Here is a 68117-nt window from a genome sequence, read left to right on the forward strand (position 1 = left end):
CAGTTTGTTTACCGTACTGTTTTCAGTTTGTTTTACATTTGTTTTTCAGTTTTGTTTTTTAACGTTTGTTTTACAGTTGTTTAACGTTGTTTTCGTTTGTTTATGTTTATTTTCAGTTTGGTTAAACGTCTGTTTTCAGTTTGTATTAACGTTTGTTTTCAGTTTGTTTAACGTTGTTTTCAGTTTGTTTATGTTTATTCAGTTGTTTTTAACGTTTGTTTTCAGGTTGTTTAAGTTTGTTTTCAGTTTGTTTAACGTTTGTCTAACGTTTGTTTTCAGTTTGTTACAGTTTGTTTTCGTTTGTTTAGTTTCGTTTGTTTGTTTTCAGTTTTTGTTTAACGTTTGTCCCGTTTGTTTTCAGCTTGTGTTAACGTTTGTTTTCAGTTTGTTTAACGTTTGTCTAACGTTTGTTTTGTTTGTTTTCAGTTTGTTATTTATTTGTTTTCAGTTTGTTTAACGTTTGTTTTCAGTTTGTTTTTAGTTTTGTCTGACCGTTTTGTTTAACGTTTGTTTTCAGTTTGTTTAACGTTTGTTTAACGTTTGTTTTCAGTTTGTTTAACGTTTGTTTTCAGTTTGTTTAACGTTTGTCTAACGTTTGTTTTGTTTGTTTTCAGTTTGTTTATCGTTTGTTTTCAGTTTGTTTAACGTTTGTTTCAGTTTGTTTTTAGTTTTCTAACGTTTCGTTTTGTTTGTTTTCATTTGTTTAAGTTTGTTTTCAGTTGTTTATCGTTTGTTTTCAGTTTTTAACTTTGTTTAACGTTTGTTTCAGTTTGTTAATCGTTTGTTTTCATGTTTGTTTAACATTTGTTTTCAGTTGTTTACACGTTTGTTTACGTTTGTTTTCAGTTTGTTTAACATTTGTTTTCAGTTTGCTTTCAAGTTGTTTTCAGTTTGTTTATCAGTTTGTTTTCAGTTTGTTTAACTTTTTTTCAGTTTGTTTAACAGTTTGGTTTCATGTTTTGTTTAATTCAGTTTGTTTTCTAACGTTTGTTTAACGTTTTGTCTATAACGTTTGTTTTCAGTTTGTTAACGTTTGTTTTCAGTTGTTTTTTACGTTTGTTTTCGTGTGTTAACGTTGTCTAACGTGTTTTTTTGTTTGGAAACCTAATGTACACAGTACAGCTACGTGTTTAGCTGGTCAGCATGCGCACGTCCCGTGACCTTTCACCTTTCACGCCGAGCAGGTACAGTAGAGTTCAGTACATAGATCCAGGCTCTAATGCAGGTAACAGAACTACCAACAGATCACAGTTTGTGTCCCAATTTAGGGTTCGGTTTTTCTGCTAAGCGTAGCTTGTGCTAACGGCTGCGGCCGTTATCCGGTAAATGAAGATTAATAAAAGTTCAAGTGTGGATAACCCGAGATCATCGACAGACGTGACCGTACAGCCCGGGACCATCACGTGCTGGTACTGGTTATGTACCGGCAACCATGGAGGCCGTGCTGTTTCGCCGGGAAGATGCATAAACGGCCCAGAGTGATCCTGCGACCTTACCGGCGGCGTGGCGGAGAGAGAAACAGCTCGAGACACAGCTCGCGCTCTCTGCCCGGACTCTGCCTCTATTTGGACATGGCCCCGGCGGTGACGTTCACCTCGTGTTGTTTGTTTTGTTTCGAGTAAACTCATGAGGAAGGATTGTGTGTGAGGTGAGCGTGGCGTTGGAGTGTGTGAGTGGGAGTGTGTATGAGTGTGGTGCGTGAGGTGAGTGTGATGTGTAGATGGTAGTTGAGGTGCTTGAGTTGGGTAGTGGTGTAGGCTGGTTGAGTGTGCGTGGAGTGTGTGTGAGTGTGTATGAGTGTGCGTGAGTGTTGAAAAAAGGGGGGGTTTGTGACGTGTAGGAATGTGCGGAGTGGTGCGTGTGGAGGTCGTAGATGTGGCGGTGGAGTGGTGCGTGAGTGGCGGTGAGTGTGAGCGTGGTTAGAGTGTGCGTGAGTGTGCTGTGGTATGTGAGTGATGAGGCGCGTGTGATGTTTGAGTGTGCGTGATGAGCGTGTATGCGTGGCTAGAGATTTGTATGATGTGGTGCGTGTGAGTGTAAATGTGTTTTAAAAACTGAAAAAATTTTTATTAGGAATGTTTATTAGCTGCAAAAACAAACTGCGAGATGAATTTGTATTTTTTAAAATATTAAAAATTGTACATTATATTGAACCTGACGATCAGTCTAAATGTAAAGTTAATGTTATAATGAACTTGAGACTCAGAATAAATGAAATAACTGTTGTATAATGAAACCTGAGATCAGAATAATGTAAAGTAAATGTTTTAGAATGAACCTGAGATCAGTCTAAATGTAAAGTAATGTTTAGACATAAACCCTGGATCAGTCGTCTTAAATGTCAAGTGAAATGGTTATATTGAACCTGAGATCAGAATAATGTAAAGTAAATGTTTATATTTGAACTGAGATCAGAATAAATGTAAAGTAATGTTATTAATGAACCTGAGATCAGAATAAATGTAAAGTAAATGTTTATAATGAACCTGAGACCGTCTAAATGGTAAAGTTCATGTTATAATTGAACCTGAGATCAGAATAACATGTTAAAGTAAATGTTTATATTGACCTGAGATCAGACTAAATGTAAAGTAAAATGTTTTATAATGAAACCTGAGATCAGAATAAAAGTAAAGTAAATGTTTATAATGAACCTGAGAGATCCGTTCTAAATTGTAAAGTAAATGTTTATAATGAACCCTGAGATCAGTCTACATGTAAGTAAATGTTTTCTTATTGAACACTGATGATCAGCTAATTGTAAAGTAAAGTACATGTTTATTGAACCTGAGATCGTCTAAATGTAAAGTAAATGTTTTATAATGAACTGAGATCAGTCTACAATGTAAACGTAAGTCAATGTTTATATTAACCTGAGATCAGAAGTTACTATGTAAAGTAAATGTTTATATTGCCCTGAGATCAGAATACATGTAAAGTAAATGTTTATATATGAACTGAGATCAGCATAATATGTACAAGTTAACTGTTTATTAATGAACCTGAGATCCGTCTAATGTAAAGTAATATGTTTCTAATGAACCTTGAGATCAGGCTAAATGTTAAAGTAAAATGTTTTATATTGAACCTGAGGATCAGTCTATAATTGTAAAAGTAACTGTTTAAATGAACTTGAGATCAGTCTAAATGTAAAGTAAATGTTTATAATGACCTTAGTGAGTCAGTCTAAAGTAAAGTAAATGTGTAAATTTGAACCCTGAGATCAGTCTAAATGTAAGTAAATGTTTATAAGTGAACCGGAGATCAGTCTAAATGTAACAAGTAAAGTTATATTGAACCTGAGATCAGTCTAATTAGTCAATAAATATAAATGTTTATAATGAACCTGCGGATCAGTCTAAATGCTAAAGTAAATGTTATAATGAAACCTGAGATAGAATACATGTAAAGTAATGTTTCTAATGAACCTTAGACCAGTCTAAATATTACGTACATGTTTATAATTGAACTGAGACAGTCAAATGTAAAGTAAATGTTATAATTGAACTGAAAGATCAGTCTAAATTAAAGTAAATTTTATATGAACTCTGAGGACCGTCTAATTGTTAAAGTAAATGTTATAATGAACCTTTTAGATCAAGAATTAAATGTAAAGTAAATGTTTATAATGAACCTGGATAGTATCATAAAGTTATGGACTGAGATTAGATACATGTAAGTATGTTTCTAATGAACCTGAGATCAGTCTTAAATGTAACGTAAATGTTTATAATGAACCTGAGATCAGAATAAATATACAGTAACTGTTTATAATGAAACCTGGACCGATACATGTTTAAATGTAAATAAATGTATATTGACCTGAGATCAAGTATCAGTATAAGTAAATGTTTATAAGGAACCCTGAGATAGTCTAAATGTAAGTAAATGTTTATTAATGAACCTGAGATCAGTCTAAATGTAAGTAAATGTTTTATAATGACCGAGATCAGAATACGAAAAGTAAGTAATTCTATGAACCTGAGATCAGAATCAAATGTAAAGTAAAGTGTTATAATGAAACCTGAGATCAGAAATGTAAAGTAATCTGTTTTATCTGAACCTGAAGATACAGTAAGCTAAATGTTTTAGACAGTAAATGTATACGTAATGTTAATTGAACCTGGATCAGATTCTACAATGTAAGTAAATGTTTATATGGAACTCGAGTATCCGAGTCTAAATGTAAAAGTAAATGTTTCTACTATGAACCTGAGATCAGTTCTAATGTAAAGTTAAATGTTTATAATGAACCGAGATCAGTCTAAATAAGTAAGTAAATGTTTATAATGAACCCCTGAGATCAGTCTAAATGAAGTACTGTTATATGAACTGAGATCCGAGTCAATATCATGTAAAGTTAAAGTTATAATGAAACCTGAGCATCAGTCCTAAATTAAAGTAAAGTTTCTATAATGAGATCCGCTATATAGTACATGTTAATGACAGATCAGTCTAAATGTAAAGTAAATGTTTATATATGAACCTGAATCAGTCTAAATGTAAAGTAAAATGTTTATACTGAAACCCTGAGATCAGTCTCAAGTAACTGAAATGTTTCATATTGAACTGAGATCCAGTCTAATGTAAAGTAAAGTTTATATTGAACCTGAGCCGTTCTAAATGATAAAGTAACATTGTTTATTATGAACATGAGACTCAGTCTTAAATGTAAAGTTAAATGTTTATATTGAACCTGAGATCGCTAAATGTAAAAGAAATGTTATATGCACCGGGACCCGTCAAATCCAAAGTTGAATGAACCGATCAGTCTAAATGATAAAGTAAACTGTTGATCATTGAACTGGAGGAGGATTTTCAGCTAAATGTAAAGTAAATGTTTATAATGACCTATAGAAACATTATATGTTAATAACGAGATCGTCTAAATGTAAAGTAAACGTTTATTAATTGAACCTGAGATGCAGTTTAAATATAAAGTAAATGTTATAATGAACCTGAGATCAGTCTAAATGTAAAGTAAATGTTTATATGAAACTGAGGCAGTCTAAATGTAAAGTAACTGTTTTAATGTAAACCTGAGCATCGAATCACATGTAAAGTAAATGTTTCTATTGAACCTGAGATCAGTCTAAATGTAAGTAAATGTTTATAATGAACCTGAGATCAGTCTAATAAAGTAAAGTCTTATAAGAACCTGAGATCAGTCAAATGTAAAGTAATGTTATATACTGAATCCTATAATGTTATATGACCTGAAGACAGTCTAAATGTAAAGTAATGTTTATATGAACCTGAGGATCAGTCTTAAATGTAAAGTAAATGTTTATATAACTGAGATCAGTCTTAAATGTAAATAAATGTTTAATTAACCTGCGACCCAGTCGATGAAAGTTAAATGTTTATATTAACCTGAGATCGTTTGCTATAATGTTGAATAGACAGTCTGTAAAATGTTTTAATGAACCTGGATCAGCTAAAGTAAAGTAAATGTTATGATTGAACCTGAGGATCCGTCTAAATGTAAGTAAGTTTATGAACTCGGAGCTAATGTAATTATTATATGAAACCTGACTTGAGATCAGTCTCAAGTAAAGTAACATGTTTATATTAACCGAGACAGTCTAAATTAAAGTAATGTTTATATGAACCTGAGACCAGTCTAATGTAAAGTAATGTTATAAGAAATGAGACTCAGTCTTAAATGTTAAAGTAATGTTTTACAATGACCTGAGACCAGGTCTAAATGTAAAGTAAATGTTTATAATGAACCTAGACCATACAGTGCTAAAGTTATAAGCTAAAGTATTCTACTAAATGTTTATATGAACCGAGACCCGTCTAATGTAATAGTAAATGTTATATGAAACCTGAGACAGTCTAATAATAAAGTTATATGAACTATAAGCTATAGGTAATTTCTATAAGATAGTTTAATTAATAATGTTTATAACCTGAGGACAGTTCCTAAATGTAAAGTAAATGTTTATATTGAACCTGAGATCAGATAAAACTTAAACAGTGCAGAGCACAAACTCAGCACGCTCCATCAGATCAACGTTCCAAAAGTTCAGAGGGTAAACTACGTCCCAGCATGCCGTGCGCGCGCCCGGCGCGGTCTCCCGCCCATCGTGAAAAAGCTCCCGGCATGCCTCAGCGCAGGGCCGAGAAGAAAGAAGCGTCATGATGGAGTCTGTCTGGCGGCTAATCGTGACAAAAGCTGATCCTGAAACACCGTCTGACCTTCGTGTGGTACACACTGACGGTAACGGGAGCTCCGGGAGCACCGGGCCGTTCATGACGACAGTAGAGCTCACAGCGCAGAGCGGTGAGTGGTGGAGCGCAGCGGGTTGTAACGACGAGACCCGGGGCCGCCATTTATGTCCTCACAACAACACACCCACACACACACTACCCACACACCAACACACCACACTCACCCACACACACACACACACTTACACACACACAGCACAGACAACACACCACACCCACCACCACACACACACACACAACACACACACTCTGTTTAAATGACCCGCTCTGTGTTACTGCTAAGGTTAGCATGTTAGCGATGCTGCTCGGGTCCAAAAACATGAAGGAGGCAGACCGGCCAGACAGGACGGACCGGGTTGTGCAGTGTACATGACGGGGTGTTGATGTCCGAGCTACCGTGAGAAGCGGGGACACCTCGTGTACCAGACGGGCTGCTAACTGTGTGCGTGTGCGCGCGCGGAGGCTTTCTGGTCCATCATCTGAAATGAAGGCGTCAGGGTCCGGGTTGCAATGAGGCGTTCGGTCCGGGTTGGAATGAGGCGTCAGTGTCCGGGTTGCAATGAGGCGTTTCAGGGTCCGGGTTTGCATGAGCTTTCAGGGTCCGGGTTGAATGAGGCGTTCAGGGTCCGGGTTCAGGGTCCGGGTTGGAATGAGGCGTTTCAGGGCCGGTTGGAATGAGCGTTCAGGGCCGGGTTGCAATGCGGCGTCGGTCAGGGTTTGGTTCTGTCCCCCCGCCCCCCGTGCAGTGGAGTCTCCGTGGTTTACGTGTGTTGAACCACACACCACCTCATGTCATTGCTTGTCCATGTGTGAAGCTGCGTTAGTTAGCCTGAGCTGAGTGTGATGCATGCAGCCCGTCGTCTCATCACCAACAGGTGTGTGTCTTTATAGTTGTAGTTTTAAAATCTTGTCAGACGCGTTCTGTAGTTTTAGTGTCAGACGTTAGTCTTGTGCGTTTCTAGTGTCAGACGTTAGTCTAGTGTCGACGTTGTCTAGTAGTTTCAGACGTTAGTCTGTTTTCTAGTGTCAGACGTTAGTCTGTAGTTTCTAGTGTCAGAAGTTAGTTGTAGTTTCTAGTGTAGACGTTAGTCTGTAGTTTCTAGTGTCAGACGTTAGTCTGTAGTTTCTAGGTCAGCCGTTAGCCCCGTTAGTTTCTAGTTTGTCAGACGTTGTCTGTAGTTTCTAGTGTCAGAAGTTAGTCTGTAGTTTCTAGTGTCAGACGTTAGCTCGTAGTTTCTCAGTGCAGACGTTATCTGCCTGTTTTTGTTACTTTAGTTTTCTAGTGTCAGACGTTAGCCTGTAGTTTCTAGTGTCAGACGTTAGTCTGTAGTTGTAGTTTCTAGTGTCAGACGTTAGCTGTAGTTTCTAGTGGTTCAGACTTAGTCTGTAGTTTCTAGTGTCGACGTATCTGTAGTTTCTAGCAGCGTAGCTGTAGTTCTAGTGTCAGACGTTAGCCTGTAGTTTCTAGTGTCAGCGTTAGTCTGTATTCTAGGTCGACGTAGCCTGTAGTTCTAGTGTAGACGTTACTGCTGTTTTAGTCAGACGTTAGTCTGTAGTTTCTAGTTCAGACGTTAGCTGAGTTTCTAGTGCAGACGTTAGTCTGTAGTTTCTAGTGTCAGACGTGTAGTGTTTCTTACAGACGTTAGCCTGTAGTTTTCTAGTGTCAGACGTTAGTCTGTAGTTGCAGTGTCAGCGTCTCGAGTTTGTCACGTTAGTTTCGTGTCCGTTAGTCTTGTTAGGTCAGGAGTCGTTAGTGGTCACGATACCAAATGAGTACCACGATACTATACCAGACAAAGTATCGCGAGTTCCGGGTATTATCGCGATTGCGGCCTTTTTTATATTATTTTCTGTTTATAAACTACCAAGTTGTGTACAAGTTAAGTTTGAAACACGACGTTTGTTTTTTTAGCAGAATTAGTGTGTGCCACGACGAAGATCTCGCCCGCCGACGCGCTGCTCGGGGCCCGGTTGCTTCTGCCACTGCGTGGTGTGTTGTCTCGTTCTGGGGCCCTAGCAGAACTTTACTGTTTTTGTTTTTTCCGAGCCTGTTTCTATCGACGCGGAGTGTCTTCCCGTAGCTTCGTTCCTGCCGTCAGCAACCAGTCTAAATGTAAAGTAAATGTTTATAATGAACCTGAGATCAGTCTAAATGTAAAGTAAATGTTTATATTGAACCTGAGACCAGTCTAAATGTAAAGTAAATGTTTATATTGAACCTGAGATCAGAATAAACTTAAACATGTGCAGAGCACAAACTCAGCACGCTCCATCAGATCAACGTACAAACGTTCAGAGGGTAAACTACGTGTCCCAGCATGCCGTGCGCGGTGACGGCGCGTTCTCCCGCCCATCGTGAAAAGCTCCCGGCATGCCTCAGCGCAGGGCCGAGAAGAAGAAGCGTCATGATGGAGTCTGCTGGCGGCTAACGTGACAAAGCTGATCCTGAACACAGTCTGACCTTCGTGTGGACACACTGACGGTAACGGGAGCACCGGGAGCACCGGGCCGTTCATGACGACAGAGAGCTCACAGCGCAGATCGGTGAGTGTTGGAGCGGCAGCGGGTTGTAACGACGAGCACCGGGGCCGCCATTTATGTCCTCACAACAACACACACACACACACACACACTTACACACACACACAGACACACACTTACACACACACACAGACACACACACACACACAGACACACACACACACTCTGTTTAAATGACCCGCTCTGTGTTTACGTGCTAACGGTTAGCATGTTAGCCGAGGCTGCTCCGGGTCCAAACACATGAAGGAGGCAGAACCGGCTCAGACAGGACCGGGACCGGGTCTGTGACAGTGTACATGAGCGCGTGTCCGCCTGTCCGAGCTCACCGTGAGAAGCGGGGACACCTCGTGCTACCGACGGGCTGCTAACTGTGTGCGTGTGCGCGCGCGGAGGCTTTCTGGTCCATCATCTGAAATGAGGCGTTCAGGGTCCGGGTTGGAATGAGGCGTTCAGGGTCCGGGTTGCAATGAGGCGTTCAGGGTCCGGGTTTATGTTCTGTCCCCCCGCCCCCCGTGCAGTGAGATCCTCCGTGTGTTTACGTGTGTTGACCACACACACCACCTCATGGTCATTGCTTGTCCATGTGGCTGAAGGCTGCGTTCAGTTAAGCCTGAGCTGAGGTGTGATGCATGCAGCCCGTCGTCTCATCACCAGACAGGTGTGTGTCTTTAGTCTGTAGTTTAAATCTTGTCAGACGTTAGTCTGTAGTTTCTAGTGTCAGACGTTAGTCTGTAGTTTCTAGTGTCAGACGTTAGTCTGTAGTTTCTAGTGTCAGACGTTAGTCTGTAGTAGAGTTGTCACGATACCAAAATGAGTAACCACGATACTATACCAGACAAAGTATCGCGGTTCCGGGTATTATCGCGATACTGCAGCCTTTTTTTATTATTATTATTTTTATAAACTGCAATGTATTTGTACAAGTTAGTTTGAAACAACGACGTTTGTTTTTTAAGCAAAATTAGTGTTGCCACTGACGAAGACGCCACGGCAGACTCGCTGCTCGGGCCCGGTGCTTCTGCCACGGTGAGTGTGTTGTCTCGTGTCTGGGCGAGACAGAACTTTAGCTTGTTGTTTGTTTTGAAGCGAGTTTCTATCGAAGCGGAGCTGTCTTCACGGAGTTCGTTCCTGCCGGCAGAAACACACGAACAGCCAATCAGCTAACAGACGGGCGGACCCAGCGTGCGTGTAAAAGTTCTAGTATAGTAGCGACGGTTATGATTTGGCACCGCGGGGTACCGTGTATACCGTGGGTATCGTGCAACTCTAGTCTGTAGTTTCTAGTGTCAGACGTTAGTCTGTAGTTTCTAGTGTCAGACTTTAGTCTGTAGTTTCTAGTGTCAGACGTTAGTCTGTAGTTTCTAGTGTCAGACAATAGTTTGTAGTTTAAATGTAACTGTTGGAGCTATGTTTGATGTTCTGTTGTCTTTACGTTGTTTAAACTTTTGTTTGATGTTTAGCTGTGTCACTCTTTGTTGCCATGACGCCTGTCTTTCCTCTCTGTTTGTAGCTTACCACCTGTTGTGCCATCCTGCAGGTATAACGGTGTCACCATGGCGACAGACATCGGCTCGCCACAGCGGTTCTTCCACATGCCGCGCTTCCAGCACCAGGCGCCACGGCAGGTCTTCTACAAGAGGCCGGACTTCGCCCAGCAACAGGCGATGCAGCAACTTACCTTCGACGGGAAACGCATGAGGAAGGCTGTGAACCGTAAAACCATCGACTACAACCCGTCTGTCATCAGACACCTGGAGGTAAGACACACCTGACTGACCGCTGTGTGTGTGTGTGGCAGCCAGTGTAACACAACATTCGTTTGTGTGCAGAACCGTCTGTGGCAGCGAGACCACCGAGACTTCAGAGCCGTCCAGCCCGACGCAGGATGTTACAACGACGTGAGTACACACAGTGTCAGTGAACGCGTCAGTGAACGCGTCAGTATCTGGAGAGTGTCAGTGAACGCGTCAGTGTCTGGAGAGTGTCAGTGTCTGGAGAGTGTCAGTGAACGCGTCACAGCTGAGTTAACCTCGTGTTGTGTTCGCTGCAGCTCGTTCCCCCCGTGGGCATGCTAAACAACCCGATGAACGCCGTCACCACCAAGTTTGTTCGAACCTCCACCAACAAAGTCAAGTGTCCCGTGTTTGTGATCAGGGTAAGCTTCAGGGTCACTTCCTGTCAATGTCACATGACACTGCCTGTGTGCTTTTATTGTGAAAAACATCCCGTTCCTTCCTGTTTGTCTACAGTGGACTCCTGAAGGACGCCGCCTGGTCACTGGAGCTTCGAGTGGAGAGTTCACCCTGTGGAACGGACTTACCTTCAACTTCGAGACCATTTTACAGGTAAACCTCCACCTGTACACCATGCACTGTACACCTGTACAAAACACATTGCCTGTCTGTCCTCTGACCTGTCTGTCCTCTGTCCTGTCTGTCCCCTGCAGGCTCACGACAGTCCTGTGCGTGCGATGACGTGGTCTCATAACGACATGTGGATGTTGACGGCGGATCACGGCGGTTACGTGAAGTACTGGCAGTCCAACATGAACAACGTGAAGATGTTCCAGGCTCACAAGGAGGCCATTAGAGAAGCCAGGTTTAAACCCAATCTACCATTCTCTGTAGTTAAGCCCAGTCTGTGCTGTGTGCACTCAGCCACACGGGGGCGCCGCCTCACCTGCATGCACATGTTATTGTTGTTGTTGTTGACTGCTGACAGATGTACGTGTGTGCTTTTGCAGCACTGCAGTGATCTGTTGTTGTTGTTGATGTTCCTCATGTGGCCTCCTGTTTTAAATAAAGTCATCATCTTTATCTGAACTGGTTTGGCCTGGCTTGGCCCGGCTCGGTGGAGGAGAGGAGGATAGACACAAGAATAAAACCATAAAGGCCAATAAAGTTTAAAATCAAGTCAATAAAGTTTGAATTCCACATGTTTAAACACCTGGGCCCCAAAGTAAAGACCAGAACACTACATGTCCCACAATGCACCTGGATAGTCCTACCCTGCCCCATCAACAGCCATAGACTGAAGTCTTAGTTCAGGTAGTACTCGGTCTGTAGTACTCGGTCTGTAGTACTCAGTCTGCCTTTGTTAATTACTGCAGACTAACGACTTTTAAACGTCATGTTTCTTGAATGGACTCTGGTTCAGTGGTTGCGCCATGCTAACGTATCTGGCAGTGTGAGAACGTGAAGCTCCAGCTCTGCCTCCAGGTCTCTCCTCCAGAGCCCCCCGACACTCAGCAGAGAGACGGGTTCAGTCAAGTCTGCTGCAGTGAGACAGGTTCAGTCTGCAGCAGAGAGACAGGTTCAGTAAAGTCTGCAGCAGTGAGACAGGTTCAGTAAAGTGTGCAGCAGTGAGACAGGTTCAGTAAAGTGTGCAGCAGAGAGACGGGTTCAGTAACGTGTGCAGCAGTGAGACGGGTTCAGTAACGTCTGCAGCAGTGAGACGGGTTCAGTAAAGTGTGCAGCAGTGAGACGGGTTCAGTAAAGTGTGCACCAGTGAGACGGGTTAGGTCAAGTCTGCAGGAGTGAGACGGGTTCAGTCAAGTCTGCTGCAGTGAGACAGGTTCAGTCTGCAGCAGAGAGACAGGTTCAGTCAAGTCTGCAGCAGTGAGACAGGTTCAGTCAAGTCTGCAGTGAGACAGGTTCAGTCAAGTTTGCAGCAGTGAGACAGGTTCAGTCAAGTCTGCAGCAGTGAGACAGGTCAAGTCTGCAGCAGTGAGACAGGTCAAGTCTGCAGCAGTGAGACAGGTTCAGTCAAGTCTGCAGCAGTGAGACAGGTTCATGAAGGTTTCTCAGACTGGCCCACACAGTCTCGGTGTCCGTGGAACAGAAGGTTCCGGTTCCTCCGTTAACGGGACGAGCTGCAGCAGAACTCATTCAGGGAGCTACGCTAGGCTAACAGCAGTCCTTCAGTTTATTAGCATCATGCTAACTCTGTGACATCAGTCATGTGACTCTCACCTGTGCAGAGGTGGTCAAGTAATACAGCTGGAGGTAAAACAAAATAACTGGGTTCTTGTGATGAACCCGGTTCTGCTCCTCGTCTTGATTCTGGTCTCGTCTTGTCCAGTTTTTCTCCAACAGATAATAAATTTGCCACGTGTTCTGACGACGGGACGGTCCGGATCTGGGACTTCCTGCGCTGCCACGAAGAGAGGATCCTCCGAGGTACAAGGTCACATGAGCACGCTTCTGCATGACATCGTCAATGTCATTCAGGGTGACGTGAAATATTAAAGACTGTGTGTGTGTGTGTGTGTGTGTGTGTGTGTACGTGTGTACACACGTAGGTCATGGTGCTGACGTGAAGTGTGTCGACTGGCATCCCACTAAAGGTCTGGTGGTGTCCGGCAGTAAGGACAGCCAGCAGCCAATCAAGTTCTGGGACCCGAAGACTGGACAGAGTCTGGCGACGCTGTGAGTTCACAGACTAACCCCAGATCAGAACATCAACATGCGTGTTCCTCTGCCCGTGTCATGACATGCGTGTTCCTCTGCACAGACACGCCCATAAGAACACGGTGATGGAGGTCAAGTGGAACCTGAACGGTAATTGGCTGCTGACGGCGTCACGTGATCACCTGTGTAAGCTGTTTGACATCAGGAACCTGAAGGAGGAGCTACAGGTGTTCAGAGGACACAAGAAGGAGGCGACAGGTACATGTCAGAGCCATCATTGAAAATGCCTGGGAAATGTCCTGGAAAAGTCTGATGTTCTTCCTGTCTTTGTCCTCAGCTGTGGCCTGGCATCCCGTCCACGAGGGTCTGTTTGCCAGCGGAGGCTCTGACGGCTCTCTGCTCTTCTGGCACACAGGGTAATGAACTGACACTGAGTCAGCTGTGTGACATCACTGTCAGCTGTGTGACATCACTGTCAGCTGTGTGACATCACTGTCAGCTGTGTGACATCATGCTTGTGTTGTTTGTCAGGGTGGAGAAGGAGGTCGGAGGGATGGAGATGGCTCACGAGGGGATGATATGGAGTCTGGCCTGGCACCCGCTGGGTCACATCCTCTGCTCGGGCTCCAACGACCACACCAGGTCTGTCAACAACACGTCTAAAACATGTCAACAACACATCTGAATTGCGTGTCTGTTGTCGTGTTTGTCATCACTTTCTCTGCATGGTTTGATTTCAGTAAATTCTGGACAAGGAATCGACCCGGTGACAAGATGAGAGACAGGTACAACCTGAACCTGCTGCCGGGGATGTCAGAGGACGGCATGGAGTATGGTGAGCTGCAGGAGGACTAACAACACAAAGTGTTTGTGACGTGGTCACTCAGGTGTTGATGCTTCTTCTTCTGCGTGGTGTTTCAGATGACGTGGACCTGAACAGCGTGGCCTCCATCCCCGGGATGGGGATCCCTGAGCAGCTGAAGGCAGCCATGGAGCAGGAGCAGAGCAGTAAGTCTAATCCTGGAACATCCTGGAACACCTGACCTACTTGAACCTCTGGACTGATCTTACCTGAGTGTTTCTTAAAAAGGTTGTACTCAGTTATCAGGTGTAACTTGGGTGTAACTGTCCTCTCCAGATAAAGAAGCAGCTCCCGAGGTGGAGATGTCCATCCCTGGTCTGGACTGGGGCATGGACGAGGTCATGGGCAAAGACACCAAGAAGGTCCCCCAGAAGAAAGTCCCGTACGCCAAACCAATTCCAGCACAGTTCCAACAGGTAACACGTGGACATGGAGTAACGGGTGTCATTACATCTTAATGGTCAGTCCGTGCTGACTGAACTTCTTGGTTTCTCCGCAGGCCTGGGCGGAGAATAAAGTTCCCATGATGCCGCCCGGTGGAGATTTGTCCAAAGACCGGAAGGTGGAGCAGAAGGTGGATGCGAAAAAGAAGACTCAGGCGGAGATTGAGCAGGAGATGGCAGCTTTGCAGTACACAAACCCAATGCTGCTGGAGGTGAGCGGTGAGCAGATGAGTAGAGGCGGCGCCACTTGGGTTGGACCTGGTTTTTAAACACGTCTTTGGTTCTTGTTGCAGCAAATGAAGATGGACCGGATGAACCAGATGAACACGGATGGGAACATGGTCCCCCCGCAGGGACAAGGCCCCATGCCGCCTTTCCACGGTGGCCCCGGCGGACCTGGGGGGCCGATGCCTCCTGGTCAGCAGGGCTTTCCCCCAAACATGCCTCCTCAGAACAACATGGGGCCCCCTATGGGAGGCATGCAGCCTCCCTTCATGCCCCCTGGACAGATGGGGCCTCCCTCCGGACCTCAGCCTCACCAGGGCCCCCCTCAGGGCATGATGGGACCACCAGACATGCAAGGACCGCAAAGTATGCCGAGACACCCTGGGCCTCCCAGGAACATGGGTCCACAAGGGCCTCACGGTATAGGACCCAGAGGCATGCAGGGGCCCCCTGGTGGGATGATGGGCCCCCCTCCTCGGGGTATGGGTCCAAGGGATCCGCAAGGACCTCCACCTCAGGGGGGCATGATGCCACCTCAGGGGAACATGATGGGCCCTCAGGGTCCCATGCAGGGTGGGATGATGGGGCCCCCGCCAAGGACACATGGCAACATGCCAAACAATTATGGGATGGGCAACATGCAGGGGCCCCCGGGAGGGATGCATGGGCCTCCAGGAAATATGCAGGGACCCCATGGGAACATGCAGGGGCCCCAAGGAAACATGCAGGGCCCCCCTGGAAACATGCAAGGACCTCATGGAAACATGCAGGGGCCTCCAGGAAACATGCAAGGACCTCATGGAAACATGCAGGGGGCCCCATATATGCAGCACCAGGTGAGTTCACGTGTTTGGTCCCAAAAACAGACAATCTGGACCTGCTGGTTCTGGATCAGCAGTGGTCAGTTTGTTGACTATGCTGTATTAATCTGATTTGGCCTTTCCAGGGTCAGAACTCGGGGCCTATGATGCACGGGATGGGACAGCAGGGGCCCAACAGCAAAGGTAAGACCACACAGAGTCAGAAGCAATCACAAATTTGGGTTTGGGTCAGCTCAGCAGAGTGATATGAGGTGCACCGCATGGTTCTCTCTCTGGGGTTCTCTGGAGGTCTTGAAGGTCTCTGGAGGTCCTAACGTTCTCTAGAGGTCTTGAGGGTCTCTAGGGTTCTTTGGAGGTCTTGAGGGGCTCTGGGGTTCTCTGGAGGTCTTGAGGGGCTCTGGTGGTCTCTGGAGGTCTTAAGGGGCTCTGGGGTTCTCTGGAGGTCTTGATGGGCTCTGGGGTTGCAGGTTTTCTTGTGTGTAAATAATAAGTTCTTGTTTCCAGCCTCAGTCCTGATCACTGTTGCCTCTTTTCAAGTAGACCCTCGGGGGCCGCCGCCCAACCACCACATGGGTCCTCCTGACAGGCAGGGCCCCGGAGGCCCCGGAGGACCGGACCAGGGCTCAGGTCCTTACTGGTCGGAGAACCAGCAGGGCCGGCGTGGACCGCAGGACTTTGATGGAAGCCAGGACTTCCACAGCAGAGGAGAGGAGGGCTGGAGATCTGGACCAGGATACCAGGGAGGAGGAGGTGGAGGCCACAGAGGGGGAGGACACCGCGGAGGAGGAGGGAACGGAGGGAGCTGGGGTCCTGACGAGAGGTTCACTGGAGGAGAGTTTAGAGGACGGAGGGATGACAGGTGAGATGCCTCAGAGGCGGAACTCAAACCTGCAGACTGGACTAGACTAAGCTAGACTGAGCTGAACTGAACTGGACTATCTGCTTCTTACAGGTTCAGAGGAGGCGGCCCTGGCCGGCCCGGAGGTCGAGGTTACCCCGACGAGTACGGTGGTCAGGAGGAGGGCTTCGACAGCCAGGAGGAGATGGGACGAGGCTGGGACAACGGAGGCCGAGGGAGGCCGCCTCGAGGAGTAGGTCCACCCAGAGGAGGAGGTGAGAGGAACCAGAACCTGTAGAGGCTTTCTGGGTAAATCAAAGAGCCCACTGATAGACTACACTTCCTATCAGCCCCTGTTACCTTGTGCTGCAGGATCAGTGTTATTTCTGTGCAGGCTCTCATTGTGGCGGGTTGTCTTCCTGTCTGTAGGTCATGACGGTTACCGGGATGGGCAGCAGATGCATGATGGGTCGTCTCCGGCGGGTCGGGAGCGCTCGTCGTCCCTGCAGGGGATGGACATGGCATCTCTGCCGCCCCGCAAGCGTCCATGGCAAGACGGCCCGGGAACCGGAGACCCCCGAGAGAGAGAGTCCCCGGGAGCTGACGGAGGTGAGACGACATTTGTATCAGCCCAAAGTCAGAGAGGGCTTTACAATCTGTACAGGGAGTGACACCCTCTGTCCTTAGACCCTCGGTTCCAGTGAGGAAAAACTTGCCCACAAAAACCTTTAACAGGGAAAAAAGGTGGAAGAAACCTCAGGAAGAGCCACAGAGGAGGGATCCCTCTCCCAGGACGGACAGACGTGCAATAGATGTCACGTGTACAGAACAAATCAACACAAACATATTGTAGAATTACAATGACTGATAAAATGACAATGAATTACAATGACTGATAAAATGACAGTGAATTACAATGACTGATAAAATGATTACAGTAGCAGTGGAACCTGTGAGAGAGACACAGATGCTCAGCATGGAGCAGCCAGTAGCGAGTCAACATAAACGTTTATTAACTATGAAACAACAAATACGAAACATGTATGTTTTATTTCTTTATTAAAATAAATCTGACAAATAAAACCAGTCCACCAGAACCAGCACTCTGGTTCTGTCCCTCTTCGTGTCCTCACTGTGGCGCTCTCTGCTTGTTCCCCCGCAGGTCGACCTCCTCCGAGGGAGGACGGCGGTTACGGCCCACCTGGTCGAGGCGGACGAGGCGGCTGGGGTCCAGGGGGAGGAGGACCAGGACCGGTTCCGAGGAGAGGAGGACCGGCACCCAGAGGACCACCGAGGGGGGGCGGCCGGGGCCGGTAGTCCTGAAGACAAATACACAAACTCCCATGATCCTCGGGTCGTCGTCTCGTCCCTGCCGGACCCTCCACGGGCCAGAGACCAGGTCCAGAACCTGACTCAACCTTCAGACAAACTTTTGGTCATGTGACACTTTGAGACCTCTGCTGCGTTGAAGGACGGCGGTCTCTGATTGGTCCACACTGAGTCACCTGAGCCGACAGGTGGAGGGGGCGGGGTGTTTTACTGTAACATACATCAGCTTTTATTTCACAGCCACACTTTGTCCTTTTGTAAAAGATTTCTATGTTTGTGTTTTCACTGAGGTGGACAATAAAGATTCACACTTCACGTGTGTGTGTGTGTGTGTGTGTGTGTGTGTGTGTGTGTGTGTGTGTGTGTGTGTGTGTGTGTGTGTGTGTGTGTGTGTTCAGTAATCAGACTCAGTGAACCATGAAAATATTTAATGGAACCAGCTCATTAACATGAATTAGAACGTTCTGATGATGACGTCACACTCATTGCATCATCATCAGGTCGCGTGACGTGTGGCCCTGCAGGTCAAAGTTCAGGGGTCACCTGCCCTCACACAGGTCAGTGATCGATCAGCTGATCAGGAATGTTGGTCCTCGTGGACCGGGCCCCTGCCGGTCCGTGTCCGGCCTCTGACGCGCCGTCCCCGGTCAGATCGGCATGGTTTTCCCGGTGACGGTCCTCTTGATGGCGGACGCCGCCATGCCTCCCATGAACCGGATCCCGGCGCTGCCCCCGGGCAGCAGCGACACCACGTACCCGACGATGACGGTGACCTGCAGGGCGGCTCCCAGCGCGGTCAGCACGGTGCTGTGGAGGCTGAGCGCCGCGTACAGCGTCCCTCCGAGCGCGCACAGGTAGACCGCGGCCCCGGGAGAGGTGTGCAGGCCGGCGGCGAGCCGGCTGGGTCCGCGCAGCACGGCCGCCGCGGCGATGGCGAACAGCGAGCCGAGCGACCACAGCAGCGCGAACTTGCGGGCGTAGAGCAGCAGCAGCGGGGCGTACAGCGCCGACAGCCCGAAGCACAGCAGCGACAAACACGCGCACACCCCGAAGGCCACCAGCCGCTGCCGGCGGCTCATGCCCGGCAGGCAAGGGTCCGGCTCGGCCGACCACGGCCAGGAAAACCCGCTGCTTCCGCCGGAGCCGTGGCCGGACGGACTGCCGCTGCGGTTCCCGGGCCACGGGCTCGACCACCGCCCGAACCAGCTCCCGGAGACCGGCTCCGTGTCGTCCATGTCCACCGTGGTGCTGGAGCTGGACTGGGAGATGGTCTTGGCGCCTTTGGACTGGGCCAGGTAGTCCTGGAGCTGCCGGTTCAGGTCCGCCATGAGCTAACTGTGGCTAACTGTAGCAGGAGCGCTTCTTCTGTGGTTCAAAGTTCCGGCTGCGCTCCACTGCCCCCACAGGACAGAAGAAGAAGCGCGTGTTTGATTATTATAGTTATAATAATTATTATTATTAATAATAATATTTATATTTTTTTCATAATAATTTTAAATATAATATTTATGGTTCATCTGAATTATAATAGTTATATCACTTAATATTAAGAATCACAATCATGCAGGTTCCGTTATTCACCATAACTGAACGACCTGCAGGTTATTTATAAAAGTCACGTGACTGCAGCTGTCACACTAAAATTAACCTTCAGCTGATTGGCTGCACACACACACACACACACACACACACACACACACACACACAGCAGCCGTCAGACGAAGCAACAACTCAAACCGAAGTGAAGCAGCGACCAGGTGACACAAACTTCAATGTTACAAGTTTAATAAATTAAAAGTTTAAATATGCAAATGAGGTGTTATCTAATGCTAATGCTAACTTCAGGTGTGACCTGTGAACATGGAAACACGTCTCTGCGTGTAGCATGTGCATTTCAACATGTGAGTTCACAGGGTGGAGCTCGGCTAACACTTTCCCCCTGCTTCCAGTCTTTGTGCTAAGCTAGGCTAACACTTTCCCCCTGTTTCCAGTCTTTGTGCTAAGCTAAGCTAACACTTTCCCCCTGCTTCCAGTCTTTGTGCTAAGCTAGGCTAACACTTTCCCCCTGTTTCCAGTCTTTGTGCTAAGCTAAGCTAACAGTCCTGTTGTGTCTCCTGACAGACTGGACTCATGTCGGTCTCTCAGATCACCCCCACCCTCTTCCTGAGCGGCGCCGACGCCCCCCACAACGCCGCCCTGGTGTCTCAGAAGGGCATCACCCTGATCGTCAATGCCACGCTCAGCCACACCAGCCCCGCCTACCCGGGCGTGGAGTATGTGCGGGTTCCGGTCTCCGACCTGCCCAGCGCCCGCCTGGGAGACCACTTCGACCGAGTGGCTGAGCGTATCCATGGAAACCGTGCAGGGGGCACACTGGTGCACTGCGCCGCCGGTATGAGTCGCTCGCCGGCGCTGGTGATGGCGTACCTGATGCGCTACAGAGGTGTGACGCTCCGCCAGGCACACCGCTGGGTCCAGGACAGCCGGCCCTACGTCAGGCTGAACGCCGGCTTCTGGGAGCAGCTGCTGCAGTACGAGAGGCGGCTGTACGGGAAGAACACCGTCAGGGTGGCAGCAGAGGAGACGCCGCTGACCCCGAGGTTGGTGAGGTCTGTGCAGCAGCCACCGCCGCCGCCTCGGGCGAACTGGATGGCGCTGGTACCCAGGTCACCTCTGATGACCCGGACATCAGTGACATCACAATCACAGGTGATGACGCCGGCAAGCAGACGAAGACGAGGAACCAAATCCAGCAGCATCAGAGCGTGAGCGGCCGCCGTACACGTTACCCATGATGCAGCTCGACCAAAGACAAACACCAGCCTGACCTGCAGTGATGTCACTTCTCACCTTGCTGTAGTGATGTCACAGTGACATCACACGGGGTGTGTTCAACAGTGAAGTAGTTTTCTATGATTCTCTGAACTTTGACAACTGCGGACCAATCACAAACCGTCCTGACAGAGCTGAGCTTTGATTGGACAGAGAGTCCAAAATGGAGGAAGCTGTCAAAGGTTTACAGTTTAAAACTGTTTTATTTTGAAAGTCTCCACGTTCTGGGTCCACTGTTTCCTGCTTGTGTCCTGAAAACAGAACCAGGAATTTTGAAAAGTGTTTGAATTCTGTGACGATCAAACGAGCTGATGGAGGTTTAATAAAGCTTCGTCAGGACTCTGTCTATGTCTGTGTCTGTCCAACTCTGACACACAGTGTCCTCAGGTGTTCCTCAGGTGTTCCTCAGGTGTTCTTCAGGTGTTCTTCAGGTGTTCTTCAGGTGTTCCTCAGGTGTTCTTCAGGTGTTCTTCAGGTGTTCCTCAGGTGTTTTTCAGGTGTTCTTCGTGGTATTTTACAGTTTGTCATTTCCTGATAAACCAGAAAAAGTTGTTGATGTCATGTTGCACTCGGGGGCTTGTCCTAATTTTACATCCAATCAAACGCTGTCGGACAAACGGGACGTTTTTGGGACTGTTGGGTTTCAGAACAACGAGCAGACCATCAAGTTTTACGAGCTGCTCAAATACTCAAAATTCACTTCAAACAATCAACCAATGATCCAATGATGGTAAACCTGAACATGTTACCAGATAAACCCAAAACCCCCAAAACGTCAAACATGGACTGATGTTAAAGAGTCCTGGTCCAGGTTTTTCTCACAAGGTTCACTCTGTAAACCTGCGTCCTGGATCAGGATTCTGGAAACCATCTGAGCCTGGAAGAAGAACTGCTCCGTGTTTTTATATCGTCAAACAGCAAACTGATCGGAGCGTTCAGAAGATCCAACGTGTCAGGATGATTCCAAAAGTTCAACGTTTGAACGTTGTTAGTGTGTTCTCTGAACGTTTGACCATCTCTGATCTGTAACAAACTCTCTCAGGTTCTTTTAAAGTCAAAGTTAGGAGGTGGAGCACATGGGAATGATCACAACATGTAACTGAAGACAGTGACGCTGTCTGCCACAGTTTGCTGCTGTTCATACCTTTGGGCAGTAGGTGGCAGCGTAGATTCTGTGGGTCACATCAGAGCTTCAGACTTTGACACGACGTTTCACCTGGACCATTCGTTGCTGTTCACGTCGTAAAGCTGAGCGTGACGTTCACCTGTTCACCCCTCGACCCGCTCTGTTTTGACTGCTTACAAAGCATGAGGGATATCATGATGTTTCACCTTTTTAGTGAACTTCTTTCCAACACATTAACATATATTTTATACTTTGTAATTTATGGTATTACAGACCTAATTTGCATAAAATTAAACCTAATTTTTGAGGGCAAACACTAAAGCCAACGCTTCAGACGCCTTAACGTGTGCACGTGTGACTGAAACAGCCTGAACTGTCACAGCGCTCTCTCTTGGTAACACATGGACTGCTTGAGCTGTGAGGAAGCAGCTGTTTAACTCAAAACTCGTCATCATCACAAGTCAATAATTATGTGTACAGTGAGGTATCCGCTGCGTTAACGCGTTGCACGACACTTATCACCCGTCACCCTTCGTTATTTGGTGTATTCGCAATACGTGCGCCTGTGGTCAGTCTTTATGCAGGTGCAGGTGCAGGCGACGGGGTTAAGGCGTTTTAGTATAGTGTGCTGGCATAAAATACACACAGCCCCCTCGCCTCACCCTGTCCTCTAAGATGAAGCAGAAACTACAGTTTGTTCTGGGTCAGTACAGCTATGTGTGTGTGTGTGTGTGTGTGTGTGTACCCATTGGAAAGTGCAATAGTGTGACCCATCGCAACACTAAATGTGGCCGGGTCAAACTGACCACAGATGCTGTAGATTTGAATAAAACACAGAAATAGTCAGAGTGAATTTGACTTGCAGAGACCCTCGTGTGCAACCATCCGTGTCATTTTCATGGAAGTGAGTTAAGACATCAGGAGGGTTGGTGCTGCTGGACGTGTGAATCTTTCTGGAGTTCTTCTGGGTTGATGATGACGTGTGACCTGTCAAACATCTGCAGGTGGAGGTGGTGGGTGGTGTTCATGTCCACATTCTGACATGACGTGACCTCACCTGTTGGTCATGACTGGATATATTCTGAGGACGTGCTGACTGGAATACCTGACGTCTATCTGACATAAAGGTGAGCAGCACGTCAGTCCAGTTCAGGTGTGTCTCACTGATTTATTGTCCCGTCAATCCAGTCAGCTGATCTTCAGGTCCTAAACTGGACTTCATGTTTGCGGACTCGTCCAGCGGTTCGATTGACAGCTGGATCATCACACATTACAGAGGATTGTGGGTAATGATTTGACCCTGATGTTTGGTTAATCCGACTGTCCAGATGTTCTGAGACTCAACTCCACCGGATCCCGGTTTGTCTGACAAACTGCCAAAGAAACATCCGAGCAACAAAAATGATCCAATACATCTCCAGAGCGACAGGTGGAGTGTGTCCAGGTGGAGTGTGTCCAGGTGGAGTGTGTCCAGGTGAAGTCTGTCCAGGTGGAGTGTGTCCAGGTGAAGTGTGTCCAGGTGGAGTGTGTCCAGGTGGAGTCTTTCCAGGTGGAGTGTGTCCAGGTGGAGTGTCCAGGTGGAGTGTCCAGGTGACACTTCCTGTATTCACAAGGACGTCACGTGTCTCCACAGCCTGTTTGAAATTAACATTTCACTGCAGGTTTCAGGTGTTTCACACATCAGCTGATCTCAGGTGTTTCACATCAGCTGATCTCAGGTGTTTCACATCAGCTGATCTCAGGTGTCAGACAGTTAAAACAGAGTTTATGAAACTCATTTAAATATTAATGAGTTAAAGCAGCTTCCTGTCTGTTGGTCACGTGGTGTCCGTTGATGATTTGATTAATGAGAACAGGACGGAGGTGACGTCACTGGTTTAACGGAGTGTCTCGTGTTTGATTTAAATAATTTAAACAACATGTAAAAACATTTTAATGTAAATTATCAAAATCTAATAAATTTTAAGAGATTTAATGTGAAATTTAAATGTATTCCTTTTTGTATCCGCTTTTATTGTGAAACCCTTACAGGAAGTGTGTACTCGGCTCCGCTCGGGACGCCTCGGCTCGGCTCGGCTCGGCTCGGTTTGTTTTCATCCCGCCCTCCACCGGAGCGGAGCGAGATGATAACCGGATCGCGCGGCGTTTGGGTGCTTTGGCGTCGGACAGGCTGGACCGAGAGGACCGGGAGCACCGACCGGGACGCGGAGCGAACCGGGAAAACGGCGTCATTTCACGGGGCTTCACAGCCGAGAGGCCCCGGAGACACACCGAGCGGTTCGTTGCATCGGAGCCGGGCTGCGGTGGACTGCTGGCGGCTGGAGCTCCAGCCTGTGTCCCGCTGAACGGCGGAGGATCTGATCCGAGAGCTGCTGGACAGACACCGACTCACGGACATGTACCAGGTCCAGGTGAGCTGTTACCTGTCTGCAGACCACGTGAGCAGGACTCAAACAAAACATCTGTCAAATGTTTCAGTTTGTCTCCTGAAAACATCTGAAAGACCCAGAACCAACATTTTAATTTATATATTCATATTTATATATTTATATTTATATTTTACATGTAATATATTTTAAATATTCCTCTTTTATATTTCTATATTCTATTTAATATTTCTCTATTTCTCTTTATACGATTTATTTTATCGCCAGCAAATTCCTCAGAAATCATTTCAACAATGCATAAAAACAAAAGCTTAAATTAAATGTGGAGATTTTCCAGAGATTTTCATGAAAGACAGACAAGAATGATAACTATATAATCAAACCATTAATTAAATAATTATTAAATAATTTATAATCTGCTGATGAATTTTCAGTTTCTGGAAAAAGTTTAAAATATTCAAAGAATAAAAAAGATTTAAACAATAAGACGAGTCAAAACCAGGTCAAACGAAAACGATCTGTTTTTACTGATGAGGTCTGGTTCTGATGGTTCTGATGGTTCCTCTGATGAGAAACAAACTGGTTTAAACTCCAACAGAACAGAAACAGAACTCGGTTCAGTTCAGTTTAATTTTATTATGTTTGTTTTGTTTTGTCCATCGTCAGTAACAGTAGAACGTTGTCAGAATGTTGTGAGACGAACGATGACATGAAGTAAAAACCCTGTCAGGACGTCTGAACAGTTAAAGTTAAGAAGTCCCTGTAACGTTAACGTGTTTTAAGTCACGTATGTTATCAGATTTAAGTCACGTTATCAGATTTAAGTCACGTATGTTATCAGATTTAGGTCACGTATGTTCTCAGATTTAACTCGCGTATGTTATCAGATTTAAGTTCACATGTTATCAGATTTAACTCATGTATGTTATCAGATTTAAGTCACGTATGTTATCAGGTTTAAGTCACGTATGTTATCAGGTTTAAGTCACGTATGTTATCAAAGTTAAGTCACGTATGTTATCAGATTTAACTCACGTATGTTATCAGATTTAAGTTCACGTATGTTATCAGGTTTAAGTCACGTATGTTATCAAAGTTAAGTCACGTATGTTATCAAAGTTAAGTCACGTATGTTATCAGATTTAATTCACGTATGTTATCAGATTTAAGTCACGTATGTTATCAGATTTAAGTCACGTATGTCATCCTGTTGAAGTTGTGAGAGCTGAACACATTTAACATGACGTCATGCCATCACTGACAGGGCGTCAGTAATCAGTGAACATGGTAGAAACCAGAGAAGAAGAAATGTCAGGAGGTCCCACCGTGGCGTCCCGTTAGGACAGACCGTGAGAGAGGTCAGAGGTCACGTAACGTTCACGTAAACAGGAAGTCCTCCATCTTCTTCTTTGTCTTTTGTTTTCATGTTGGACAGAAAAGTTTTCAGCTCCTGATCGAGTCCATTGATCATCGATCAACCTGATCAGTCGATTATTGAATCATTTACCCAAACAAACAAACAAACAAACAAAATGTTGTTTGTATTCTTTTCATCATTTCCTGCTCGTCCATATTTTCATCTGTCTGAAATATAGACACAGTAACAATAACACTGCCAGACGACTGACAGACGACCGACAGACGACTGGCAGACAGATGATTGACAGACGACAGACAGACGACTGACAGACAGATGATTGACAGACAGATGAGTGACACACGACTGACAGATGACTGAAAGACGAGTGACAGACGAGTGACAGATGACTGAGACGACTGACAGATGACTGACAGACGAGTGACAGACGACTGACAGATGACTGAGAGACGACTGACAGATGACTGACAGACGAGTGACAGATGACTGAGAGACGAGTGACAGACGACTGACAGGTGACTGACAGACGACTGACAGACGAGTGACAGATGACTGACAGACAAGTGACAGACGACTGAGAGACGAGTGACAGATGACTGACAGACGACTGACAGACGATTGACAGATGACTGACAGACGACTGACAGATGACTGAGAGACGACTGACAGACGACTGACAGACGAGTGACAGATGACTGACAGATGATTGACAGACGACTGACAGACGACTGACAGATGATTGACAGACGACTGACAGATGATTGACAGACCACTGACAGACGAGTGACAGATGATTGACAGACGACTGAGAGACGACTGACAGATGATTGACAGACGATTGACAGACGACTGACAGACGACTGACAGATGATTGACAGACGACTGACAGATGATTGACAGACGACTGACAGATGACTGACAGATGATTGACAGATGATTGACAGATGACTGACAGATGATCAGATAAAACATGAGGCTGTTCAGGTGTTCTCATTTTGAAGATGCAGCTGATCGTACCATGATCTTGGTTCTGATCCATAAATCTGTCGACGTCCTTAAGGCTCTGATCGGCCTCGGACCGGTTTCAGGTTGTTCATCATCAGCTCGACTTAATGTCGACTGAATCGTTGGTTGATTCATTAATTAACACACACTGCTCAGTGTCTTTAAACACCACATTCGCCCTCAGCATGTCACTTCCTCTCATTAAGGCAACCCCACCGCGTCTGAGTTTGTGATGAGCTCAGCGAGCGCTCGTCTGTCCCGATGTTATCACAGACAGTGAATTCACCACAGACGCTCGCCTGTCCCGATGTTATCAGAGACAGTGAACTCACCACAGACGCTCGTCTGTCCCGATGTTATCACAGACAGTGAACTCACCACAGACGCTCGTCTGTCCCGATGTTATCACAGACAGTGAACTCACCACAGACGCTCATCTGTCCTGATGTTATTCCAGACAGTGAACTCACCACAGACGCTCGTCTGTCCTGATGTTATTACAGACAGTGAACTCACCACAGATGCTCGTCTGTCCTGATGTTATTACAGACAGTGAACTCACCACAGACTGAGCCGCAGTTTCATCAAATTTTGACTTTTTCTGTCGTTGATTTGTTTCATAATCTCGTCGACTCAACTTAATGTGTGATTGTTAGCTGAACGTTAGCTGAACGTTATCTGTTTGACCTCCTCATCAGGTTGACTTGGTGTTTTGAGCCTGTTAGCAGCTGGTGTGTGTTTGTGTCAGCAGACTGTATTTACTGTGTGTGTCCTCTGCAGGCTCCTGTAGTCGTCCTGTACTGTATTTACTGTGTGTGTCCTCTGCAGGCTCCTGTAGTCGTCCTGTACTGTAAACACTCATACAAGATTAATAAGCAGTGGAGCTGCCGGATCATTGGAGGATGGGCTATAAATAGGGGCAGATATTCCTCCGTCACGTTGCCCTTGGCACATTTTCATTCTGTTGTTTTCTTTCATCACACACCTGAGCCACCTGCTCATCGGCCATTTTGAACTCTGACTTCATGTGAAGTCTTTTTCAAATGTCACAAACTGGCCGGTCGATTCTGTTCTGACCCGCTGTGACGGAACATCCAGGCAGTTTATACGCTCATCATCCACTCAACATCCGCTCACCATCCGCTCACCATCCACTCATCATCCACTCATCATCCACTCATCATCCGCTCACCATCCGCTCATCATCTGCTCACCATCCACTCATCATCCGCTCACCATCCACTCATCATCCACTCATCATCCACTCATCATCCTCTCACCATCCACTCATCATCCGCTCACCACGAAACTTTCATCAGTGACGGGCAGAAGAGCGCTGCTAGCAGTAGAGTTAGCAGTAGAGTTAGTAGTAGTGTTAGTAGTAGAGTTAGTAGTAGTGTTAGTAGTAGAGTTAGCAGTAGAGTTAGCAGTAGTGTTAGCAGTAGAGTTAGCAGTAGTGTTAGTAGTAGAGTTAGCAGTAGTGTTAGCAGTAGTGTTAGTAGTAGAGTTAGCAGTAGTGTTAGCAGTAGAGTTAGCAGTAGCGTTAGTAGTAGAGTTAGCAGTAGCGTTAGCAGTAGAGTTAGCAGTAGTGTTAGCAGTAGTGTTAGCAGTAGTGTTAGTAGTAGTATTTGCAGTAGTGTTAGCTGTATTAGCAGTAGTGTTAGTAGTATTTGCAGTAGTGTTAGCAGTAGTATTAGGTATTAGCACTAGTGTTGGTAGTATTAGCAGTAGTATTAGCAGTAGTGTTAGGTATTAGCAGTAGTGTTAGTAGTAGTATTTGCAGTAGTGTTAGCAGTAGTATTAGGTATTAGCACTAGTGTTGGTAGTATTAGCAGTAGTGTTAGCAGTAGTATTAGCAGTAGTGTTAGTAGTAGTATTTGCAGTAGTTTTAGCTGTATTAGCAGTAGTGTTAGTAGTATTTGCAGTAGTGTTAGCAGTAGTATTAGGTATTAGCACTAGTGTTGGTAGTATTAGCAGTAGTATTAGCAGTAGTGTTAGGTATTTGCAGTAGTGTTAGTAGTAGTATTTGCAGTAGTGTTAGCAGTAGTAGGCTGTGCGATGCTAACTGTGTTTGTTAAAGTCAGCTCTGCTGGGACTCTGTGGGCTGATGGAGGACTGTTTGCTCAGCATAACAGACAGCTATTTTTAGTCCAACAGCACACACACACACACACCCACACACACCCCTCACAGCTGGGCGACCGACACTGTGGCAGAGTGAGGAAACAAAGAGAGAGAGGGAGAAGTGATCAGTTTCCTTCAAACAGCTGTGATCATCAAACAAACGAAACAGAGCCTGTGTGACCTGAACAGAGAAAACGTAACAAGAGCATAACAGGAACGCAGTAAGAACATAACATAGTCAGTCACCGCAGTGATGCAGGATGCCATCACCAAATGTGTCCCATCAGTGAGTCCCTTGTCCGGTTCAGTCTACCTGAGGTTCAGGTGTGAATGTTCTCTGTGAGCTGATCTGTTGGTTGGTGATGTTGGAGCAGGTCGGAGCGTCGGTCTAATAATAAATCTGTGGATGATGTTTTATTGATGAACTCGTCCTGCCTGCTGTTCACTCCATCAGCTTTCCTTCACGACTGATCTGAGACCAGCTCAACCACAGCATCAGCTCACCTGTCACACCTGTCCATATGGAACATCATAAGATGAGAATGAGGCTGACGTCTGGAAGAGGACTTGAGTTTAAAAAAGAGAACACATCTGTTCTAATAAACACAAACACATTGACCTCATTTTACAAGCAGAAGCCTCGTATACTTGAGTCTACACCGTATCCTTGAGTCTAGATCGTATCCTTGACTCTAGATCATATCCTTGAGTCTACACCGTATCCTTGAGTCTAGATCGTATCCTTGAGTCTAGATCGTATCCTTGATTCTAGATCATATCCTTGAGTCTACACCGTTTCCTTGAGTCTAGATCGTATCCTTGAGTCTAGAGCGTATGCTTGAGTCTAGATCGTATCCTTGAGTCTACACCGTATCCTTAAGTCTAGATTGTATCCTTGATTCTAGATCATATCCTTGAGTCTACACCGTTTCCTTGAGTCTAGATCGTATCCTTGATTCTAGATCATATCCTTGATTCTAGATCGTATCCTTGAGTCTATATTGTATCCTTGAGTCTAGATCATATCCTTGAGTCTACACAGTTTCCTTGAGTCTAGATCGTATCCTTGATTCTAGATCGTATCCTTGATTCTAGATCGTATCCTTGAGTCTATATTGTATCCTTGAGTCTAGATCGTATCACTGAATCTAGATCATATCCTTGAGTCTAGATCGTATCCTTGATCATATCCTGGAGTCTAGACCGTATCCTTGAGTCTAGATCGTATCATTGAATCTAGATCCTATCCTTGAGTCTAGATCGTATCCTTGATCATATCCTGGAGTCTAGACCGTATCCTTGAATCTAGATCATATTCTTGAGTCTAGACCGTATCCTTGAGTCTAGACCGTATCCTTGAGTCTAGATCGTATCCTTGCTCATATCCTTGATTGTAGATCGTATCCTTGAGTCTAGTAGTATCAGGTATGACAGCTGTTAGCATAACACTGGCTAGCTGTTTGCAGTGTTTGTGCTAAGCTATGTGGTGTTGTAGTTTGATCACTGTGTGTTGTAGTTTGATCACTGTGTGTTGTAGTTTGATCACTGTGTGTTCTTCATGAAGGTTAAGCCTCGCTCAGCTTTTTTCACCACAGACTCAGTTTGTGTGTTCGGCTTGTCGTTGAGCTCTCGGTGGGTTCAACACCTCCAGCTGCTAAGTGCTCGCTGCTGTCAAAGTGTGTGTGTGTGTGTGTGTGTGTGTGTTTCTGACTTCACCTACATTCAGGGACACATCTCAGGCTAAAGACCAGCTAACTGGGGACAGCTTGTCCAGCAGGGGACAAAAACTCCAGGATCCAGGACGTCCAGATGAAACTTTATATTAAATTAATATATTAAACTTAAACTTGTAATACATCTCTGGAAAACAAAAATTTTATATCTTTAGTCACAACCATCGTGGTTACAGCAGCACATTGCCCGCTCGCCGGGCTCCTGTTCTGCTCCCCGTCAGCTCCCCGGGCTGTAAACCTCCTCTTCTGTGGTGCTCACAGCTCACAGTCCTGCTAACAAACTGAGCTAACAGCAGCTAACAGCAGCTACATGCGTTAACGTGTTAGTTCATGATGAATGTTCACACACGCTAAAACCAAAAGTCTGTTTTTTTCTTTAAAAGTTGATCATAAATGCATTTTTAAATCATTTTGTAATAAGTTAACGCTGACAGTTTGACTGTTTCCACTTCCTGTGAATCATGTGAACAGACAGGAAGTGAGATGTGGCTACGTTTGAGTGACTGAATGAATGAATGAACCTGTCGATCTGCCTGTTGTAGGGGACAGGGGAAAGGGTCGTTGCCATGGTGCTGAAGGAGCTTCCTGGTAAAAAGGCATCCTCAGAAGGAAACCCCCTCCTCACCGTGACAACCAAGGTTGGCATGACGACCACGCTTGTTTGTTATCTGGCACTGTTCAGAGATCAATTCATCTTCTTCTTTTATTTTCCATCTTTGTTTATTTTCTTCAACTTCAGACCTGCAGCTTCATCTTCAACTGTCTGCAGAGACCTGTTACATGAACGTTACATTAACATTACATTAACGTTACATTATCATGTTCTATGATAGATTGAACAAAAGACGAACATTTTTCTACACGTAGTTTAACAGCTGAACACGATCAGCTGATAATAAACCTGATCAATACACACCCATCATCATACCAGTAACTAACGTTCAGACAACCTTATCATACGTAACAGTTACCTAGTGTTTCTGTAGCGTTGACAGAACGTTCCAAAATAAACATATCATCAGTCTGAAGTAAAGCTCCCTGGGCGGTCCCTTTAAGAAATATGACATTTGAACAATTCATTACGTGTCCGTAACAACACGGGATGAAGGACGTCACATGACCACAGCGAGTCGTCTCATGAATAAAAATAATTTCATGGATCAGTGATGCAGCTACAGGAAGAACATACGTGACACGTTTCACGTCCGTGGACAGAAATGAAGCAGTCAGTCTGTTTCATTCTGTAGTTTGTAGTCTGCTCTCTGTGGTCTGTAGCCTGTGGTTTGTAGTCTGTGATCTGTAGTTTGTAGTCTGCTCTCTGTGGTCTGTAGCCTGTGGTTTGTAGTCTCTGATCTGTAGTTTGTAGTCTGCTCTCTGTGGTCTGTAGTCTGTGATCTGTAGTTTGTAGTCTGTAGTTTGTAGTATTTAGTCTGTGGTCTGTGGTCTGTGGTCTGTAGTTTGTAGTATGTAGTCTGCTCTCTGTGGTCTGTAGTCTGTGGTTTGTAGTCTGTAGTTTGTAGCATGTAGCCTGTGGCCTGTAGCCTGTAGTCTGTGGCCTGTAGTCTGTGGTCTGTAGTCTGTGGTCTGTGGCCTGTAGCCTGTGGCCTGTAGTCTGTAGCCTGTAGCATGTAGTCTGTAGTCTGTAAATCGTAGTCTGTGGCCTGTAGCCTGTAGTCTGTAGTCTGTGGCCTGTAGCCTGTAGTCTGTAGTCTGTGGCCTGTGGCCTGTAGCCTGTAGTCTGTGGCCTGTAGCCTGTAGTCTGTGGTCTGTAGCCTGTAGTCTGTAGTCTGTAGTCTGTGGCCTGTAGTCTGTGGTCTGTAGCCTGTAGTCTGTGGCCTGTAGCCTGTAGTCTGTGGCCTGTAGCCTGTAGTCTGTAGTCTGTAGTCTGTAGTCTGTAGTCTGTGGTCTGTAGCCTGTAGTCTGTAGTCTGTGGTCTGTAGCCTGTGGCCTGTAGTATGTGGTCTGTAGCCTGTAGTCTGTGGCCTGTAGTCTGTGGTCTGTAGCCTGTAGTCTGTAGTCTGTGGCCTGTAGCCTGTAGTCTGTGGTCTGTAGCCTGTAGTCTGTAGTCTGTGGCCTGTAGCCTGTAGTATGTAGTCTGTGGCCTGCAGTCTGTAGTCTGTGGTCTGTAGTCTGTGGCCTGTAGCCTGTAGTCTGTGGCCTGTAGCCTGTAACCTGTAGTCTGTAGTCTGTGGTCTGTAGCCTGTAGTCTGTGGTCTGTAGCCTGTAGCCTGTGGCCTGTAGTATGTGGTCTGTAGCCTGTAGCCTGTAGTCTGTAGTCTGTGGCCTGTAGCCTGTAGTCTGTGGTCTGTAGCCTGTAGTCTGTAGTCTGTAGTCTGTGGCCTCTAGCCTGTAGTCTGTGGTCTGTAGCCTGTAGTCTGTGGCCTGTAGTCTGTGACCTGTAGTCTGTAGTCTATGGTCTGTAGTCTGTGGCCTGTGGTCTATGGTCTGTAGTCTGTGGCATGTGGCCTGTGGTCTATGGTCTGTAGTCTGTAGTCTGTGGTCTATAGTCTGTAGTCTGTGGCCTGTGGTCTATGGTCTGTAGTCTGTGGCATGTGGCCTGTGGTCTATGGTCTGTGGTCTATAGTCTGTAGTCTGTAGCCTGTAGTCTGTAGTCTGTAGCCTGTAGTCTATAGTCTGTGGCCCTGTAGCCTGTGGTATGTGGTCTGTAGTTTGTAGCCTGTAGTATGTAGCCTGTAGCCTGTAGTCTCTGGCCTGTGGCCTGTAGCCTGTAGCCCTGTAGCCTGTAGTCTGTGGTCTGTAGTCTGTAGTCTGTGGCCTGTAGTCTGTAGCCTGTAGCATGTAGCCTGTAGTCTGTAAATCGTAGTCTGTGGCCTGTAGCCTGTAGCCTGTAGTCTGTGGTCTGTAGCCTGTAGCCTGTTGCCTGTGATCTGTAGCCTGTAGCCTGTGATCTGTGGCCTGTGGCCTGTGGTCTATGGTCTGTAGTCTGTGGCCTGTGGCCTGTGGCCTGTGGTCTGTAGTCTGTGGCCTGTGGTCTATGGTCTGTAGTCTGTGGCCTGTGGTCTGTTGTCTGTAGTTTGTGGTCTGTAGCCTGTAGCCTGTAGCCTGTGGCCTGTGGTCTGTAGCCTGTAGCCTGTGGTCTGTGGCCTGTGGCCTGTGGCCTGTAGTCTGTAGCCTGTAGCCTGTAGTCTGTAGTCTGTAGCCTGTGGTCTATAGTCTGTGGTCTGTAGCCTGTGGTCTATAGCCTGTGGTCTGTAGTCTGTAGTCTGTAGTCTGTGGTCTATAGTCTGTAGTCTGTAGCCTGTGGTCTATAGTCTGTAGTCTGTAGCCTGTAGTCTGTAGCCTGTAGTCTGTAGTCTGTAGCCTGTAGTCTGTAGCCTGTGGTCTATAGTCTGTAGTCTGTAGTCTGTGGTCTGTAGTCTGTAGCCTGTGGTCTGTAGTCTGTAGCCTGTAGTCTGTAGCCTGTGGTCTGTAGTCTGTAGTCTGTGGTCTATAGTCTGTAGTCTGTGGTCTGTAGTCTGTTGCCTGTGCTGTGGTCTGTAGCCTGTAGTCTGTGGTCTGTAGTCTGTAGTCTGTAGTCTGTAGTCTGTAGTCTGTGGTCTGTAGTCTGTAGTCTGTAGTCTGTAGTCTGTAGTCTGTGGTCTGTAGTCTGTAGTCTGTGGTCTGTAGTCTGTAGTCTGTGGTCTGTAGTCTGTAGTCTGTAACTCGTGTTCTGTCCTCCAGCTGGTCCGGGAGCAGCAGGAGAGTCGTCCCCTGTTGAGTCCGTCTATCGATGACTTCCTGTCGGAGAGCCGGAGCGACGCCCCCTGCAGACCGCTCACCTCCAACACAGCAGGTAGACTGACACCTCCTCCCCCTCTGCCTCACCCCGTCCTCCCTCCATCACCTCCTCCCCCTCTGCCTCACCGCATACTGATGTTCAGTGTCTCCTCTCTTCCTTCCTCCTCTAACTTTGTGTCCTTGGCTGGCCTCCTTCCTCCTCTTTGCCCATCTGTCACCTCCCACTCAGCAGGTACACCAGCCATAACACTGTAACCTCCTCTCTCCTTCCCCTCCTCTTCTCTCCTCCTCTCTTCTTCCCCTCCTCTTCTCTCCTCCTCTCTCCTCCTCTCTCCTTCCCCTCCTCCTCTCTCCTCCCTCCTCCTCTCTCCTCCTCTCTCCTTCCCCTCCTCCTCTCTCCTCCCTCCTCCTCTCTCTTCCTCTCTCCTTCCCCTCCTCTTCTCTCCTCTTCTCTCCTCCTCTCTCTTCTCTCCTCTTCTCTCCTCCTCTCTCCTCTCTCCTCCTCTCTCCTCCCTCCTCCTCTCTCCTTCCCCTCCTCCTCTCTCCTCCCTCCTCCTCTCTCTTCCTCTCTCCTTCCCCTCCTCTTCTCTCCTCCTCTCTCCTCCCTCCTCCTCTCTCCTCCCCCTCTCCTCAGACGTTGGTTTCATGTTTCAGTCTGATGAATGTTGTGATGTGAACACGCATCAGACTCTCTGACTACAGACATGTAATCTGATTACAGACGTAGAATCTGACTACAGACATGTAATCTGATTACACGGGGCAGTGTGGTTGTGCAGCTGTTTGCAGGTACTGACCGTCCTTCCTGTCGTCCTGCAGTTCTGTCCACAGCTCTGGACCTGGTGGACCTCAGTGAACCGGGAGAGAGCAGCGGGGGCAGTAACGGGGGCAGCAGTGTCGGGGGCAGTAACGGGGGCAGCAGTGTCGGGGGCAGTAACGGGGGTAGCAGTAGCAGCAGCAGCAGTAAGGAGCAAAGGAGGAGCCCTTTGAGGAGGAAGACCAGCTCCAGGAGCCCTCGGCGCCGGACGAGACCTGATGAGACCGAGCTGATCCAGGTGGAGGTGGAACACCTGCCTGGAAGTCCAAGAACACCTGAGAGGATCTCACTGGACTCAGGTATGTCAGCCTGAAGCACACAGGATGTGACCACAGGTCATGAACTCTGACCCACAGCTGAGCCCTGAAGGCCTCGCCGAGATGTTCCTGTCGTAGAGAGGGAGGAGGTGAAGATGTTAGTGAAGGTCAGACAGGTCAGAGGTCGTCGTCATGACACAGTAACAGACTCAGCTGTTTGTCCTCGTGATGTCGTTCATTGTGTTAAAAGCGCTTAGCTCAGTCAGGTGTGAGAAACACGGCTTTAGTCTGAGCTTTTATTGTGATGAGCAGTGAACTTCCTGTTTCACCTCAGTGTCCTTTCTCACGGCGTGTTCTCACGGCGTGATAACACGGCGTGATAACACGGCGTGTTCTCACGGCGTGTTCTCACGGCGTGATAACACGGCGTGTTCTCTTGGCGTGTGCGGCTGGTCTGTGATCAGATCTGAAGCATGGTGTTGTCGTCGTGTTCACAGTCAGTCTGTCGTCTCCTCTGGACAAATGGGACGAGGTGAACCTGGACATGGACGACGGAGGACGCAGGAGACACGAGAAGAGATGCACGTCCCATCACTCGTCCAGTGAGCTGCTGTGGTAAATATGACCTGTGACCTCTGTGCTGTTCAGCCTGCGGCCTGTAGGGGGCGCTAACAGCTCTGTGTCCTTCAGGTCTGCAGAGTTTAAAACCGACCCGCTCAGCAAGAACAGCTTCGACATCCACAGCTTCGACGAGCTCGACTTCATCAGCCAGGTCAGCAGTACTGCAGTACTTCATCCTCACAGTACTTCAATACACACAGTACTTCAATACACACAGTACTTCATCCTCACAGTACTTCAATACACACAGTACTTCATCCTCACAGTACTTCATCTTCACAGTACTTCATCCTCACAGTACTTCAATACACACAGTACTTCATCCTCACAGTACTTCATCCTCACAGTACTTCATCCTCACAGTACTGCGATACACACAGTACTGCGATACACACAGGTCTACTGCAGTACTGTGTGTAGTTCAGGGAGCATGGAACATCAGGACGTTGGTTAGTTCAGGTGACTTTGTGTGTGTGCTGACAGCTGCTGGCTGACCTCTGTGTCTCTTCAGGACTGTGGGGCGTCCAGACGGAGACGGACACGTTCCCTGCTGGCCAGGAAGGAGTCTCTGGAGGACGAGTTTGTCAGAGCGAAGGCTGCTGTGGAGGTATGACTGTCCCTCAACATGTCCTCACTTTATAAACTGTCCTCACTTTATAAACTGTCCTCACTTCATAAACTGTCCTGACTTTATAAAGTGTCCTCACTTCATAAACTGTCCTCACTTTATAAACTGTCCTCACTTTATAAACTGTCCTCACATCATAAACTGTCCTCACTTTATAAACTGTCCTCACTTCATAAACTGTCCTCACTTTATAAACTGTCCTCACTTCATAAACTGTCCTCACTTTATAAACTGTCCTCACTTTATAAACTGTCCTCACTTCATAAACTGTCCTCACTTTATAAACTGTCCTCACTTCATAAACTGTCCTCACTTTATAAACTGTCCTCACTTTATAAACTGTCCTCACTTCATAAACTGTCCTCACTTTATAAACTGTCCTCACTTCATAAACTGTCCTCACTTTATAAACTGTCCTCACTTTATAAACTGTCCTCACTTCATAAACTGTCCTCACTTTATAAACTGTCCTCACTTCATAAACTGTCCTCACTTTATAAACTGTCCTCACTTTATAAAGTGTCCTCACTTCATAAACTGTCCTCACTTCATAAAGTGTCCTCTCATGCACTGGGTGTCCTGTGATTTGAGGACTTGTCCTCATCGGCAGCTCTCAGTGCTCTTATATATCATGTGTTCTACATGTTAGCTGATATCTTCAGGATGCTGCTGATCCCAGGTCCACTCTGTACGTCTCCTCTGAGGACGGACGCTGACGCTGCACTCAGATCAGATGAAGCAGCATCAGTTTCCACCTCTGGTCCCATCACAGTGTCCTCAGCTGTCCTCTGACTTCAAATACCTTGACTTAGTTTGAGTATTTTCGTCTGTAGGCTGTCTGTAGACTGTCTGTCTGTAGACTGTCTGTAGGCTGTCTGTCTGTAGACTGTTTGTAGACTGTCTGTCTGTAGACTGTCTGTAGGCTGTCTGTCTGTAGACTGTCTGTAGGCTGTCTGTCTGTAGACTGTCTGTCTGTAGACTGTCTGTAGGCTGTCTGTCTGTAGACTGTCTGTCTGTAGGCTGTCTGTAGACTGTCTGTCTGTAGACTGTCTGTAGACTGTCTGTCTGTAGACTGTCTGTAGGCTGTCTGTCTGTAGACTGTCTGTCTGTAGACTGTCTGTAGGCTGTCTGTCTGTAGACTGTCTGTCTGTAGGCTGTCTGTAGACTGTCTGTCTGTAGACTGTCTGTCTGTAGGCTGTCTGTAGGCTGTCTGTCTGTAGACTGTCTGTAGGCTGTCTGTCTGTAGACTGTCTGTCTGTAGACTGTCTGTAGGCTGTCTGTCTGTAGACTGTCTGTCTGTAGGCTGTCTGTAGACTGTCTGTCTGTAGACTGTCTGTAGACTGTCTGTCTGTAGACTGTCTGTAGGCTGTCTGTCTGTAGACTGTCTGTAGGCTGTCTGTCTGTAGACTGTCTGTAGGCTGTCTGTCTGTAGACTGTCTGTCTGTAGACTGTCTGTAGGCTGTCTGTCTGTAGACTGTCTGTCTGTAGGCTGTCTGTAGACTGTCTGTCTGTAGACTGTCTGTCTGTAGGCTGTCTGTAGACTGTCTGTCTGTAGACTGTCTGTAGACTGTCTGTCTGTAGACTGTCTGTAGGCTGTCTGTCTGTAGACTGTCTGTAGGCTGTCTGTCTGTAGACTGTCTGTAGGCTGTCTGTCTGTAGACTGTCTGTAGGTAGGCTGTCTGTAGACTGTCTGTCTGTAGACTGTCTGTCTGTAGGCTGTCTGTAGACTGTCTGTCTAGACTGTCTGTAGACTGTCTGTAGGCTGTCTGTAGGCTGTCTGTAGACTGTCTGTAGACTGTCTGTAGGTTGTCTGTCTGTAGACTGCCTGTCTGTAGGCTGTCTGTAGACTGTCTGTAGACTGTCTGTCTGTAGACTGTCTGTAGGCTGTCTGTCTATAGACTGTCTGTCTGTAGGCTGTCTGTAGGCTGTCTGTCTGTAGGCTGTCTGTAGACTGTCTGTCTGTAGGCTGTCTGTAGACTGTCTGTCTGTAGGCTGTCTATAGACTGTCTGTCTGTCTGTAGGCTGTCTGTAGACTGTCTGTAGGCTGTTGGTTATGGTTGGTTCAGTTGGTTCAGTTGGTGCTGATAGTTCTAGTTGGTTCTGATAGTTCTGGTTGGTTCTGGTTAGTTCTGGTTGGTTCTGATAGTTCTGGTTGGTTCTGATAGTTCTGGTTGGTTCAGTTGGTTCTGATAGTTCTAGTTGGTTCTGATAGTTCTGGTTAGTTCTGATAGTTCTGGTTGGTTCTGGTTAGTTCTGGTTGGTTCTGATAGTTCTGGTTAGTTCTGATAGTTCTGGTTAGTTCTGGTTAGTTCTGGTTAGTTCTGGTTGGTTCAGTTGGTTCTGATAGTTCTGGGTTCATATAAAGGTGTGATCCGGTGGAGCTCAGGTGAACTAACAGTTCTGTGATTAAAGTGCAGATTTTCTCTCGTGTCGATGAGTTCTTCAATCCGCTCAGCTCGCCTCAGTGAACCAATCACACGCCTCGTCTGGTTAACGAGCCACTGATTAAAAAGCTTCTGAGTTCACTGAATGAAAGGTCCAAACTCCATCAGCAGGATGCTGTGAGTTCTGATCCAGAACCTCTGTGTTCCTACATCACCCATCAGCTCCAGTCTGACATGCACCATGAAAAATCTAAAATAAACATACTACGACTCCCAGGGTGCATTTCAGGAACAAAGCCAATCACATTGAGCATGTGGAGTTGGAGACGCTGTCCAGCTGCATCGTGGGTAATGTAGGCTGCAGTCTGTGGGTCTGACTGAGCGTGTGCGGTTGTGTTTCAGTCGGACACAGAGTTCTGGGACAAGATGCAGGCGGAGTGGGAGGAGCTGGCCCGGAGGAACTGGCTGGAGGAGTCTGAGGATCCGGGTCCGATCCCGCCCAGCGTCACACCTGCAGAGAAGGTGAGGCCCAACATTTTCCCAGCATGCATTTCTCCTGATGATTATGAAGTTTTAATCCTCTGACCTGAGGTCAGCGCACTAATCCGCCCTCGCCACTCAGGTGTTACATCACCGCGGCGACCGCTGATGTTGTTATCAAACATCTGTCTTCTTCTTCAGTCACTTCCTGTGAATGCTGACAAAATAAAAGCATGCTCAGGCTTCACTCATCCAACAGGATGTTCTGTCGACCTCCTGCAGGTCTTTCACATTAAAAGCTGCAGTTTGAAAGGCTTTTATTGTGAAACAGGAACAGGAAGTGACTTTGTGGTCATGTGACTGTGTGTCTCATGCAGGGTTACTACTTCAACACCAACAACCCGTACAGAGACTGGCCCAACGCCTTCGCCGAGGGTCAGGAGAAAGGCCGCGAGGGAGACCTGAACGCGGCCGTGCTGCTGCTGGAGGCCGCCATCCTGCAGGACCCGCAGGACTCTGAGGTGAGCGCTCGCAGCGGGCGGCGGGAAGGCGTCATGTGACCTGCACTCACTCCTCTTCTTGTTTCGTGTTTTCAGGCGTGGCAGGTTTTAGGGATGACTCAGGCTGAGAATGAGAACGAACAGGCGGCCATCGTCTCTCTGCAGAGGTCAGACTTCCTGCTCGCTGCACCTACAGTGACATCACACTCACCTGAACTCACCTGCACACACCTGGACACACCTGGACTTACCTGAACTCACCTGTACACACCTGAACTCACCTGAACTCACCTGCACACACCTGGACTCACCTGAACACACCTGTACACACCTGGACTCACCTGCACACACCTGGACTCACCTGCACACACCTGAACACACCTGGACTTACCTGAACTCACCTGCACACACCTGGACTCACCTGAACTCACCTGAACACACCTGTACACACCTGGACTCACCTGCACACACCTGAACTCACCTGCACACACCTGGACTCACCTGAACACACCTGGATGCTACAGCCCACCAGACTCCCCTGACAAAACCAACATTTAACCTCTGACAAACCTAAACAAACCTTAAACAAACCTTCAGTCACATGACGTCCTGTAGTTTGTTGTCATGTGACTCCTGCAGATCCACCTCCTGAGTCTGATGCTAAGCTAACCTGTGACCTCTGACCCCGTGACCCTCTGCAGGTGTCTGGAGCTCCGCCCTAACAACCTGCCGGCTCTGATGGCGCTCGCCGTCAGCTTCACCAACAGCAGCATGCAGCGGGAGGCGTGTGACGCTCTGCGCCGGTGGATCTGTCACAACCCGCGGTACAAACACCTGCTGCTGGACCGCCGCAGCCCGCTACAGGGCTCCCCGGCCACGCCGCGCAGGGGCCCCCACACACTGGCCAGGTACAGAGGGGTACTACAGTACCCATGAGCCTCTGCTGCTGTCACTGACAGAACGCCTCATTTACCTGTGTGTGTGTGTGTGTGTGTGTGTGTGTGCAGGGCCGAGCTGCAGGACGTCCTGCTCCTCTTCCAGGAGGCGGTTCTGTTGAATCTGGACTGTGTGGATCCGGACCTGCAGACCGGGCTCGGAGTTCTCTACAACCTCAGCTCGGACTTCAACAAGGCGGTGGAAGCGTTCACTGCAGCACTGACCGTCAGACCACAGGTAACACACACACACACACACACACACACACACACACACACAGCTCTGCGTGTTGATTGGTTGAATGTTGGAGCTTCAGTCTGAAGTCAAAGGTGATTGGACACTTCACCTGGCTGATGATGTCACTTCCTGTGTGTTCAGGACTACCTGCTGTGGAACCGTCTCGGCGCCACGTTGGCGAACGGCGACCGCAGCGAGGAGGCGGTGGAGGCGTACACGAGAGCTCTGGAGCTGCAGCCCGGCTTCATCCGGTCCAGATACAACCTGGGCATCAGCTGCATCAACCTGGGCGCTCACAGGTAACACTCACCTGACCTCAAGCATCAGCTCACCTGTCGCTTCACGCTGGGTCTCACCTGGTTCTGCTTGTGGTTCGGTCCTGCAGGGAGGCGGTCAGTAACTTCCTGACGGCGCTGAACCAGCAGAGGCGGAGTCAGCGCTGCAGCCACCAGCAGATGTCGGCTAACATCTGGGCGGCGCTGCGGATCGCCGTCTCCATGATGGACCGACCCGAGCTGTTCCAGGCCGCCAGTGTCGGAGACCTGGACCTGCTGACCAGGGCGTTTGACATGGGCAACGTCTGACGGTGGACCGGGCCTCCTGCTCGTCTGATTCGGCGGAGGCGGGTCGGACGGTTTGGCGTGAAACCAAAGACACGGCGATTAAAACAGCACAACCCTTTAGCTTCCTGCTCGTCAGCGAGGTCGGCGCCACTTCAGGTCCTTACAAGTCAACAGACCACACCCACCTGTGATGTCACAGTGTACCGGAGTACAAACACTTCCTGTTTATTTACTCATGACTTCCTGCTCTAATGTTTCACAATAAAAGTCAAAGGACAAAACCCTCCCCATGCTTTTAATGTGAAACATCAGCAGGAAGTGTTAATGTCACGTGACAGCGCTCACAGGAAGTGGCCTGCCATTGGCTGCAGCTCTCCTCTCGTCTTCCCGCTAAACATGACCGTGATTGGTTCAAAGAGGTTTCATCAGTTTGAACGTCCGTCACCACGGTAACGCTTTAAAACTTCAAATATTAACGTACGTATAAATAATATTTAAATATATAAACGAATATTCATTTAATGAAACGAGCTCAGGGAGGAAGACTGCAGACGTTCTCTGAAGGTTCTCTGAAGGTTCTCTGAAGGTTTCTTTCTGTCACTTCTCCTTTGAACCCTTTAAAGCCATATATGGTCGTCAGATCATGTGACCTTCAGACTCACCTGTTCTTCGTCACTTTGTTTTCTTTTGACGGTCTCCTGTTTCGTCACTTCCTTCCTGTCGTTGGCTCTCAGGTGAATCGCGTGTTAACGAGCACATTTTAACGTTATAAGAACTATAAACGAACATTAGTCTAACGTATCCTGTCACTTAATCAACACGTACTCTGTATTTTAAACGTTCATGAACGTTCTCTCAGCGTTAATCCTCTAGTAATCAATCGTTATTATAACGTTCATGATTTAATGTAGAGCAACTCAACAAACAGCACAACGTTCAGAACAGGCCCGGTTATCCTTATGAGCTTCTGGTCCACAGTCAGCAGGGCTCTCTGAGGTTCTGGTCCACAGTCAGCAGGGCTCTCTGAGGTTCTGGTCCACAGGCAGCCTGGTTCTCTGAGGTTCTGGTCCACTGTCAGCCTGGTTCTCTGAGGTTCTGGTCCATAGTCAGCCTGGTTAGCCTGGTTCTCTGAGGTTCTGGTCCATAGTCAGCCTGGTTCTGGACAGGAAACTGAACCTCTGCAGACTTCATTTAAGTAATTTTAGCTCACAGAACACAGACGGCTCTGGTCCATTTAATGTTGGTTCTGATCCAAACTAACCTGTAAAAAGTTTTACAGTGACACAAACAAACGGACTGATGGACTGATGGACTCTGGACCAGAACCTCATCAGCCAATCAGAATGCAGTATCCATCCAGACGTGTTGTGATTGGTCGGTAGGTGAGCGTTCCTCTGCAGCTTCATGAATCCTTCAAATGTTTCTGAAATAAAGAGCTGAACCAGAACCAGAACCTCTGTCATTTTTTGATTCTGTCTGTCTGTCTGTCTGTCTGTCTACCTGTCTGTCTGCTCACCTGTCTGTCTGTCTGTCTGTCTGTCTGTCTGCTCACCTGTCTGGCAGACAGAGACACCATTCACCTGATTACAAGTCAGTATAGCATCAACAGGAGTTAACAGACGTTATTTAACGTTAGTTTAACGTTAGTTTAATGTTAGTTTATGACGTTCTGAATAACATACAGAGAGAAAACATGAAACTAAAACAGATTCTCTACGACTGATTCAAAGTGTGTGTGTGTGTGTGTGTGTGTGTGTGTGTGTGTGTGTGTGTGTGTGTGTGTGGAGGAAATGCTCTGATGGGGAGGTGTGATGACTGAGTCGACCAGCAGGAGGCGCCGCTCACCAACAACACAGTGCTCCTTTAGTTTCCCTGCAGGTAATGAACAGAGAAGGCCTCCAGCTGAGTCTCCAAGTCTGTGGCTCTGTTCCTGAAGAAGAAGAAGAAGAAGAAGAAGAAGAAGAAGAAGAAGAAGAAGAAGAAGAAGAAGAAGAAGAAGAAGAAGAAGAAGAAGAAGAAGACGACAAAGTTTAAAACATTGTAAATAAATACTTCTTTAATACTTTTCTAATCAGATTTTTATATATAAAAAAGGTATTGTTTTTTTAACTTAGTATTACTAAGGTGATAAATTGTTCACATGGCCCTCGTGGTCTTCCATAAAAAATGTGAGTCAATGTTTCACAAAGTTTTTTAACGTGACGTGAGGTCACCACGCGTGAACCTGACGGCAGTCCTTCAATGTGGACCAGGAAGTGGTCTTAGTGATGTCATAGGAGGTGTGGACATGTTGAGCCCCGCCTCCTCTCACCTGAAGGCCTTGGACCTCCTCTGGATGTTCTCACCTGAAGGCCTTGGACCTCCTCTGGATGTTCTCACCTGAAGGCCTTGGACCTCCTCTGGATGTTCTCCAGCCTCTGGATCCTGAAGCTCAGCAGCCGGATGTTTCCCTCCAGCTCAGCTTCGCTCAGGTCGACTCTCTGAGCGAGGCGGCTGAACGTGGACGACAGCTCCCTCAAAAACAAAAACAACAGGTGAGTTAGGCGCCGCCAGGTGTTCGCTCAGAGAATGCACATGTCAGAGAGGGGGCGGGGTCTTACTTGTACACCTGCTGGCTGCAGGCGGAGCTGCTGATGGGGATGACGGCTCTCAGGCGCGGCGCGGCGTGCTCCACGAACTGCTGCTTCAGAGCGCGCTCCCTGCTGGCGTCCGTCCAGGTGAGTCTCTCGTACAGGTAGAGGAAGCCGTACAGAGAGAGAGACAGAGCGACAATACGCCAGCCCACCGAGCGCCACACCTGAGACAAACACACACACCTGAGACAAACACACACACACCTGAGACAAACACACACACATAACGTTTCTTTAACGCTGTGAGAGGGTTTGTTTTGGACAGTTCTCATTGGTCCAGCCATGCTGAACACGTCTGATTGGTCGGTGACAGACACTGAAGACGAGGTGACTGACTTCAAATCTCTGATTAATTATTGATTATTAACTATTAATTTGACGTCCTGGTGGACATGCAAGGTCATGACGTACCACTCCACCAATCACCAGCACCGTCATGGACGCCCGTGAGGAGACGGAGACAAGCCCTGTCGCTATGGAAACCACCATCTCATCCTTAAAAGTGGAGCTTTCCTGCACAGGCAGACAGACAGACAGGTAGACAGGCAGGCAGGCAGACAGACAGACAGACAGACAGACAGACAGACAGACAGGTAGACAGACAGACAGGCAGGCAGGCAGGCAGGCAGACAGACAGACAGACAGTTGCTGAAACACTAAATGAGCATGAAATGATGAAACAATAACAATAAATGGTCGTCATGGAAACACCTGCAGTCGACGGTCCGAGCCGCTCAGCGCTCGCTTGGCGTTGGTGGCGCCGATGAAGCGCGTGACGAGGGCGGTCCAGCCCAGAGAAAACTGGAACTCGATGTTTTCACGGAAGTCTGCGCAAAGGGCAGCGAGGCCGAGGTCATAGGTCAACTCGAAGGAGGTGGAGGGAGCGGACAGCTGCTCCTGAGTGGACAGAGACAGCAGAGGACGGACACTGTCTGAGGACGGAGGAGACAAACGACACGTCACGTCACCTGTTGGACAGGAAACACGAGAACAAAGCGAGGCGTCCTACCGATCATGTGTCTCTGAGCGTCTCTGATGAGGACGCTGACGGAGCAGCGGTGAGACAGACAGCCCACCATCCTCTCCTCCACATGCTGCAGCAACTTCTGGACACAGAGACAGAGAGACAGGTCATAAGGGTGGAGCCTCCACCTCATGGAGAAGTCGTGCAGATACGTAAAGATTGAACCAGATGTCTACAGCGCCGACGTGACCCACAGAGTCACCGCACAGTGCTACACCACAGGCAGGTGGTCCTGGACATTTGACTGTTCCACCTCCACCTCCACCAGCTCCAGCTCCAGCTCCAGTGTATCACCTCCACCTCCCCCACCTCGCCTCCTCCATCACCATCTGTTGAAGATTCTGGCTGATCCCTCCCACCCCGCACACAAACTCTTTGAGACACTCCCCTCTGGCATCATCAGGACCAGGACTGGAACCAGAACCTCACGCCACAAAAAGAGTCCTCCACAAAGCCATCATACATTCTTTCCTCCAACAACAACTTATTATTTCTACATTTGTTTTTTACACTGCTGCTACAAACACAAGAGTGTGTTCATTAAATCATAAACTGACATTTAAAGTTACAATCAGGACAGTTATCCAGTGTTTGAAGTCTGAAGTTGTTTCAGAGATTTATGAAATAAATGTTGATGTGATGATTTTACAGCAGTTTGTTTGGACACTGGATGGATTTCAAAATGTGATGGACACAGTCAGTGTGTCAACCTTCATCGACTTTTTAGTCTGAAATATGCTGAAGACTGAAGACTGAGTCTGATGTTGAATCTTCAGTGTCTTTAGTCTTTGTGAGTTTCAGTCTGTGGAGGATGAGGGGATGACTCTGCAGTACCAGTTTTTAACCACTAGACGTCACTGTTACACATAAAGTTACATAATGTTGTGTCAAAGACGCTCGTAGAGATCTCTGTCAGATGTTTCACAGATTCAGTTGGCCGACTTTGTGCTAAGCTAGGTTAATAGTAGTTTTACTGCAGTACTCACAGTTTTGTAGAGCTCCAGAGTTTCTTGTGTCGGATTGAAATCGGCTCTGAACTCGTCAACCAGAACAGGAAGAGACCGTATCTGATCTGACAGAGCCGCTGCGACCTGAGGACCAACATCAACCTGCTGTTACTGAACATCCACCCAACATCCACCCAACACCATCCTAACACCATCGCTAGAGACCAGAGACGTGGACCTAAGTCCACTCCAGTCACTGTTTTGATGACTTGAGACATGATGACTGTAATGATCTAACGTCAGCTAGCTGCAGCATGTTGCTGTGTTCTGCAAACTGATCTGAGATCTGGACCACGATCAACCTTCAGCTGGAGGATTTCTTCACCTTGGCAGTGACATCATCAGTCAGTGTCCTGATCCGCTCTTTGACGTTGTCGGTCAGGCGGTTAATCTGTCCTCGGACAAAGTCCAGCCGGTCCCTCTGATCCTCGCGCTCTTCCAGGCAGAAGATCCTGTCAGAGGTCAAAGGTCAAAGGTCAAAGTCAGACGCTCTACAAAAATCACTTTTTGGAAATGAGCGAAAGAGGAAGTGAGAGTCCTGACTTCCTGTCTGCGGAGGCGATGTTGATGGCGTCCATCACAGCTTTGATGGCCTCAGTAATCTGCCACGCTCTCACCGTGTGCTGCTCAAACTTGGTCTTCACTGCAGACTGAGAGATGAACTCCTGCAGGGTCAAAGGTCACAGTTCAGTGATCGCTGCTCAACGCCTGAACGCAGCTTTGTTTGTTTCTCTGTACCTCAAACGTCCTCTCAAATGTCTGGAACTCTCTCAGTCTCTCCTGGAAACCTTCAGCCAGAGCGCCACCTGCAGGAAGAGTCAAATCAGATCAGGTTTTATTTGTACAGTCCAAAGTCACAAAGTCCATTTTCCTCTGAGGCTTTACAATCTGTACAGGGAGTGACACCCTCTGTCCTTAGACCCTCGGTTCCAGTGAGGAAAAACTTGCCCACAAAAACCTTTAACAGGGAAAAAAGGTGGAAGAAACCTCAGGAAGAGCCACAGAGGAGGGATCCCTCTCCCAGGACGGACAGACGTGCAATAGATGTCAGTGTACAGAACAAATCAACACAAACATATTGTACAATTACAATGACTGATAAAATGACCAATGAATACAATGACTGATAAAATGAACAATGAACTTAATGACTGATAAAATGACCACAGTAGCAGATATGGCAGCAATAATGAACAGTAGTAATATGTGTAGTGGACGTCATGCAGGACCACAGCAGCAGCCACGATCCACGAGAACCTGCTGGACGACAGAGACAGAAACTCCAGGGAAGAAGTTTAGTTAGTGACATGATTAATGAGACATGAATGTTTACAGATGGAGAGAGAGAGAGAGGGAGAGAGACAGAGAGAGAGAGACAGAGAGAGAGAGACAGAGACAGAGACAGAGACAGAGACAGAGAGAGACAGACATAGAGTCCCCCTGCAGTCTAATCCTATGGCAGCATCACTAAGGGATGACCTGAGCCAGCACTAACTATAAGCTCTATCAAAGAGAGAAGTCTTCAGTCACTCTTAAAGGTGTTGACCGTCTGCTCCTAAACCCAGAAAGGTAGTTTGTTCCAAGAAGAGAAGCCTGATAGCTGAAAGCTCTGGCTCCCAATCTACTTTTGGAGACTATAGAACCACAAGGAACCACAAGGAACCACAAGGAACCCAGCGTCCTGAGAGCGCAGTGTTCTAGAGGGGTAGTAAGGTACTAGGAGCTCTTTTAGATACGAGGTGCCTGACCATGAAGAGCTTTGTAAGTAAGGAGAAGAATTTTAAATTCTATTCTAGATTTAATAGGCAGCAAATGCAAGGAAGCCAGAATGGGAGAGATGTGATCTCTAATCTTGGTTCCTGTCAGAACACGTGCAGCAGCATTCTGAATTAACTGCAAAGTCCTAAGAGACTTATTGGAGCAGCCTGATAACAAAGAGTTACAATAGTCCAGCCTTGAAATACAAATGGTGGACTAGTTTTTTCTGCAATCCGCCTGAGAGACAATGCGTCGATTTTAGCGATGTTACGTAAGTGGAAGAATGCAGTCCTCGAAATTTGTTTTATGTGGACGTTAAAGGACAAATCCTGATCAAAGACAACTCCAAGATTCTTTCAGTGGAGCTGGAGGCCAGGGTGATCCCATCTAAAGTAAACTAAGTCTCTAGAAAGAGAGTTTCTGAGTGTTTGGGTCCAATTACAAGAACTCAGTTTGTCTGAATTTAACATCGAAAAATTGTAGGTCATCCAACTTTTAATATCCTTAAGGCATGCTTGGAGTTTAGTTAACTGATTGGTTGCATCAGGCTTGACGATAATATAATTGGGTGTCGTCAGCATAACAATGAAAGTTGATAGAGTGATTCCTATAATGTTCCCTAAAGGAAGCATATATAAACTGAATAGAAGTGGTCCAAGTACAGAACCTTGTGGGACTCCATGACAAACTTTGGTCTGCATGGAGGATTCATCATTGACGTGAACAAACTGAGATCGATCTAAGAAATACGACTTAAACCAGCTTAGGGCGGTTCCTTTGATGCCAGTTTGATGTTCCAGTCTCTGTAAAAGAATTTGATAACAGACCGTAAAGCACGTTGCACTGAGACATCAGAGCAGATGTAGAGAAGGTGCAGTGAGTCAGCAGGAAACACTGCACAATGAGCTTGTCCAGAGTCAGTGAACCTCTTCACACCGTCTGCTCACGACTCTGCAGCTCGCTAACACTTCAACATCAGGAAGCTGTCAGTCATCTCTTCTGTGTGATGAGAGGAGGCTCCGCCCCCTGCTGTCCCTCACCTGGCTCACCTGTCTCAGGCATGCCCTGCGCTCGCTGCATCCTGGAGCTCAGGACCTCTTTGGCCGAGACGAAGAAGATCCTCCCCGGAGCCTCGTCCAGACCGACCACCTTCAGCTCCTCGGCCAGGAAACTCACACAGCGGTCCAGGTGCTGCTTCCTCACCTGGACAGCAGGGGGAGGACACAGAGGGGAGACCCGACCGTCACCAACCAATCAAAGAGCTGGATTCTGCATCGCCATGGTCAACAAGTCAAACCTCCTCGATGTACTCTGGCTCGCTCACTGAGGCGTCCCATCGGTTGTGGAGGATGAAAATGTTCGGTTTAGAGATTCTCTCGCTGACTTTGTGGAAGAAAAGTTTCTCCTGAACACAGAAAAATACAAATATTATAAATCTATATATTTAATTTATCAATAATCCATACGATCAATACGAACACTCACCGTGTTCATGAGGGTTGACTCTGCATTTCCCACCAGGACGAAGACGTCAGCGTCCAGACAGAACTTATCGATCCAGCTGTCCAACTCCAGAGTGACGTCAGTGCCAGGGCTGGTCAGAAGGTGAGGCGAGGGGGTTGTAATCAGCCAATACACCACTAGATGTCACTAAATGTAAAACTAAACTGTCGGCTGACAGTCAGCCGATCAATAAATCCATAAACACGGTGAAGGTGAAGGTGAAGGTGAAGTTGAAGGTGGACGTTACCTGTCCATCAGAACCAGGTCGTCTCTCAGCAGAGCACAGCGACTTTTGGGCCAGAAGACTTTGACCAGACTGCCCGAATCCAGAGTCGGATCCATGTGGAGAGCATGAGCCAGCTGGTTCACGGTCTGAGGAGGAGGAGGAAGTGGAATCAGTGAGGTCACACAGTAGATGACTACAGACCGTTTGTGATGGTTGGTCCAGATCCTGGAGGACAGAGGACAGACAGAGACACAGACACATTGACTTTGACTTCTCTGTCGTACAGTGACGTTCCTCCTCTCATTGGACGTCTCGGTGGTGAGGTAAGCCTCGTCTCCGTCGGTTCCTTCGACTCTCAGGAAACAGTTGGTGGTGTGTCCGATCCCACTGGGCAGCACTCGGTCTCTCAGCATGGCGTTGATCACAGTGCTCTTCCCGTTACTGGTCCTGAATCACAGACAGACTCTGTTATATTGTATACAGATACAGACCAGACCAACGTCCTTCAAATGTTGAGGAAGATCATGTGATGGTATTTAAAGCTCCAGAACTGTACTGGACCTCTTTACTGTCTTTGAGTAAACTGACTTAATTTATGGAGATTTCATAAAGAAAAAAACTAACAACAACAAAGAATAAACACAACGTGTCCTAAACATGAAATATTAGAGACAGCAGTTTGTTACTGAGAGACGTTATTTCCTCAGAAAGACTTTTATCACATTTAGAAACATTTCATCATCGCTCTCTCTGTGTCGCAGGAAGCTGCAGCAGTTTGTGGATCAGAGATAAAGTTTATCAGAGCGACGGTTCACTTCAACAGAAAGGAGCAAATTTATCAGCAGCTCCACACTGAAACACGACACGCTTCATCTGCTCAATGTCCATCCTCAGAGAACACGACACGCTTCATCTGCTTCATGTCCATCCTCAGAGAACACGACACACAACTGCTTCTTTAATTAACCACATCCAGAATGAATTAAGAAAGAAATTAAACTGCAACAACACTCAGAAAAACAAAGGTTCCTAAAAGGTTCCTTAAAGGTTCTTTAAAGGTTCCTAAATAGTTATTTAAAGGTTCTTCATCTTTATTGGACTTATTATTGGGCGACAGCATGAATTATTTAAATGTTGAATAGTTTGGTTGATAAAACATTAGAAAAATGTAAAAACGTCCAGAACCAGAATAAATGTTTTATGTCAGAAAGTCCTGATGAAGATAATCATTGATCCAGCTCTGTGTGAAATCTAAAGTCACACCTTTCAATAGTTAAAACACATTTAGCACAGATGAAACAAATAACACATTTATAATAATAAATAGAATAAATATCATGAGGAGCTCTTTTCTTTGAGGTCCACTTCTTCCTGTCTGAACTTCTGTTAAACAGCTGATTGTATTCATGGTTTGATTCTTTACAGACGATGATGTGACATATCAGAAAAATGTGAGCATGAAATATGAAGCACATGTCGTGTGGTTGAAAGCTCCAGAAGCCTCGTTTGTTTTAGGAGACTCCGTACCTGCCAAAGAACGCCACCTTCATGTGTCTCCTGAGCAGAACCTCTCGGATGGTCGACAGTTTGGTGGCACAGCTCTGCATCTCCAGACTCTGCTCCTCCACGGCCACCTGACCCAGGTCAGCGCCACGCCACGCCTCTGACATCACACCACAACAAACAGGTGTCAGGTTACACAACGGGAACATCAAAGACAGAAGAAAGAAACAGAAATATATATGTAGGTATGTAAATATACAGAGCTAACCATGGAGCTAACCATGGAGCTAACCATGGAGCTAACAGAGCTAACCATGGAGCTAACTATGGAGCTAACAGAAGCTAACAGAGCTTACCATGGAGAACGAGCTAACCAGAGCTAACAAACTTACCATGGACAGACTAACCATGGAGCTAACAGAGCTAACCATGGAGCTAACAGGAGCTAACCATGGAGCTCAACAGAGCTAACCATGGAGCTAACTATGGAGCGAACCATGAAAGCTAACAGAGCTACCATGGAGCTAACAGACTTACCATGGAGCTAACAGAGCTAACCATGGAGCTAACGAGCTAACCATGGAGCTAAGAGCTACCATGGAGCTAACAGAGCTAACCATGGAGCTAACAGAGCTAACCATGGAGCTAACAGAGCTAACCATGAAAAAACCAAGCTAACAGAGCTAACATGGAGCTAACAGAGCTAACCATGAGCTAGAAGCTAACCTGAGCTAACAGAGCTTACCAGGAGCTAACAGAACTTCCCATGGAGCTAACAGAGCTACCCATGGAGCTCAGAGCTACCATGAAGCTAACAGAGCTAACCATGGAGCTAAAGAGCTTACCATGGAGCTAACGAGCTACCATGGAGCCTCATACCATGGAGCAAACGAAGCATAACCATGGAGCTAACTATGGGGCTAACAAGCAACCATGGAGCTAACTGGAGTAACAGACTAACCATGGAGCTAACAGAGCTAACGGAGCTACAGGGTTAACAGCAACATGGAGCTAGAGTAACTGTAAACAGTAACCGTCGATCAGTCGATTAAATAAAAATAACTTCAGAACTCCCAACACACTGAGCTCCAACACCTGTGTGTGTGTGGTGTGTGTGTGTGTGGTGTGTGTGTGTGTGTGTGTGTGTGTGTGTGTGGTGTGTTTTTCTGACCGTCACAAAGGCCGACCATCCTTCACAAAGTCCAGCAGCTGATCAAGATGATGGGTGATTGAAATGCTCGCCACAACAAGCGCCGCAGAGGAGACGGATCCTCCGCATCCATGACACCTGACACACACACACACACACACCCACAAAGGTTCACACACACAAAGGTTCACACATCAAGACAACACAAACACAAACACTGCATGAACACCACGCATCAAATAAATCCTATTTTCATTTGTTACGAGTACGAGTCACAGAGTCACAGGTCACATGAGTCACAGTCACAGAGTCACAGAGTCACAGAGTCACAGTCACAGAGTCACAGAGTCACAGAGTCACAGTCACAGAGTCACAGAGTCACAGAGTCACAGTCACAGAGTCACAGAGACAGAGTCACAGTCACAGAGTCACAGAGTCACAGTCACAGAGTCGCAGAGTCGCAGAGTCACAGTCACAGAGTCACAGAGTCACAGAGTCACAGTCACAGAGTCACAGAGTCACAGAGGCACAAGTCACAGAGTCACAGAGGCACAGTCACGGAGTCACAGAGTCACAGAGTCACAGAGTCACAGTCACAGAGTCACAGAGTCACAGAGTCACAGAGTCACAAGTCACAAGTCACAGTCACAGAGTCACAGAGTCACAGTCACAGAGTCACAGAGTCACAGAGTCACAGAGTCACAAGTCACAGAGTCACAGAGTCACAAGTCACAGAGGCACAAGTCACAGAGTCACAGAGGCACAAGTCACAGAGTCACAGAGGCACAAGTCACAGAGTCACAGTCACAGAGTCACAGAGGCACAAGTCACAGAGTCACAGAGTCACAGAGTCACAAGTCACAAGTCACAGAGTCACAGAGTCACAGTCACAGAGTCACAGAGTCACAGAGTCACAGTCACAGAGTCACAAGTCACAGAGTCACAGAGTTACAGTCACAGAGTCACAGAGTCACAAGTCACAGAGTCACAAGTCACAGAGTCACAGAGTCACAGAGTACATTTTCCTCTGAGGGCCTTACAGTCTGTGCAGGGAGCGACCCTCTGACCTCTGACACCATGTTCTCTCCGTGTGTTCTTACCGTGTTCTCACCATGTTCTCACCGTTTGTTCTTACCGTGTTCTCACCATGTTCTCACCGTTTGTTCTTACCGTGTTCTCACCGTGTTCTTACCGTGTGTTCTTGCCGTGTTCTCACCGTGTTTTCACCGCGTTCTCACCGTGTTCTTACCGTGTGTTCTTGCCGTGTTCTCACCGTGTTCTCGCCAAGTTCTCACCGTGTGTTCTTACCGTGTTCTCACCGTGTTCTCACCGTGTTCTCACCGTGTTCTTACCGTGTGTTCACACTGTGTTCTCACCGTGTGCTCACCGTGTTCTCACCGTGTTCTTACCGTGTGTTCTTACCGTGTGTTCACACTGTGTTCTTACCGTGTTCTCACCGTGTGCTCACCGTGTGCTCACCGTGTGCTCACCGTGTGTTCACACTGTGTTCTCACCGTGTTCTCACCGTGTTCTTACCGTGTGTTCACACTGTGTTCTTACCGTGTTCTTGCCGTGTTCTCACCGTGTTCTCACCGTGTTCTTACCATGTTCTCACCGTGTTCTCACCGTGTTCTTACCGTGTTCTCGCCGTGTTCTCGCCGTGTTCTTACCGTGTTCTCAACGTGTTCTTACCGTATTCTCACCGTGTTCTCACTGTGTTCTCGCAGTGTTCTTACCGTGTTCTCGCCGTGTTCTTACCGTGTTCTTACCGTGTTCTCACTGTGTTCTCACTGTGTTCTCGCCGTGTTCTCACCGTGTTCTCACCGTGTTCTCACCGTGTTCTTACCGTGTTCTCACTGTGTTCTCACCGTGTTCTTACCGTATTCTCACCGTGTTCTCACTGTGTTCTCGCAGTGTTCTTACCGTGTTCTCGCCGTGTTCTTACCGTGTTCTCACCGTGTTCTCACCGTGTTCTTACCGTGTTCGGTGTGCTCTGGAGTTCAGAGGTCAGTCGGGTTTTCAGGGTTCGTCTTCAGCTCCCATCATCTCTCTGTTCAACACATCGACAGCACCAGACTCACAACCACTGACCTGATCCTCAGCACACACAGCTGACAGCTTACACACAGTGTGTGTGTGTGTGTGTGTGTGTGTGCAGACAGATCCTCTTAGCAGGACTTAGAGCTGCTTCACCTGTCACACCTGTAGCCTCAGCAGCCTGCTCACTCCACAGGTGTGTGTGTGTTTCACTTTAAACATTATTTTCCACCCAGACGAACATGTTACATTAACCACTAACGTTACACTAACATTACACTAACGTATGATCTACAGACTGCATTACTGTAACCTGCAGCCTGTGGACGACTCTTTCATTGTAAAACAGATTGTACACACATTTATATTTATATTCATATTTATATTATCTTTTAGTACTTGAAGTTCAGTATGTGAAAACCTGCCAACAGTCCACAGTGAGTTCACAGAGCTGCAGTTTGTTCTTCTGTCCAGCAGGAGGCGCCCATGAGTTTACAGTAACGACAGTTTTATGTTTTAAATAAAGATTCATGGATTTGTTTAAAACACGAGCTTCTTCTAAACACTGTGAATTTATCCTGTGAAACAACTTTTATTATTTATTTATGTATTTCAAAGTTTTATATATTTTAAGTTTTCAGGAGAAGTTAAAGGCATTAGAGTAAAAGTTGCTGCAGGTCACTGTTGACATGACGACAGCGATGAGTGATGTAATAATACAGGGTGTGTGTGTGTGTGTGTGTGTGTCTGTGTGTGTGTGTGTGTGTCTATCAGCTCGGGTCAGATTCAGAGGAAACGGTCGTTGTTTGATCTCACAGACGCCAACATTCAAACTAACTTTCATCATCCTGTCAGCCTGAAGGCCACGCCCACCTTATCTGACAGGGTGTGTGTGTGTGTGTGTGTGTGTGTGTGTGTGTGTGTGTGTGTGTGTGTGTGTGTGTGTGTGTGGACATGTGTTACTTACTTGTGGGGACATGATGCTGTTCACACGGTCACATTGTGAGGACTCGCCGTCCTTCTGGGGACAGAAGTCCTCCTGATGTACGTCATTCATTTCTAGGTTTAAAGTTTTAATAAGAAATGAATGCAAGTCAGTGAAACGTCCTCTGAAGTGTAGCAAACATGAATGTGTGTGTTAAATACTTTATGTAAATGTATATTTAATATGAAGTTATTGTTGATTGTTACTACTATAACTACTGTACTGATACTGAGAGTATTACTCAGCCTTCATGTTTTAAAATCCAGTTTGTGTTGATCTGCAGAGGAAAATATATTTTTCTATATGTTTGATCAAATATGCAACATATTGTTTTATATGTCCTGTGTATGAATATTTTGTGTTTTATATGTATGTTTGTATTTGTTTGAGATAATGTGGAGAAAAACATGAAATGTTAAATTTATATTTCATGTTTTCTAAGCAGATACTTATATTTATATGCTGCATGTATGTAAATCTGTAGAGCGGCTGCATTAGGACCCTGGAGAGCAGAATGAGGAGGAGGAGGATGGAAAGAAGGAGAAAAACAAAGTCTGGAGGTAAAGAAAGACAAACGATGGCAGGAGAGATAAAACAGAGAGACAGACAGACGCTGAGGAGACATTAAGAAAAAGACTGCAGACAGACGGAGGTGACAGCTTCAGATCCACAGACAGATAGAGAGGAGGAGGAGGAGGTGGAGGAGGAGGTGGAGGAGGAGGTGGAGGGGGAGGAGGTGGAGTCAGGGAGGAGGGAGGGAGATAAAGAGACAGACTGAGCAGAGCAGAGAGAGGATCAGAGAAGAAGAACAACGGAGGAGGAAGGACTCAGTGCTGAAAGACAAGAGAGGAGGAGGAGGTGGAAAAAGAGGAGGAGGCAGTGAACCACCCACAGAGAGAAAGTTTCCTCGCTCAGTGTTTGTATTTCTGTGCTGAGACTCGCTGACGACGGAAAGACTGAAAGCAAAGAGGAAGACGGCGAGATGGACAGATCAGAGCCTTAAAGTTCAGGAGCAGACCTACAGAGGTGCATCATGGGAACGTCTTAAGTCCACAGACGCAGACCTGAACGCCTTCGTCCACTGGTTCCACCTCCACCACACCCACCCAGCATGCTGGCCAGGTCATCCCAGAGAAGGAGCTCTCCTGGTGGGGCAGGAGGGCTGCTGCTGCTCCCTCTGCTCCTGGGACTGATGATGATGATGATGGTGGTGGTGATGGAGGCGGCGAGCGTCGAAGAGGTGGAGAGTGAGGAGAGTCAGGAGATCCTGGAGGAGGACGAGGCCGTGAGCACGGAGATCCTGGTAAGACTCACCTGAACCCGCCAACGTTTGTTTAATGTTCTAACTGGGTTTGTTCTCCTGCACACGTCATGAAGTCTGAGGATCAGCAGGTACACGAGAATATCATCAACGACCAGAGCTGCAGCTAACGATTACTTTCAAAGAATCAGTCTGAGCGATTAATCCATCATCAATATATCTGTCCACTCATTTATTTATGTTTCAGCTCCACCAGCAAAAATGTGAATCAGCAAATCTTTTCCTCTGATCCGACTGCTTTAATGTTTTCTATCTTTGAGTTTAATCGAGTCATGAAAAGAATCGTACTGACACTCATCCATTTACTGCCTCAGATTCGATGATGGAAACTCAAAGACCAACGCGTAGAAGTTAAAGTGCCAGTCAGCTGACACATCAGTGCCGTTGCCATGGTTACCTGCAGGTTGACATATTAACCCTTTTCCTCCAGGAGCCGCTGTCCTCTGATCTGTCCAGAGTGTCTCCTCTCAGCTCCTGGTTGATCTTCAGAAGAAACTCCAACAAAGGGGACAACCGAAGAACCAAAGGGTCCAGGAGGACCTCGAAGGTCAGGCAGACCTCAGAGCTGAACTTGATCTGAACATCTTGTGTCCAATAACAAAGACCATAAATCCACCTGAAGATACATTAGAATACAACCAGCAGGAACACCACAGAGTATACTGATGGTGTTTCTGTTATTTTGTCCACCCCCTGTCTAGAAACAGACATAGAACTAATAATAAACAGAAACATGTCACAGGTAGCATCTCTGAATGTTTGTGGCTCTTTGCAGCATGGTCTTCCAGGACCTCCAGGACCTCCAGGACCTCAGGGGCCTCCAGGCCCCCCCGCCCCGCTCCTGCCCCAACAACAGGAGCTGATCCAGGAGCTGCAGATAAAACTGAGAGGTGAGAGCGCTCTGAACGCACTGAGCTAGGCTAACAGTTTCCATCTGCTTCCTGTCTTTGTGCTAAGCTAGGCTAACTACACCCTGCATCTGTCCTGACATCTGGATCTGCATCCTGCATGACGCCGTCTGAAGAGCGGGGAGGTCACCACTGACCTCTTTACCATTTTAAACTCAGATGTTGTCAGTGAGATTTATTTTAAAGTCTAACCAGGGGTTGCACATTAACTGTTGCTAATTCGACCACGAAGCGGCGCCGCAGGATGACGAGCTGTAAGCGAGAAGGTCGGCTGGTTCTGAGATGAAACTGAAGCTCGGATGGAGAACAAGAGGACAGTCATCAGGACTGGTTCTGTTTGTTTTCAGTGAAGACGGAAAAAATGATGAAACAGCCAACGACATGTTCAGTGGCGAGTTTCTACAATTAGTGACATGACTCAGGATTCAGACACTGGCCTGTTTGTTTCAGTTTCACAGTTTTTCACTTTGGCTCGGTGGATTCTGGATGTGGGTTACATAAACACAGCGTGGTCGCTGTGTGTGGAGGCAGCCTGTCTGAGTCCTTAATAGGGGTAATTTTGTGGAGTGTGGATGTGACTTGGCTCAGCAGCAGGATTCCTGACATTCCTGCTGACTGATGGTGTGTCTTTGTTACTTTCTGCATGTTTGTTCGTTCATGCTTGTTTTTCTCCATCAGGCTGATTCTCAGCGTCTGAAAGATTAAACGTCTGAAAGATTAAACGTCTGAAAGATTGAACGTCTGAAAGATTGAACGTCTGAAAGATTGAACATCTGAACGATTGAACGATTGAACATCTGAACGATTGAACGTCTGAACGATTGAACGTCTGAACGATTGAACGTCTGAACGATTGAACATCTGAACGATTGAACGATTGAACATCTGAACGATTGAACGATTGAACGTCTGAAAGATTGAACGTCTGAACGATTGAACGATTGAACGATTGAACGATTGAACGTCTGAAAGATTGAACGTCTGAAAGATTGAACGTCTGAACGTTTGAACGATTGAACGTCTGAAAGATTGAACGTCTGAAAGATTGAACGTCTATAGATTGAACGTCTGACTAAACGATGAAACTAATGAGATGATATTAATTTTATTATGTCGTCTCGTAAACCGACTTTACGTGACTAACATGTCACCGCCTCACACTGTCTCATTTGAGTCAGCAGGTCCATGTGATAATTTACCCAGAATTCACAGCAAATTCGTCTTTCTGTAGAGGCTTGCCAACAAACATGGCTTTACCACAGGACATCATCCAGAAAGAAACCTCTCCTCCTCCTCCTCCTCCTCCTCTTCCTCCTCCTCCTCCTCTTCCTCTTCCTCCTCCTCTTCCTCTTCCTCCTCTTCCTCCTCCTCTTCCTCTTCCTCTTCCTCCTCCTCCTCCTCCTCTTCCTCCTCCTCCTCTTCCTCCTTCTCCTCCTCTTCCTCCACAGACATGGCAGCAGGAGTCTGTTTTCTGTGTGATCGTCCTCCTCGTGTCTCCACCTCCTTCCTCAGTCGCCTCTCGCAGGCTGTCGGCGTCCCTCGACGCAGCCTGCTGGAGCTGCAGCCATTCAGCCAGGTGAGACTCACACACACACACACACACACTCACACACACACACACGCACACACACACAGGTGAGCTAACATGTGTTTGACCTTTGACCCCTGCAGCCCTCAGACTCAGAGCAGAGCCTTCAGAGAGGTCAGAGGTTCAACAGCAGCACTGGCCGATACACAGCGCCCGTCTCCGGCTTCTACCAGCTGACTGCCAGCCTCCTGATAGGTGAGAACACACACACACACACACACACACACACACACACACAGTGAGTGCTCTGTCAGGTCAATGGTTATATAGGTGTCACTTTGAATTCTGGGTAACTGTGTGTGTGTGTGTGTGTGTGTGTGTGTGTGTCACAGAGTCTGGTGACAGAACTCAGGTCCGGATCAGAGACAGTGTGAGAGCAGCGATCTGCATTGAGTCACTGTGTCAGAGCAACCTGTGAGTACTTCACCTGTCTGTACACCTGTGTGTACACCTGTGTGTACACCTGTCTATACATGTCTGTACACCTGTGTGTGCACCTGTCTATACATGTCTGTACACCTGTCTATACACCTTTCTATACACATGTCTATACACCTGTGTGTACACATGTCTGTACACCTGTGTGTAAACCTGTCTAAACATGTCTGTACACCTGTGTGTACACATGTCTGTACACATGTCTGTACACCTGTGTGTACACATGTGTGTACACATGTCTGTACACATGTCTGTACACATGTCTATACACCTGTGTGTACACATGTCTGTACACATGTCTATACACCTGTGTGTACACATGTCTGTACACATGTCTGTACACCTGTGTGTACACATGTCTGTACACCTGTCTGTACACATGTCTGTACACATGTCTGTACACCTGTGTGTACACCTGTCTGTACACCTGTATGTACACCTGTCTGTACACCTGTGTACACATGTCTGTACACCTGTGTGTACACATGTCTGTACCTGTCTGTACACCTGTGTGTACACCTGTCTGTACACCTGTCCGTACACCTGTGTGTACACCTGTGTGTACACCTGTCCGTACACCTGTGTGTACACCTGTGTGTACACCTGTGTGTACACCTGTCTGTACACCTGTGTGTACACCTGTGTGTACACCTGTCTGTACACCTGTGTGTGTGTGTGTGTTAGCTCTGTAGAGTCAGTGATGGGCGTGGCAGCAGCTGGAGGAACATTCAGCATCTTATTGACGGGAACTCTTTATCTACAGGTACGTGACCTCACAGGCTGCTGCAGTCTGTGGTCGACTCGTTAACATCACTCATGAACTCAGTGCATTTTATTCTGACGGGTTTGTCGTGTGCAGGCCGGAGAGTACGTGTCTGTGTTCGTGGACAACGCCACCGGGTCGGCCATCAGCGTCCTGCAGGACTCTCTCTTCTCTGGGATCCTGCTGGGAGTCTGAACCTCGACCCCATCATCGCCTGACCTCAGAGCAGCACCTGTACATCACCACCTGAACAGATACAGGCTGAACCGGACTCCCTCTCCATCTGGTACCGACGTGATCTGGATCAGTCAGGCAGGTGTCACAGGTCATCTGGACTACAAGGAGCCGGAGGAGGTCACGTTAGACTTTAACATTGTCCGCCATTTTGACAGAGACGACTTTACATCATTTAATATTCAGAACAGGTCATGATGTCACCTGAGATCAAAGACAGGAGCTCATTAATATGCACAGTCCACCTGGACAGGTGGTCCAGGTTGCAGGTGAATTACTGAAGGTCACAGTCGATCGTCCTCGTGTCCATCATTCGTCTTTTTCCCGTCAGACCTCCAGCTTACATCGTAGGCGAAGCTGCCCTGTGTGGACGGAGCCTGGACGTCACCTAGTGGACGTCAGAGGAACTGCAGTCCAATGAAGAACCTGAACTCGACTGATCTGTGGGAGCCGATGATGATTTTTATGGATCTGACTTTTTATTTCAAACATTTCTTTAGTGAATCATCAGCCTGCTCATTACAGTGACTTTAATATTAATATTTATTCTCTGAATGTCATAAACAAGTTGTAAATACTTCTAATAATAAAACTTCGTTCATCATGAGTTCAACTGCTGGATGTGTTTAGCCTAGCTTAGCACAAAGACTGGGAACAGAGGGAAACTGTTAGCTGAGATAAAATGCAGACAGACTTAAAGTCCTCTGTCCCTCTGTCCTCTGTCCATCTGTCCTCTGTCCTCCAGTGTCTGTCCTCTGTCCTCTGTCCTCTGTCCTCCAGTGTCTGTCCATCTGGCCTCTGTCCATCTGTCCTCTGTCCATCTGTCCTCTGTCCATCACTGACACAAAGTGTCTTCAGTGTCTTCAGGTGTTCTTCAAGGTGTTTCAGAGTTTGTCATTTCCTGATAAACCACACAACGTGTTGATGATGTCATCCTGCACTGAGCTCTACTTCCTGTCTGATGAGCTCTACTTCCTGTCTGATGAGCTCTACTTCCTGTCTGATGTGGTCTTTAAACATGAAGCTCACACAGACACGTCCTGAATGCACACAGTGTTTGGAGGTGGGACGAGGTGAGATCATCATACTCATGAAGTGGCGCCTTATGCTTGGCTGCAGGCCATGATAACACACACACACACACACACACACACACACACACACACACAGTAAAACTGTTTACACTCATACTCATGAAATAAAGTTTGGTTCAAACAGCAGCACGATGTGAAGTGACTGTGATGTTCATGTGTATGAACATGTAGAAATAACAGTGTAGATTTACAGGGAATGTGAATAAGACATGAACAGCATGTGTCGGGTGTGTTTAGGTGACACAGAGTTATCGACACATGAAACATCTTCCTGTGATTGTCTCACAGCGTCTGTGATAACAGGAATCAGACTATATATTTATATATTTATATATATATTTATATTTATATTTATTGAGGCTTGGCCAAGGAGAATTAGAGACTCTCAAAGTTCATCAAGTGTCTGAGTCTGTTGAACATCCTGGTGGATCGACTTTAAACCTCTACAGACAACACCACAAATACTACACGCCCAGAACCAGACAGAGAATGTTTGACCATGTTAGAGGTTCTGTCAGCATGTTCTAGTCTGGAGACACAGCTGACTGTAAAGAGACGTCAACAACAAGCTATCTATTATGTCTATGAAGGCAGCAACAGGTCTCTGTGACCCTGGACACCACAGTGTTGAGATAGACTGGCACCTACTGTTCCCAACCAAAGCCAAACAACTAATACTGCTGAGGACCTCGATGCCCACACGGGACCTCAAGGCCCACACGGGACCTCGTGTAACCTCAGGAGAGGAAACTCCAGAACAACCCAAAACCTGCACCAATGCAACAATCTTCCACTCCTCTCTGTGAGATGTTCTCTGTGATATCTGAGTTTGCTTCCAGCTTTGTCTTATATTGTTCTGTAGGATTGTGTTGTTCATTTGGTGCTAGAATGGTGATGGACTCTGTTGACGTAAAGCAGCAAAGTTCAGACCCTAACACTGTGGCCTCATGTCCGTGACCCATCTGTCCCAACCGCCTGTTTCTGGTGCACAGTCGATGTTCAACGTATCATGGTTGTATTTAAAAATTCTCAAAATGGTGTCAGCTGACACATCTGATGAGCAGTTTGTGGTTTGTGAGCAGTTAGAAGTTGCAGGACAAACAAGAATCCAGTGTCAGAACCACAAACGGGTCAAAAGTTGAACCGTCACACAATGAAATGTTTCAGTGGCTCCAGGAAAGATACTGAATCATGCTCACGAATAGGTAACTATGGTCTGGACTTTGTTTCCATCACAGGTAGAAAAACTTAAAAATAAGTCCAACGTCCAAAAGGTCAAACGAAGCTCCGCCCCCACAGGTGACCCACCTGTCACAAACCAGGAAACAAGTTTTTATTGTACGTCACTGACGGAGACACACAGAGAGAGACAGACGTTAAGATTCACCTTCAGACCAAAACCGCCGCTGAGACAGGACAGCTGAGACAGGACAGCTGAGACAGGACAGCTGAGACAGGACAACCAGGAGGGAACACTGGGAAGACGAACAGTTGGAGCAGCTGCTGAAGCTTCTCACAGACTGAACGTGAAAGTAAGTTTGAGGGAGCTGCTCTCAGAGACTGCATGCTTCCAGATTAGAGGAAGGTCTCTGCATATCTGTCACATAACGCAAATCCACACAAAGCTCCACCCTCAACCTAATGTTTGGTATCACACTCTTTGTAATTGTTATATATCACCTTTCTAATCTTCTGACCACTCACAGCTCTACAGATCTCATTCATACACTGATGGTTCAGCCTTCAGGAGCAGATACAGATACAGATACAGATACAGATACAGATACAGATACAGATACAGAGTGGAGGATTCGGGGTGGAACCATTGATCATAATAAATACCTGATATCAGTCACTTCCTTCCACTCCTTTGTCAGCTGCTGTCCTGAGATCCGCACAGGTGCTTTATGAGGATTTAGATCCAGATTCATTGCCGGCTCAGCTCTCCAGCACTTTGTCTTAAAACATGTTTGTGACCTCTGACAACAGTTTTTCATCCATGGAGATTAGCTGAGTCATGAACTGTAAACTTCTTCAGAGTCACAGACTTTGACTCGTTAATAATGATGATGATGACACGAGTTTAATTACAAAATAAAGGAGCATCAAATTATTTCTGAAGATTCTGAAAAGATCATTTCGTCCATTTTTGGAGCTGTGTGGAATATCTAACCACAGATGGTACCTTTGGTTTGATCACCTTACGTCTACATCGTTAACTCTGATTGGACAGAATATTGATGACATCACCAAGCACGCCCTGTTCATGTTTTTGTCTTAGTGTAATACTAAAGTTCACCAACAGGTGGCAGCATGTCCACTGTAATAACACACTTCATGTTCTTCTTCATCATCATCATCTTCATCATCATCATCAGACTAGCAGCTCCACTAAACATTACAAACACTGAATATTATCTTCGCTTCCTTCTGATGAATCAGTGCTGCTGAGTAATGGTTAGTGTTCCTCTAATGATGTTTCAGTGTTTGAAGACTTCAGGCCGTCACTTCATTCTGACTGTTGTGTAATAAATAAATAATAAAATCTGATGCTGCATATTTGAGCGATGAGTCACTGAACATCTCGCCTCCCTCACATGAAAAACTTTGGCTGTTGCACAATGATCGGTGTGTCTGTGCTCGTCAGCCTGATGACTCTCACTGTGGTTCATGTTTAACAGATGAGGAGCGGAGGTGGAGGAGAGGAGGTGGAGGAGAGGAGGACGTTAGCTCAGCTGACATCCATCATGGACCACACCTCTCCACCTCTACATGACACTGTGGGTCTCTGAGCAGCTCCATCAGCAGCAGACAGTGTAAGGAGGTTCAGCAGGTCACCTGCTCCACCTGCTCCACCTGATTGTTGTAGTCTCCTGCTCATGTCCCATTGAAAGTCTTTTCTACTTTATTTCATGCGGTTATTATTTATACCATGGTCACTTACTTTTGTAATATTATTTATATTATGGTCACCTGATCATGTCGTAGTTTAAAATCTGTATTTATATTTCCTTTCCGATCACATGTGCAATATTATTTATATCATTCCACTACTTTGAAATGTTCTACCTTGGTACCTGTTCTGAACGTCTGTACACTTGTCTGTGGATTGTCTGTTGTTGTGTTCCTGTCGTGTACATCACACTTTCTGCTGCTGTAACAAGTGAATTTCCCCGTTGTGGGATAAATAAAGTCTAATCTAATCTAAATCTAATTAAATGATTATGGTTATTGTTGTTAAATGGATATCTGTCCTATAACCACAAACACACTTTAACCGTCCACAGAAACTCATCACGTCTTCACGTCTTCACGTCTTCACGTTGACTGTTGGACATCCTGTGGACGACGTCACGTTTAATATAAAAGCGTTTATTTTTCACAGTGCTGACAGAGAAGATCAATTACAACTAGATTTTAAAGACAAATACACATCTTTAAAAAGGACTATTAACATATTTCACACCTGCCCTCTGATTGGCTGAATGAGTAAACTGAAGGACCCGTCCCACATTTTAGGAATCCTCTCGTTAGCCTTCACGGAGCTAACGCGGGGCTGAAGTTTTTCTCTTTTCGGATCCACGATGACTTCAGAAATGTTTCGTTAGCTGGTTGAAGCTAACTGCACGTCCTTGTGTAAAGCTAATGATGTTTTAACACTGGTGCTAACGAATGCTTTGGAACAGTTGGAGCTGGGAGAACTCGGCTACCAGTTTCCCCCTGCTTGCAGTCTTTGTGCTAAGCTAGGCTAACCTGAAACACTAAACAGGAGGATCCTGAAAAGTCGGACGGTTCCTTTCATCAAGTGCAAACTCAAGAAACACGAAACAGAAGATTAAAAAAGTGAAACGAATGAAACGTGATGTTCAGTGTAGAGCTCGTGTTTGGATCAGTGCTGGCACTGTGACGGCTCCACATACAAAGACTTCGACACAAATGAAATGTTGGACGCAAGCAAACAGGAAGACTTCCTTCCCTTCACACGTTTATCCACAGCAGGTAAAGAAGTATGAGGACTTCTGTCTACGGAGATTCAGGATGTGCAGCAAATAAAGGAGTTCACATTGTTGCTTCCAAACATTGAGCTACATGAAGCCGATTTATCCTACAAACTTTTTGATGCTGCTCAGGATTTATTCTTACAGTAAAGGTCGAGGGACGTCTTTCACATTCTTATGTCAGACATCCTGAAAATATTGTGACGGGATGTTTACGTGGAGACACTTTATTAACGGAGCGTCCGAGTTAGACGGTACGCAGTCTGTAGCGGAAGCGCACGTCGGTGGTGGGCTGCAGGATGCCCAGTCCGGCTCGGCTAGAGTCCGCGGTGGTTTTGGTCGCGCCGTCCTCCAGCTGCAGGTCGAAGTACAGTAGCAGGAGACACAGGAACTGTTTGATCTCATTGATGGCAAAGTAGCGTCCGGGACACATGGTGGAGCCGGAGCCGAACGGCATCAGGTAATACTTCAGCTTCTGCCCGTCCTTGTAGAAGTCTGTCTTCTCTCGGCCGTCCTGGATGAAGCGGTCGAACCTGAACGTCTGCCGGTGAAGAAACAACAACGAAGACGTCTGATTAGTCCTGAAGATTTGTCTCAGAGTTTAAGATGGACGAGATCTTTAATAAAGTTTATTCTGATCTCTGACATCAGATTCTTCAATAAGGTTCAAACTGTTCACTGTTGTGAAAAGTAAAGACAGATTATGATGCATGGAGACCATCAGAGTATAAAAACTAGATTTAAACATCTGGAAAGAACAATCATTCAAAGGTCTTTAAAAATATAAAATATTAAAGGTGCTGATGGGTTAGTTACTATCTGCAGTTAACTTTTAAATCTCCATACTGTTGATAAATCAGTTACTGGATTAATTTCATTACTTCTAGTTTTTCTAGTTTATATTAATCATATTTCAATCCGTTAAATGAAACTTCGAGTTCATTAATTAAAGTTTAAGGTAACGAGACAAAGAGGTGACGCTGACCACTGATTGGTCGGCAGCTGATCCGGTCGTACCTGTGGTTCCTCGTAGATCTCGGGGTCCATGTGCAGACTCTGAGGGTAGAGAGCGATGATGTCTCCTTTCCTGACGGCCACCGAGCGCTCGCTGTCCAGCCGCAGACTGAAGTCCTCCTGAGCAACTCGGATGTTTATGGAGGCGGAGGACAGGCGGAGGCTCTCGTTGATGGCGCTCTCTGAGGACAAAGATCTGCTTATTTATCGAGCGTCAGTCGTGTCATGAATACATTAATGTCCGTGCAGAGGACGTACCCAGATAAATAAGCTTGTCCAGCTGGTCTTTGTCGAGCGTCACGTCTTTGGTGCTGCTGAAGTCGACGCCGCTGAGCTTCAGGACGTCCAGGATCTCCTGGCGAATGGCTTCCAGAGCCTCAGGGTTACTCACCAGGTAGTACATGGCCCAGAAGGAGACAGGGACAGTGTTGGCCACAGACGCCCAGAGGATGGCAAAGTGATGAGCTGAAAGTCACAACAAAGATTCACAAACTCTGGACTCTGTCCACGGGGAGCACCGGGAGCGTCAGGCCAGACGGAGCAAATCATCCAGCTCACATGGTCTCAAGAGGAAGCAGATGGACACACAGTGCAGCAACTCACTTTGGCAACCATCAGTTGCTCCGGGGACAATGACTCGTCCCTCTCATTGGCTGCTGTGGCTCAGAGAGTAATCATCCAGATTTAAATCCTAAATATCAAACAGAAATGATCAGGCTGCTCGTTTGGGAGATTTAGCAGTAACTCTGTAAACCAAAGGACCCAGACCAGAACCACCACTCTGCGGTGAAGTTGCACAATACGTCTTTCCAAACATCAGGAGGAGATTATGTAAGTGTCTGAGAACAGGCTCAGCTGTAGGTCTTGATCATCGTGGACCCTTGAGGTCATGACCCACAGACAGAGATCAGACCACCTCTGAAGTGAACCGGAGGAGACCTGAGGTAGCCGGCTGGTCTGGACATTTTAAGGTCTGTATACCGTGTTGTTGTATTTCACACAGACGCCTGTTTGCTGGAGGACTGTGAGCATGTAGGTTAGTTAGCACCTTGGCAGCACCCAGGAGAGGAAGTGTCACCTCTCCATCTACCTCCATCTCTGAATTAAATGGACTTGGTTGACTCCTTCTCAAGGGGACGATGACCTCGATGACTGAGAACCCTCACAGACCTGCATCTACATGGTGCACTGAGCCGAGCCGAGTCTGTATGAACGAAGCGCTGCCGTGACAGGTTGTATAAATGAAGTCAATCAAGGGACGATCTTTGTTTCGTCCCTTCACTGAAACCTGACCGTGATTCTTTCTCTGAAGAAGAGGAGTTACCGTTAACGTTCTGACAGTGGTAATCATTACATGTGAAATCCTGGAGGTCTCTGGACTCACCTGCTTTATCGACGTCCCTCAGACTATCGTACTGGTCCAACAGCTCCAATCGCCTCCTGATGAACTGCGAGGTGTTCGACCAACACGACATCCTGTGT

The 68117-nt window shown here is 46.9% G+C and overlaps 7 protein-coding genes across 26 annotated transcripts in view; 4 read left to right on the forward strand and 3 right to left on the reverse strand.

Moving 5' to 3' along the window:
• The first annotated feature begins 8590 nt into the window (after nt 1–8590).
• Nucleotides 8591–18020, forward strand: wdr33 (WD repeat domain 33). Of its 3 annotated transcripts, none has more exons than XM_019279290.2 (21): nt 8591–8781; nt 10289–10535; nt 10608–10676; nt 10829–10933; nt 11028–11123; nt 11225–11376; nt 12859–12956; nt 13079–13205; nt 13291–13445; nt 13525–13603; nt 13719–13829; nt 13928–14022; nt 14109–14195; nt 14326–14465; nt 14549–14704; nt 14786–15553; nt 15664–15721; nt 16076–16397; nt 16491–16651; nt 16806–16985; nt 17539–18020. In XM_019279290.2, exons 2-21 carry the CDS (start codon nt 10332–10334, stop codon nt 17691–17693), a joined length of 3318 nt encoding a protein of 1105 aa, XP_019134835.1. In that variant the 5' UTR covers nt 8591–8781; nt 10289–10331; the 3' UTR covers nt 17694–18020. The 3 variants fall into 3 exon arrangements, with proteins under 3 accessions (XP_019134835.1, XP_019134834.1, XP_019134836.1); XM_019279289.2 differs by having other exon boundaries at nt 10316–10535; XM_019279291.2 differs by having other exon boundaries at nt 10316–10535; nt 16079–16397.
• Nucleotides 18021–18116: 96 nt separating this feature from the next.
• Nucleotides 18117–19151, reverse strand: sft2d3 (SFT2 domain containing 3). The gene has a single exon (XM_027289183.1). The coding sequence runs from the start codon at nt 19031–19033 to the stop codon at nt 18353–18355; it is 681 nt and encodes a 226-aa protein (XP_027144984.1). The 5' UTR covers nt 19034–19151; the 3' UTR covers nt 18117–18352.
• On the forward strand, nt 18884–20881 carry si:ch1073-184j22.2 (dual specificity protein phosphatase 18). Of its 4 annotated transcripts, XM_010751467.3 has the most exons (3): nt 19256–19462; nt 19551–19606; nt 19827–20881. In XM_010751467.3, the coding sequence occupies exon 3, from the start codon at nt 19836–19838 to the stop codon at nt 20472–20474; it is 639 nt and encodes a 212-aa protein (XP_010749769.1). In that variant the 5' UTR covers nt 19256–19462; nt 19551–19606; nt 19827–19835; the 3' UTR covers nt 20475–20881. The 4 variants fall into 4 exon arrangements, with proteins under 4 accessions (XP_027144977.1, XP_019134839.1, XP_010749769.1 ...); XM_027289176.1 differs by lacking the exons at nt 19256–19462; nt 19551–19606 and adding an exon at nt 18884–19000; XM_019279294.2 differs by lacking the exons at nt 19256–19462; nt 19551–19606 and adding an exon at nt 18893–19024.
• Nucleotides 20882–23708: 2827 nt separating this feature from the next.
• Nucleotides 23709–42898, forward strand: pex5lb (peroxisomal biogenesis factor 5-like b). 3 transcript variants are annotated; one of them, XM_027289695.1, is made up of 15 exons: nt 23709–24074; nt 30833–30928; nt 33972–34083; nt 34848–35144; nt 35600–35717; nt 35793–35874; nt 36235–36330; nt 39138–39257; nt 39593–39736; nt 39812–39882; nt 40417–40623; nt 40723–40888; nt 41030–41187; nt 41274–42543; nt 42585–42898. In XM_027289695.1, exons 1-14 carry the CDS (start codon nt 24060–24062, stop codon nt 41470–41472), a joined length of 1881 nt encoding a protein of 626 aa, XP_027145496.1. In that variant the 5' UTR covers nt 23709–24059; the 3' UTR covers nt 41473–42543; nt 42585–42898. The 3 variants fall into 3 exon arrangements, with proteins under 3 accessions (XP_027145496.1, XP_027145506.1, XP_027145512.1); XM_027289705.1 differs by having other exon boundaries at nt 41274–42511; XM_027289711.1 differs by lacking the exon at nt 30833–30928.
• On the reverse strand, nt 42755–51341 carry mfn1a (mitofusin 1a). Of its 13 annotated transcripts, none has more exons than XM_027289652.1 (16): nt 51130–51340; nt 49624–50049; nt 49359–49467; nt 49171–49278; nt 48914–49076; nt 46854–46921; nt 46659–46780; nt 46441–46567; nt 46095–46199; nt 45094–45190; nt 44796–45016; nt 44496–44597; nt 44052–44248; nt 43831–43965; nt 43297–43381; nt 42755–42887 (listed from the first exon to the last, which is right to left on the reverse strand). In XM_027289652.1, the coding sequence occupies exons 1-15, from the start codon at nt 51312–51314 to the stop codon at nt 43315–43317; spliced, it is 2232 nt and encodes a 743-aa protein (XP_027145453.1). In that variant the 5' UTR covers nt 51315–51340; the 3' UTR covers nt 42755–42887; nt 43297–43314. The 13 variants fall into 13 exon arrangements, 9 of the variants coding, with proteins under 9 accessions (XP_027145453.1, XP_027145486.1, XP_027145478.1 ...); XM_027289685.1 differs by lacking the exon at nt 42755–42887 and having other exon boundaries at nt 42986–43381; nt 48923–49076; nt 49624–49748; nt 49887–50049; nt 51130–51339; XM_027289677.1 differs by lacking the exon at nt 42755–42887 and having other exon boundaries at nt 42986–43381; nt 49624–49748; nt 49887–50049; nt 51130–51339.
• A 4733-nt stretch (nt 51342–56074) lies between these two features.
• si:ch1073-184j22.1 (erythroferrone) lies at nt 56075–61136 on the forward strand. Its single transcript, XM_019279288.2, has 8 exons — nt 56075–56580; nt 57029–57145; nt 57374–57488; nt 58955–59082; nt 59178–59289; nt 59427–59508; nt 60217–60295; nt 60392–61136. Exons 1-8 carry the CDS (start codon nt 56389–56391, stop codon nt 60488–60490), a joined length of 924 nt encoding a protein of 307 aa, XP_019134833.1. The 5' UTR covers nt 56075–56388; the 3' UTR covers nt 60491–61136.
• Nucleotides 61137–64979: 3843 nt separating this feature from the next.
• The window catches only part of cyp7b1 (cytochrome P450, family 7, subfamily B, polypeptide 1), a 5850-nt gene continuing 2712 nt past the window's right edge, over nt 64980–68117 (reverse strand). The window contains exons 3-6 of the mRNA XM_027289713.1: nt 68020–68117; nt 66894–67100; nt 66639–66817; nt 64980–66162 (exon numbers count right to left, since the gene is read on the reverse strand). The exon at nt 68020–68117 is cut by the window's right edge and continues 514 nt beyond it. Coding sequence (XP_027145514.1) covers nt 65869–66162; nt 66639–66817; nt 66894–67100; nt 68020–68117 — 778 coding nt within the window. The 3' untranslated portion in view covers nt 64980–65868. The remainder of the gene's footprint in view (nt 66163–66638; nt 66818–66893; nt 67101–68019) is intronic.

The sequence above is a fragment of the Larimichthys crocea genome, chromosome II (assembly GCF_000972845.2).
Source record: "Larimichthys crocea isolate SSNF chromosome II, L_crocea_2.0, whole genome shotgun sequence".
NCBI classification, from domain to species: Eukaryota; Metazoa; Chordata; class Actinopteri; family Sciaenidae; genus Larimichthys; species Larimichthys crocea.

Coding starts and splice junctions, on each gene's coding strand:
- pex5lb (XM_027289695.1), top strand. Junction 34,084..34,847: donor GCTCACCTCCAACACAGCAG/GTAGACTGACAC, acceptor GTCGTCCTGCAG/TTCTGTCCACAGCTCTGGAC. Junction 36,331..39,137: donor GAGCGAAGGCTGCTGTGGAG/GTATGACTGTCC, acceptor GTTGTGTTTCAG/TCGGACACAGAGTTCTGGGA.
- sft2d3 (XM_027289183.1), bottom strand. CDS start 19,033: ATGGCGGACCTGAACCGGCAGCTCCAGGACTACCTGGCCCAGTCCAAA.
- si:ch1073-184j22.2 (XM_027289176.1), top strand. CDS start 19,836: ATGTCGGTCTCTCAGATCACCCCCACCCTCTTCCTGAGCGGCGCCGAC.
- wdr33 (XM_019279290.2), top strand. CDS start 10,332: ATGGCGACAGACATCGGCTCGCCACAGCGGTTCTTCCACATGCCGCGC. Junction 13,446..13,524: donor ACACAAGAAGGAGGCGACAG/GTACATGTCAGA, acceptor CTTTGTCCTCAG/CTGTGGCCTGGCATCCCGTC. Junction 14,705..14,785: donor CAAACCCAATGCTGCTGGAG/GTGAGCGGTGAG, acceptor TTCTTGTTGCAG/CAAATGAAGATGGACCGGAT.
- mfn1a (XM_027289652.1), bottom strand. CDS start 51,314: ATGTTCCCGTTGTGTAACCTGACACCTGTTTGTTGTGGTGTGATGTCA. Junction 49,279..49,358: donor AGTCAACCCTCATGAACACG/GTGAGTGTTCGT, acceptor TTCTGTGTTCAG/GAGAAACTTTTCTTCCACAA. Junction 43,966..44,051: donor TGCAGCCAGCAGGTGTACAA/GTAAGACCCCGC, acceptor TTTGTTTTTGAG/GGAGCTGTCGTCCACGTTCA.
- si:ch1073-184j22.1 (XM_019279288.2), top strand. CDS start 56,389: ATGCTGGCCAGGTCATCCCAGAGAAGGAGCTCTCCTGGTGGGGCAGGA. Junction 57,146..57,373: donor GGTCCAGGAGGACCTCGAAG/GTCAGGCAGACC, acceptor GGCTCTTTGCAG/CATGGTCTTCCAGGACCTCC. Junction 57,489..58,954: donor GCTGCAGATAAAACTGAGAG/GTGAGAGCGCTC, acceptor CTTCCTCCACAG/ACATGGCAGCAGGAGTCTGT.